Source organism: Mobula birostris, chromosome 14, assembly GCF_030028105.1.
Source record: "Mobula birostris isolate sMobBir1 chromosome 14, sMobBir1.hap1, whole genome shotgun sequence".
Lineage (NCBI taxonomy): Eukaryota > Metazoa > Chordata > Chondrichthyes > Myliobatiformes > Myliobatidae > Mobula > Mobula birostris.
This window is the reverse complement of record NC_092383.1, coordinates 83,027,079-83,099,167: the sequence shown is the minus strand read 5'-3', so window position 1 is coordinate 83,099,167 and position 72,089 is coordinate 83,027,079.

Below are 72,089 nucleotides of genomic sequence, written 5' to 3'. Positions count from 1 at the left end.
TTGCCTACCTTTGCAGTTTGACCTGAGCTACACTTTTTTCTCCCACAATTTTTCTCTTCGTCGCCATTTCTTTTGTGGCTATGTTTCAATCGGAGTTTGACATTTTGCTTGCCACAGTTCCTGAGAAGATAATGGATTGTGCATAATTAGGTTTTTGGCAAGGTCCAATAAAAAGTTAGGCTTAAATGGAGCAGCCAATGTGTGAGTGGACCAGTGTTAGAATGGGGAGTTGAGCCTTTGGCCGAGGAGTGGTGTCAGGCGTAGATAGATGTTTTCTCATTATTTATTCTTTCTTTCTTTGTTATTGCACTTTTAGAGCAGTGGGGATGCCAGGTAGAAAAATGGAACGCTCCTCTTTCAGAATGTGGGAGGCACAGAGACCTTCAGTGTCCCTGACGATTACGCCTAAGAAAGTGCATTCAGCTGCAGCTTGTAACAATCCGCGTTAAGGAGTTGGAGCTGGAACAGGATGAACTCGAGATCATTCAGGAGGCTGAGGGGTTAATAGACAGGACATACAAGAAGACAGTCACACCAGGACGCAGGTAACTGGGTGACCATCAGGAGGGGAAAGAGGATAGGCAGCCAAATGCAGTGTCCTTTTGTGGTCATTCCCCTCGACAACAGATATACTACTCTGAATGCTGTCGAAGAGATTGACCTAGCATAGGAAAGCCACAGCAGTCAGATCTCTGGCTCTGTGGCTCAGGAAGGAAGTGGGAAGAAAAGGCGAACTGTAGTGATGGGGGATTTGTTGGTGAGGGGAATAGAAAGGAGGTTCTGTGGACGAGGATGAGATATCTGGATGGTATGGTTCCTCTTGGGTGCCATAGTCAGGGATTGAGTCCACAGCATTTTTAAGCAGGATAGTGAGCAGCCGGAGGTCTTGGTCCACATCAGTGCCAATGACATGGGTAGAAAGGGTGATGAAGTCCTGTAAAGGAAGTTCAGATAGTTAAGTACTATGTTAAAGGACATGACCTCCAGGTTGGGATCTCAGGATTGCTATCCGTGCCACATGCTAGAGAGGGAGGCCTGAAATAGGAAGATTTATTTATTTATTTAAATTTTATTTGTTTATTGAGATACAGCATGGAATAGTCCCTTCCTGCCTATTGAGCCACGCTGCCTGGCAACTCCCAATTTAACCCTCGCCTAAACATGGGACAATTTACAATGACCAATTAACCCACCAGTCGCTGGTACTGTGAAGCTTTGTGCTAACCACCATGCTAATGTGGCTAAGGAGATGGTGCATGAGGGAGGGATTCAGATCGTTGGACCATTGGGCTCTCTTCCAGGGAAGGTGGAACCTGTACAGAAGGGATGGTTTGCACCTAAACAGGAAGGAGACTAATATCCTGGCGGGAATGTTTGCTAATGCTGCACGAGGGGGGAGAGGGGTTTAAACTGGAGTTGCATGGGAATGGGAACCAGAGCACCTAAACAGATAGTGTAGAGGTTGTGGAGAGAGATGTTGTTAAGCCTACATATAAAGTCAGGGACTATTTGTTTGAGCATGGGGGGACTAATGTTCTGAGCTACATAGATTTCTATGCAATGAGTATTGTAAGAAAGACAGATGAGTTAAGGGCATTGCTTAGATTGTAGGATTATGACATTGTAGCCATTTGTGACACTTGGTGCAGGAGGGGCACGACTAGAAACTCAGTGTCCTGGGGTTCCATTGTTTTAGACGTGATAGAGTGGGAGGGATTAAAGAGAGAGGGTGGCATTACTAGTCAAGGACAATGTCATGGCAATGCTCAGTCAGGACAGACTGGAGAGCTCGTCCAGTGAAGCTTTATGGGTAAGGCAGAGGAATAAGAATGGTATCATCCCTTAATGGGATTATTTTATAGATCACCTAACAGTCCATGGGATTTAGAGGAGCAAATTTGTAGAAAGATTGCAGACTATTGTAGGAAACATAAAGTTGTGATAGTAGGTGATTTTAACTTTCCATATATTGACTGGGACTCCCATAGTGTAAAATGACTGGATGGGAAAGAGCTTATCAAATGTGTTCAGGAGAAATTTCATAACTGGTACATAGAAGTTCCTACTAGAGAGAGTACAATACCAGATCTCCTATTGGCAAATCAGGCACAACAAGTGACAGAGTCTGTGTAGGGGAAAACTTTTCATCTCGTGATCAGAATGCCATTGGTTTCAAGTTAAATATGGAAAAAGATAGATCTAGTCACCGGGTTAAGATTGTAAATTTGAGGGGCCCTAGCAGAGATATTTAAAATGTCTTTAGCCACAGTTGAGATGTTGGAGGATTAGAGGAGAGCTAATGTTGTTCTGTTGTTTAAGAAAGGTTTGAAGAACAAGCCAGGAAATTATAGGCGGGTGAGCCTGACATTAGCAGTGGGAAAGTTATTGGAATGTATCCTAAGAGACCAGATATATAAGTATTTGAATAGGCAGGGACTGATAAAGGATAGTCAACATGGCTTTGGGTGTGGTAGGTCATGTCTAACTCATCTTATAGAGTTTGTTAAGGAAATTACCAGGAAAGTTGATGAAGACAAGGCAATGGATGTTGACTACACGGACTCTGGGAAGGCCCTTGACAAGGTCCCAATAGGAAGTTGGCCAAGAAGGTTCAGTCACTCAGCATTCAAGATGTGGTGGTAAGTTGGACGAGACACTAGGCTTGTGGGAGAAGCCAGGGAGTGGTAGTAGATGATCACCTCCCTGACTGGAGGTCTGTGACTAGTTGTGTACCACAGGGATCGGTGGGTCAGTTGTTGTTTGTTATCTATATCAAAAACCTGGATGATGATGTGGTTAACTGGATGAGCAAATTTGCAGATGATACCAAGATTGGGGTATAGTGGAAAGTGAGAAAGGCTATCAACGCTTGTGGAGGGGTCTGGACCAGCTGGAAAAATGGGCTGAAAAATATCAGATGGAATTTAATGTAGATAAGTGTGAGGTGTTGCACTTTGGTAGGCCCAACCAGGGTAGGTCTTACACAGTGAATGGCAGGGCACTGAGGAGTACAGTAGAATAGAGAGAACTGGGACTAGAGATTCATAACTCCTTGAAAGTAGCATCACAGATAGGTAGGGACATAAAGCAAGCCTCAGCACATTGACCTTCATAGAGCAAAGTATCGAGTACAGGAGTTGGGATGTTATGTTGAAATTATACAAGATGTTGGTAAGGGCTAATTTGGAATATTGTATCCAATTTGGGTCAGCTACCTAAAGGAAAGGTATAAGTAAGATTGTAAGAATGCAGAGAAAACTTACAAGGGTGTTACTGCGACTTAAGGACCTGAGTTCTCGAGAAAGGTTGAATAGATTAGGACTTCATTCACTAGAAAGCAGAAGATTTAGGGGTGATTTGATAGAGGTACACAAATTTATGAGAGGTATACAGGGCAAATGCAAGCATGCCCCTTCTACTGAAGTTGGGTGAAATTATAACTAGAGGTCATGGGTTAAATGTGAAAGGTGAAGAGATTAAGAGGAACATGAGGTGGAACTTCTTCACTCAGAGGGTCTTGAGAGTGTGAATGAGCTGCCAGTACGAGTGGTGAATGCAGGTCAATTTCCGCATTTACGAGAAATTTGGGTAGGTACATGGATGATAGGTGAACGGAAGGCAATAGTATTTTGGTGCAGATCGATGGTTCTAGGCAAATTAATGGTTTGACATGGGCTAGATGGGCTGAAGGGTCTGTTTCAGTACTACGACTCTATTACCTTAGATTTATTACATTACCAAAGACTCCAGCAAATTTCTGCATATGTACTATGCTGAGTATTCTAACTGCTCGTTGATACGTAGGGGCCACTGCACAGGATCAGAAAAAGCTGTAGTGGGCTTTAAACTCAGCTAACTTCATCACGGGGGCTAGCCTCCCCACCACTGAGGACATCTTCACAAGACAAAGGTGATATCCATTATTAAGGACCCCCACCACTCAGGACATGTCTTCTACGCATTACTACCATCAGGGAGGAGGTACAGGAGCCTGAAGACACACAATCAATGTTTTAGGGACAGCTTCCTCCCCTCCACCATCAGATTTCTAAGTGAAACCCATGAGCAGCAGCTCACTATTTTTGCTCTTTTTTGTACTACATATTTATTTTTTAGCATATATTACTCATTATAATTTATAGTATGTTTACGTATTGCACCACACTGCTGCCGCAAAACAACAAATCCCACAACATACATCAGTGATATTAAACCTGATTCTGATTCTGAATCAGTGAGCTGCATGTCCCTTGTCCTTCAGATTGTATGCTACTGCAGTGTAAACACTTTGCTACAGCTGTCCTTCCCCTTTAGTTTAAACTCTGCTGCGTTTCACCCCGCTGCAGATTTTTGTTTCTTCTGCAACCACTGACTAGGTGCTGTGGTGACACCGCAGATGCTGCACATATTATCGATTTTTCGTGTGCGGCAGATTTCCGACGCACTGCAGTTTCTCTTCGGCTGGAGCAAAGCTTTCCCCTCTGCTGAAGATGTTCTTTACCCAGCTGAGTTCATTGTAACTCCATGAACACAAGAGAACATAAAACACAGAAAGGTCAACATTTCGGGCTGTGGCCCTTTGTCTGGAGTAGAAGGGGGACAAAACCAGAATAAGACCTCCTCACCTGGTTTCACCTATCAAAGTCAAAGTAAATTTTTATTATCAGAATACATACATGTTACCACATATAACCCTGAGATTCTGTTTCCTGCGGGCATACTCAGCAAATCTATAGAATAGTAACTGTAAACAGGATCAAAGAAAGATCAAGTAGAGCATAGAAGACAACAAATTGTGCAAATGCAAATATAAATAATTAGCAATAAATTACAAGAGCAAGAAATAACAAAATAAAGAGTCCTTTAAGTGAGATCATTTGTTGAGAAAACATCTCAATGGATGAGTGTTGTTATCCTCTTTTGTTCAACAGCCTGATGGCTGCGGGGTAGAAACTGTTCTTGAACCTGGTGGTGCAAGCCCTAAGGCACTTGTACCTTTTACCTGTTGGCAGCAGCGAGAAAAGAGCATGGCTTGAGTGGTGAGGATCTTTGATGATGGATGCTGCTTTCCTACGACAGCATCAAGAAAGCTCACCTCTGTCCCAGGATACTGATGGACTTTTACCGCTGTACCATTGAGAGCATACTCACCAACTGCATCTCAGTATGGTATGGCAATTGTCCAGTATCGGACCGCAAAGCACTCCAGCGTGTGGTGAAAACTGCCCAGCGGATTATCGGCACCCAATTGCCCACCATTGAGAACATCTACCATAACCGCTGCCTGGGCAGGGCGAAAGGAATCATCAAGGATGCATCTCACCGTAACCATGGACTTTTTATTCTCCTCCCATCCGATAGGCGCTACAGGAGCCTCCGCTCCTGCACCAGCAGGCACAGACAGAGCTTCTTCCCTGAGGCTGTGACACTGCTGAACCTCACATCACAGCACTAAGCAGTATTGCACCCATATTGTACCATCTCAGTACTTTTATATTTGTGTACTGTAGCACTTACTTTTTATTCACAGTTATTTTGTAAATAACACTATTCTTCGCATTTCTGGTCAGATGCTAACTGCATTTCATTGGCTTTGTATCTGTACTCGGCACAATGACAATAAAGTTGAATCTAAGCTAATCTAATCATTCCATGTAGAATGGAAGCTTGCATTCCTTCCCCCCCCCCCCCCCCCCATCTTCTTATTCTAGCTTCTTTCCCCTTCCTTTCAGGCCTGATGAAGGGTATCAACCTGAAATATTGACTGCTTATTCCCCTCCATGGGTGCTGCCTGACCTGCTGAGTTCCTCCTCATTTTGTGTGTGCTCCCCTGTGCTACCATTTATCTTGTGCCACACTCGGCCCTGCATCGTAGTTTCCCTGTACTTCATCTTCCATGCAGCATTGAAAACTTTCCTTTGTAGTTGCTGTTCCTTGAACTGCAGGTTTTACCCGTCAATGTGCTTCAGGGATTTTTACGGCTGCGGTTCCAACGTCCCGAAGTTTTCCCAGTGTTAATGGCTTTTGTGTGCTGTTGTTTTTCAGCTGCTGCACTTTATCACTGGCTGCATTCTCCACTCTGTCGATTTCCGTTTGCAACCGTTCATCACTTACTGCAGTTTTTCTCATCCTGCACTTCCCATTTTGCTGCAGTGTGTCATGCCTGTTTTTGTCGTGGGCTGCAATCTTTCTAATGCTGCATTCTTCTACAGCAGCTGCCTTTTCCTTCTGCTGTAGTTTTGGCTTGCATTGCGGGCGTATTTGGTGTTTCTTTTTGATTGGTCACATCACCAAACACGAAAAGATGCCTAAACAGATAAGCAAAACTCAAAGCAAAAATACCTGTAGTGACTCCAGCACAAAAGGCCGGCACAGTAGCATAGTGGTTAATACAACCCTTTACAGTACCAGCGACCTGTGTTCAATTCCCACTGCTGCCTGTAAGGAGTTTGTACATTCTCCTCGTGACTACTTGGGTTTCCTCCAGGTGCTCTGGTTTCCTCCCACAGTCCAAAGATGTACCAGTTGATAGGTTAATTGGTCATTGTAAACGGTCCCGTGATTAGGCTAGGGTTAAAATCGGGGGATTGCTCAAAGGAAGGATCGATTCTGCACTGTATCTCAGTCAGTAAGTAAATAAAATAACTAACTAAAACACTTCGGAGAGTGTACTAGATGTGGCATAAATAGAGTTGACAGCAGTGTTTTTTTTCCCCCTCAGGGTTGAAATGGCTAGTGCCAGATGGGATGCCTTTAAGGTGAACAGGCACTAATTTAGTGGAGTTGAGCAGGCGGGGCCAGTTCATTACCCAGAGATTAGTGAGTGCCTGGAATGGGCCACCTGTCGTGCTGGTGGGGCATTCATGAGGCTCTTAAAGACACACATGAAAGTGCAAGAAGTAGTAAGATATAGACACGGTGTCGGCAGAAGGGAACAGTTTAGTTGAGCATTTGATTACTAATTTAATTAAATCAGCACAATATTGTGGGCTGTAGATCCGTTCCTCTGTTGTGCTGCTGTCTGTTTGATGGGTGGGTCTTGGCTTTGCCAGAGTTCAGCCTTCAGCTGGAGTTACAATTTGTTGAACACACTCTCTTTACCGAACAAGGTTCATGACTGCAGGAGGAATCGCGAGTGGGAGGATGGGAGGATTTCCATCCTGGATGGTTGCTCAGTTGAACCCACAGTGGCGTCAGGTGGGAGTAAGTGTTATGAAGGCCCTGAGGAAAAGTCATTTTGTTTACCATTACATCTCTATTTCACTGAAATGATCTCCTCTGGGCATTAAACAATGATAAGGCCTGCAAAGGTCACCACAATGCATCGCCCAGCTGCTTTAGTTCCTCATTCTGCAGTGGATGAGATTACTGTGTCATTGTTCCTCCTGTGCTGCCATTTTGAATGGAGACCATTGAAACATGTGAATGTAGATTTTGGAAGAGCTTACTCCTCCAAAGAAGGAGAGTGTACTAGAAATAATATAGTGGTAAAGAAAGAAAAAAATCAGGAAATATTGGATGCATTTTGATTAAAAGTCATTGCACTTAAATGTTCTCTCTGTTTCCACCTCCACAGATGCTGCCCGACCTGCTGAGGATTTCCAGGAATATCATTACCTGAAATATTCTTCCAAAATGATCAAAAATAATTTATGAGGAGAGAATGCGCAAACTTTCAATGAGAACAGAAAATTCTGGAAACGCTCAGCAAATTAGGCAGCATTTATGGAAAGTGAAACAGAGTTAACTTTACAGACTGAGTCTTTTCATCAATTCAATGTGAAATGTTAACTCTAATTCTCTTTCCAGAGATGCTCCCTAATGTGCTGAAACTTTCCAGCACTATCTATTTCATATTTCAGATTCAGATTTTGTTTTATTTATCCCATGTATGTTGAATAATACAGTGAGCTGCATCATTTGCATTGAAACCAACACAACCTAAAGGTATGCTAGGGGCAGCCCTCAAGAGTCGCCACACAGGGTGGTGCCAATATAACATGCGCACCATGTTCAAGACAAGAACAACACAACCCAGCACAGAGCAACAGATCAAAACGAGACAACAACAGCAAAACAAGCCCCCTTCACATCCTTGCACCCCCTCACAAACACAGGCCTACAATCCCAGGAAAGGCTGCTTCTGGACCTCCAGTCCAGGGCCTTAGACTCTCGCATTGGAGACATCAGGCCTCTAACCTCCAGTCTTCTCCCAGACCTCAGACTTACAGTCATCCACCTGGGCTCACTCTCCACCTTTGGAATCATCAAATTTGGTCTTTGACCAGAATCTGCAGGTTTTTGCTTCAATTTCCTTTATTGCAGACACTTGCCTTTAATTCAAAACGCTGCTAAGAATGTATATTACAGCAATAGCCCTCTCAGACCGTCCAGTCTACATCAGCCATCTTCCAAAACCAAAGTCAAAGTTGAGTTTATTGCCATGTGCATTAGTACATATGTGCACAGATGAAATAAACATATTGCTTACAGCAGCATCACAGGTACATAGCATCAGATGTACAACATTCATAAGCATAAATTAAACATAAATTACATCATGATCATTATGTGCTGTGCTGTGCTGTGTGACATAGGCAATCATGGTCTTTGACATGGTTGTTCCTGGTAATTTTTCTATGGAAGTGGTTTGTCATTGCCTTCTTCTGGGCGATGTCTTTACAAGACAGGTGACCCCAGCCATTATCAATACTCTTCAGAGATTGTCTTCCTGGTGTCAGTGATTGCATCACCAGGACTTGTAATGTGCACCAGCTACTCACACGACCATCCACAACCTGCTCTCATGGCTTCACATGTCCCTGATCGGGGGGCTAAGCAGGTGCTACACCTTGCCCAAGGGTGACTGCAGACTAACAGAGGGAAGGAATGCCTTACACCTCCTTTGGTAGAGATGAATCTTCACCCTGCACCCAAAAATTATATATAAAGAACAGAAGAAGAAGGAACTGAATTTGAACACAAAAAAAACCAAAGTCCTTTGTAGGGCAAGGTGGTCAGAGTGACTGTATATTGAGGCAGTAATTATCAATATGCCGGTTGGCTCAAAAACCAAATAGGTGAGGAGAGCAAGCTTAAACGTTATGCCGTAGGATGTCAGGCTCCTGTACCTCATACCCATTGGTAGCTGTGGGAAGATGGCATGGCTTGGATGGTGGAGATCTTTGATGACAGAAATGGCTTTCTTGACGCAGCACCTTCTATGGATAATGCTGATGGTGGGAAGGGATGTATTCCCCACTTGTGCCTCTGCAAACTAGTCTCTCACGTGCTTTTCCCTGATGCTCCTGTCACCATCTATATGGTGGGTATTTAACTGGCCAGCATGTCTTTGAGATCTGGGGCCATGCTAGTGGTCTTGCAGCACACACACACAAACAGCATTCTGGGTCAAGATCAGACTGGGTCACCAGAACTCTGCCCCAACAGCACTAAACTCTGCTCCACTCTGCCATATCTCGTTTCCCCACAAATGCATCCCCGTTAAGATTAAAGATTCTCTTTATTCGTCACATGTATGTTCAAACATACAGTAAAATACGCTGGCTGTATCAGCGACCAACACAATCTGAGGATGTGCTGGGGGTAGCCTGGCTGTGTCACCATGCTTCCGGCTCCAACAAAGCAGACCCGCAGCTCACTAACCCCAGCCCATATATATCTTTGGAATGTGGGGAGAAGCCAAAGCTCCCAGAGGAAACCCACAGGCTCACAGGGAGAACAAACAAACTTCTTACAGACAGCAGCAGGAATTGATCCCCTGATCATCCGGTCACTGTGTTGTAAAACGATTGCACTAACCACTATGCTACAGTTCTGTCCTTTTGTATCACAACTTCTTCTTAAATGCTCTCTGAAATTTCCTCTGAATCCCCACTCTTTTTTTTACTATGAATAACTACCTTTGTTTCTGGTCACCAGTTCCCATTTTAGACATTTCCACAAGAGGAAAGACCATCGCTACTGCCAGATTAACTATTATCATAATCCTAAAATTCTAAACCAGATCGTGGAGTTCCAGCCAGAAGTCCAGAACAAAGCGATGCCTCCTCATAATCAAAGCTTTCCTGTAAAGGAATCATGCCACACCCTTTACCCAATCAATCTGCAGGTGCAGGCAGTCAAGACGGGGATCATAAACACAAGAGATTCTGCAGATGCTGGTAATCTGAGCAATTTTCCCCACCCTCAAACTTCTTATTCTAGCTTCTGCTCCCTTTCTTTCCAGTCCTGATGAAGCCTTTTAGCCCGAAATGTTGACTCCTTATTCCCCTCCATAGATGCACAAGTGGGATCAATAGGCTTTTAACTGTAATGGATGTCAGGAGATAGGGGCCGGAGTATGGTGGATGGAGTTGAGGAGCAGATGACACGTCATGTACCAGAACAATGGAGCATCTTGAGCAGATGACCTTCTCCTATTCATAAATCTCCATACCTCAGTGCTGTCATAGAATGCAGAACATTACAACACAGTACAGTGCAGGCCCTTAAGCCCATGATGTTGTTATGAACTTTTAACCTACTCTAAGATCAATCTAACCCTTCCTTCCTATATAATGCTCAATTTTTCTATCATCCATGTACCTATCTAAGAGTTTCTTAAATGCCCCTAATGTATCTGCCTCTACCACCACCCCTGGAAGAGTGTCCCATGCACCCACTACTCTGTATGTAAATAACTTACCTCTGACATTCCACACACTCCCATGACTTCCTCCAATCACAAAATTATGCCCTCACATCAGAAAGCATTTCTGGTTTCCACCCTCAGAAAAAGTCTCTGGCTGTCCACTCGATCTATGTTTATAGTCCTGTGCATCTCTATGAAGGCACCTCTCATGCTCCTCGCCAAAGAGAAAAGCCCTAGCTTGCTCAACCGTTCATCATATCACATGCTCTCTGATCCAGTCAGCATTCTGGTGAACCTCCTCTGCACCCTCTCTTAAGCTTCCACATCCTATAATGAGTTGACCAGAATGGAACACAATACTCAAAATATGGGTCTAACCAGAATTTTAGAGAGCGGCAACATTACCTCTTAGTTCTTCAGCTATTTTCATTTTGTTTCCCAATAAAAAGAGGCAACTTTCTCCTTGTCTACTTTTGAAAGCATGTTTGTGTTTGCATCTCTAAGGACAAAATGCCAGAAGGATAACTCAATATTGGCTCTGCAGTCATACCCATTTAATGGATGATTGCTCTGAGAGAAATGGCTTAGCATGCTCAATGGCACTAGAAGCCCAGATGTCACATCAAATCCTACTGACGTTCACAGCAGCAAACTAGATCAGAAACACAGCCAAAACGTTCAGTGATTTCTTTCAATGAGGAAGAAAGGATCATCTCTCCCTTGCTTGGTGATGATTACAGCTGTTGTGAATTTTAAGATCTGAACACTGAATTTATACCAAGGGAGATCAGTTAATGAATCTTTAACTGTTTCACCTGATGGTCTACTCTCTGTTCCAGCAGAGACCAAATCCTTTTGTTTAAAAAAAAGATAAGCATTTAATTAAAATAGTAGGAAAGGGAACTGCATTAAACAAAGAAAACGCTGCTTGTCTTCTTGGACCCAGTATACTTTATAGTTAAGGAATTTATTTTGAAATGTTCTTTCCGCTGTAATATTGGAAATACAGCAGGTAATTTTCACATAGCACGACCCAGAAATAAGTAATGTGATAATAATCTACTGTATGTATACTTGTTATGCTGATTGTGTCAGCCGGGGCACTGGAGATGACCCCTTCTTCTTTCCCTTGTTCAGATAAGTTCCAGGAGATCTATTACCTGCACCAGATAAAGGCAGTGTCCAAGGCAACATCCAAGCACTCCCTCAGTGCTCCACTGTTCTGCTGCCCGAATTTAACAGTAAAGCAAGAAATGAACCTTCTGAGAGTTCTGCTCTCTCTAGATGCTACTGGTGGGAAATTGAACATTTTTCCAATTCAAGGACCTAACAAATAAAGTCAAGGAAAGCACCACTCCATTCATCTGGTAATTCTCCAAGTCTGATGTGGAGCTTCTCAGAATCAGGGTTATTATCACCGACTTACGCTGTGAAATTTGTTGTTTCGAGGCGGTGTTGAGGTGATCACTCAAGTAGTCCCCTAAAAGTTGTTTCTCTAATGGGGAACTCCTAAATGTGACTTTGCTTCATGTGCTCAGGCAGCCACCCACATGGTCCTTGACAGACCGGGGATCAGGATCCAGTGGCATAGCATGCAAGACGACGGGTGTCCTTTCACTGCTGTTGTGATGTGTCATCGTCTTCTGCCAACCCCACTGTTGTGTCACTCTGTCAGAAACCTGTGATTAGGCAAGTGTTAAATAAGTGGGTAAATAAATAAATAAATAACCTCTCCCTTGACCTTACCGCAATGGGTGACCCAACCAGGAGCCAAGCTTCAGACCACATTGCTCTCGGGATCTCAGAAACTCACAAACCCTCCCCACCCCGACAAGATGATGATCCTTGGAAACGATGTCTTAGTGGTACAGTGCAAGATATAAAAAATTACTATAAGTTACTAAATAAAATTCTCGGTTGGATCCGCTTTTAAAAATACCAAAGTAGTCTGCAGTCATAGTGAAGTCCTGCCGGTGTGATCCACTGATGTGTGCTAGGTGAATTTCACAGAGTGCTCTCTATTCGTGGGTTGAGTGTACTTGTAGATATCTGCATGTGTCTTAATGAAGATCTAAAATGGATATCAGCAATCATGAAGGACCTTTTTTTCCGATCCATTGTATAGTGTAGCTAAAAGTTATATGTCACCATATACAAACTTGAGATTTGTTTCTTGTGGGTGTACACAGAAAGTCCAAGAAGCACAAAAGAATTGATGAAAGACCACACACAACAGGATGGATATAAACCAATGTGCAAAAAACAACAAACTCTGCAAGTACAAAATAAAATTAATAATAATAATAAAATAATAAATAAGCAATACTTATCAAGAACATGAGATGAGGAGTTCTTGAAAGTGAGCCCATAGCTTGTGGGAAGAGTTCACTGAAGGAGCAAGTGAAGATGCGTGAGGTTATCCCCTCTGGTTCAAGAGCCTTATGGTTGAGGGGTAATAACTGAGGCTCCTGTACCTTCTTCCCGATGGCAGCAGTGAGAAGAGAGGAAATCCTGATGATGGATGCTGTGATAGTACTCCATGTAGACGTGCTCAAGGAGGAGAGTGCTTTGTCCCATTTACTACTACCTGTATTTACTACTTTCTAAAGGGTTTTCCATTCAAAGGCATTGGTGTTTCCATACCAAGCTGTGATGCATCTATAGAAATTTGTCAAAGTTTTAGATATCATGCAGAATGTTTGCAAACTTCTAAGGAAATGGAGGCGCAGCCATGCTTTCTTTATAATGGTACATATGTGCTGGGCCCAGGACAGATTCCCAAAGAGAAGACCGAGGAATTTAAAGTTGCTGATCCTCTCCACCTCTATTCCACAATGAGGATTGTCTGGTAGACCTTTGGTTTCCTCCTTCTAAAGTCAATAATCAGCTTCTTGGTCTCGCTGATATTGTGTGAGAAGTTGTTGTTGCGGCACCACTCAGCCAGATTTTCACTCTCCTACTTGCTGACTCATCACCACCTTCGATTCAGCCAATGACAGTGATGTCGTCAGCAAACTCAAACAGGGCTTAGCTTCACAGTCGTAAGTGTAAAACGTGTAGAGCAGGGGGCTAAGCACACAGCCTTGTGGTGCACCTGTGCTGATGGAGATCGTGGAGGAGATGTTTTTGCCAATCTGAACTGACTGGGGTCTGCAAGTGAGGAAATCGAGGACCCAATTGTACAAGGAGGTATTGAGGGCAAGGTCTTGAAGATTATCTACTAGTTTTGAGGGGATGGTAGTATTGAATGTCAAGCTGCAGTTGATAAAGAACATCCTGATGTATGTACCTTTTCTGTCCAGATGTTCCAGGATTGAGTGAACAGCCAATGAGTTGGCTTCTGCTGTGGACCTGTTGCAACAGTAGGCAAATTGGAATGGGTCCATGTCGCTTCTCAGGCAGGAGCTGATATAATTCATCAACAATCTCTCAAAGCACTTCATCACTGTGGCTGTCAGCATGGCTGGACGATAGTCATTGAGACAGGTTGCCATGTTTTTCTTTGACTCTAGTGTAATTGAAGCCTGCTAGGAGCAGACGGGTACCTCAGACTGTCAAAATGAGAGATAAGGATATTGGTGACTCTCCAGCCAGATGATCAGCACAGGTCTTTGGTACTCCATCTGGCACGGATGCTTTCCGTGGGTTCACCATCCTGAAGGATGTTCTCATGCCGGTCACAGAGCCTGAAATCACAGAGTCACTGGGGGCTGTGGGAGTTCGTGAAGGTTCCTCCAGGTTTTGAATGTCAAAGCAAGCAAAGAAGACATTGAGGTCATCTGGGAGTGAAGTTTTCCTGTCAGCAGTATTGTTTGGTTTCACGTTGTAAGAAGTAACGGCATTCAAGCTCTGAACCAGCTGTTGAGTGTCCTTCAGTGATTCGAGATTGGTCTGGAATTGCACACATCACACGTAAGATGGCTTTCCGGAGTTCATATGTGGACTTCTTATATCTTACTTGGTAGCCAGACCTGAATGCCACTGATCAGGCCTCAGTAGGTTGTGGATCTCGTGGTTCATCCAGGGCTTCTAGTTGGGGAAGACTCTGAATGATTTTGTGGGGACACAGTCATCTACAACTGCTTTTATGAAGTGCATAATAACCGTGGAGTATTCATCCTCTGATGAGACCTTGAATATGCACCAACTTGAAGCAAACCTGTCGCCACTCCTCTGCCTCCATTGACCACCCCTTTGTTGTTCTCATCTCTGGAGCCTTGCTCTTTAGCCTCTACCTGTAGAAGAACAGGCAAGTGATCAGATTTCCCCAAATGTAGTCTAGGCATGGAATGGTAGGCATTCCTATTCATAGTATAGTAGTAGTTGAGTGTGTTGAGGCCCCTGGTGCTGCAGGTTATATATTGATGATAGTTGGGCAAAGATTTCTTCAAACAAACCTAACAGAAGTCCTCAACAATGATTTGAAAGATGTCGGGGTACACTGTTTCTTGTCTGGTGGTGGCAGTGTTTAATATCTTGAGTGTCTGATTAATGTTGGCTTTTGGCTTGTGTAAACTGAAGTCAGGATCATGAAAGAGCATTCTCTTGGTCAGTAGAATGGTCAACATTTAGTTGTTAAGTGTTCCATGTCAGAGGAACAAGAATGAGACAAGAACGCTGTATCTGAGAACCACAAAGAGTATTTCATGAAACACGGACACCCCCACCCCCACCTTTTTCCTTCTCCGAGTCAGCTGTCCAGTCTGTGTATCAAAGTTCAAAGTTCAAAGTAAATTTATTATCAAAGTATATCTATGTCACCATATCCAACCCTGGGATTCATTTTCTTGTGGGCATACTCAATAAATCCATAATAGAGTAATAACTATAATAGAATAGTGAAAGACCACACCAACTTGAAAGGTCAACCAGGGTGCAAGAGACAACAAACCATGCAAATACAAAAATAAAGATATAATAATAAATAAATAAGCAGTAAATATTGAGAACATGAGATGAAGAGTCCTTGAAAGTGAGTCTATAGGTTGTGAGAACATTTCAGTGATAGGAAGCCCTCAGGTCTTACCGACATAACAGGCATATCCAGAGTGGGCCATGTCTCCATGAAACACAGAACACAACAATTTATCATTTATCTCTGATACAGCAATCTTGCCCTTAGGTCCTCAATCTTGTTCTCCAGTGCCTGTAAGTTAGCCTACAAGATGCTGGGAGGAAGAACTTCCATTCTTTGTTGTTTCAGCTCGGTTTAGAGTCCTCCCCATCTCTCTTTTTTCCAGCTATGGAAATGTACCTTGAGGGTGCCACATCTGCATACTTGTAAGTTAAATCCACAGAGTCCTTCAGAAGATTGTGAAATAGTAGTTCATTAATATAGTTCAAATGTATGTTGCAAAGGGGGAATTACAGGCCGCAGATTGTACTGAGAGTAATACAGAAGAGGTATATTTAGAAGTTTTGTAAGCAGTCCGCAACATGTTGCCGTGGTTCATCGGTGCCATCTTATCAGAAAAAAAAATGTTATACACTCAGCTAGGACTTTCTAGACCACATTGTTTAGGAAAAATGTTAAAGTCAGACATATCCTCACGAGCAGACATAAGTAATCCTATGATTCCATCTCAAAGCAGGTAAGGTTTTCTAGTCAATATTTACCCTCTCTCCCTCACCCCTCCCCAATTGAGGCACAAGAGACTGCAGAGACTAGAAATTTAACGGTTCATTTGTTATTTGTTTTGGAATTTCACCATCATTTCCCATTTAATTAAAACAAAGGGACTCCAAGGCCTTGTCTGTTTGAAATATAATATTTCAGTTGTAAATGATCCCCTGGCATTCTCACCCAGAATGGATTATCTGCTAATTATCACACTGCTGTTTGTGCGAGTTTGTTTTGTACAGATTAGCTGTTACACAGCAGTGAAGCGGCTGTGCTTGCTACTTTATAACAGTGACTGACCATCAACGAGTTTTGGGAATGTTATGAGGTCACTAAATACAGACAAGTTCGAATCTTGCTTATACATTTTTAAATTCTATTTTCCTCAGTGCTCTTTAAGCCCTTGTCAGATAATCCTGTTTTCTCCATCTAAACTTCCTAAACATTTTGAATATGATGTATTATGCATTTTTCTCTTTTGAGAATACACCTGTGTTTCTACTGGACTATTACCAGCAGCTTCAAGCCCTCTGGGTTAAATACGTGACCACACAAGAGAATTTCAACTAAGATTCCACACAACATGGAGATATTAATGAGTGTTGACTTATCAACTATCCCCACATAAATGGTCATTATTTCAGATTTGTTTTTAGCAATTTTCCACAAAAGTTTGTAAAACTGAGTGGCTTGTTGAATAATGAGAATTTCTAATGAAAGGATCTCGAGAACCTGAGGGATTTTCTGTTTCAGATAAAAAATCTCAGCTGTAAATGCATTAAGACCATAAAACATAGGAGTAGAATTAGGCTATTCAGCCTATCGAGTCTGTTCTGCTGTTCCATCATAGTTGATTTATTTTCCCTCTCAATTCCAGTCTCTTACCTTCTCCCCAACCTTTGATGCTCTTACTAATCGAGAACCTATTGACATCCACTTTAAATATGCCAATATTTAGACAAAGCTACCTGTGGCAATAAATTCCACTGATTCACCACCCTCTGGTTTAAGATGGTGCTGGTGAAGGCCAGCCACTACTTGTCAGCGGCAATCAAAACAAAGAAAGCAACTAAATACTTTATTAAGTAGATATTGTACCGCAGACAATGGAGAGGCGATTGGAGGTGAGGCACAGTCAAGGTGAGTGGAGGCAAGCAGGTGCAAGGCAGAGTTGAGGCGAGCGGAGGTGTGGCGGAATTGAGGCAGAGTCGAGGCCTATTCCCGAGAGCAAGGTAAGACCCAAGGTCTGATTGAATTAAGTGCCTGGCTGAATTGGAAAGGTTGGGTACGGGCCAAATTGTGGCAGTGGGTCCCAGAGCATTTCGAAGCGATAGGGCCTGGATCCGAGAGCGAGGAATGACCTGCTATTTGGACAATTTAAGCGCCGGGCCAGATTGAAAAGGTCAGGGTGTTGGGACTGGAGACAAAAGTTCTGCTCGGAGCTCTGCAATGGCTGAAGCTGTGACCTGATCCAGCTACAGTGATGCCTGACTTCATGTCTGTGGACTCACTTTCATAAAAATTCAGTTCTGAATGCTATCTGATTACCTTTGTTGTTTGTATGATTTGTTATTTTTTTCTCTCTCTTTGCATATTGGGTGTTTGACAGTCTTTTTTTAAAGGGTTCTTTCTTTTGGGTTTCTTTGTTTTGTAGCTGCCTGTAAGGAGATGAAACCCAAGGTTGTATAATGTAAACATACTTCGATAATAAATGTATTTTGACGTTTGAACTTTAAAGAAATCCTCATCTCTGTTCTAAAAGGACGTACTGGTATTCTGAGGTTGTGCCCTCTGGTCTTAGACTCCCCCACAACTGGAAGCCTCCCCTGCATTTCAACTCCATACAGGCCTCTCAATATGCAGTAGGTTTCAATGAGGATATACTAATGATGTATCTAACCAAATGTAATAAATCTGAACCAAATATAACATGCTTCAATGGCAGCTTCAACCCTGCTGTTATAAGACTATTGAATGGTTCCCTGGTACGATAAATTGGACTCTTGATATCAGAGTTTACCTCATGATCTTGTACCTTGCTGTTTATCAGCACTGCACTTTCTCTGTAGCTGTTACACTGTATTCTGCATTGTTATTATTTTACCTTGTTCTACCTCAATGCACAGTGTAATGACTTGATATGAATGAACAGTATGCAAGCCACGTTTGTCATTACATCTCGGTACGTGTAGCAATAATAACCAATTCCTATTCAGGCCAATATATGGCTCAGTGGTGTGGAGGGCAAATTGCAAATGAAATACTAACAGATCCAGAGGCAATTTTATATCCGATGGTTAGTTAGGCATTGTGTCGCTGAGATTATTGATCCTCCAGGTAAGTTTGCACAGATTCCTGGATCCTAAATTGGCTGTCCGTCCCAGTATGACGTAACTCCCCCGCATTTTCCAGCAATTACACTCAGTGACCATCTTATTAGGTATACCTGTTCGTTAATGCAAATACTTATTCAGCCAATCATGTGGCAGTAACTCAACTCAAAAGCATGAAAGAGGTTCAGTTGTTGTTGAGTCCTACTGGATTATGTGACTGTGGTAGTCCAGAGACAGTCCAGCATGATTTGCTGAGCTGTAATTGACACAAAGTTGAAAGAAGCATCTTGTTCAAGAGGCTATCTGACTTAAATTTATTTTGGTTTTCTATTAATTTTTTGTTTGGCCATCAAGAGAATCAACATCTGATTGAAGAAACACACATCAAAGTTGCTGGTGAACGCAGCAGGCCAGGCAGCATCTGTAGGAAGAGGTACAGTCGACGTTTCAGGCCGAGACCCTTCGTCAGGACTAACCGAAGGAAGAGTTAATAAGAGATTTGAAAGTGGGAGGGGGAGGGGGAGATCCAAAATGATAGGAGAAGACAGGAGGGGGAGGGATGGAGCCAAGAGCTGGCCTCCAATCTGATGGCACGAGCATTGACTTCTCTAACTTCCGCTAATGCTCCATCACCCCCTCATACCCCATCCGTTATTTATTTATATACACACATTCTTTCTCTCTCTCTCCTTTTTCTCCCTCTGTCCCTCTGTCCCTTTGTCCATCCTCTGGGTTCCCCCCCCCCCCCCCCCCCCGCTTGTCTTTCTCCCCGGACCTCCTGTCCCATGATCCTCTCATATCCCCTTTGCCAATCACCTGTCCAGTTCTTGGCTCCATCCCTCCCCCTCCTGTCTTCTATCATTTCGGATCTCCCCCTCCCCCTGCCACTTTCAAATCTCTTACTAACTCTTCCTTCAGTTAGTCCTGACGAAGGGTCTCAGCCCGAAACGTCAACTGTACCTCTTCCTAGAGATGCTGCCTGGCCTGCTGCGTTCACCAGCAACTTTTATGTGTGTTGCTTGAATTTCCAGCATCTGCAGAATTCCTGTTATCTGATTGAAGAGTTTATTATTCAGTTTATATGTGAGACTAGGTTATATTCGAGAATTTGAGTTCCTTAAAGTTCTATAATTAATTATACATCCTGCGGAGGGCTGTAATACGCCTAGATGCGTCTAAACAGCCGGAAATAGAAGAAGAAGAAGAAGAAGAAGAAGAAAAATAAGAAGTTGTTGTTGAGAAAATATAGAAATGCACATTGGTATCAGTAAAGCAGAGGTTGAGTGTGTAATCTGGGAAAAAAATCAACCAAATGTGGCAAGAAAGATGGGACGGAGGGGAAAGGGAGGCATTTATATCAAATACAAAAAAAGTGTTGCAGGTACTAGGGTAGGTAGTGGAAACAGAAGAGAGGAAACTATGTGGACTAAGTTAAGGCTGGGGTACTGTGCATTAAACAAAACATTGAAAATGATAGGGAAACACCAGACAGGATTGTGTGAGGAATGTCAGGAAGAGGAGTCAGTAGAACATGTAGTTCTGAGTTGCAGGAAGTATGGGATACAGAGAGAGATGATGATAATCAATCTAAGGGAATTGGGCGTGCAGGAATTCACATTAAAAGGGTTGCTGGGCATGGGTGAGAGAGCACAGATCAGGGTATTTTTAGCTTTCTTAAGTACAGTGTTTTTTTTATAGGATATGATGGATAAGCAGGAATAGGGTACTAGGATGGCCAAAGATGAGAGGATAAAGTGTAGGTTAGGGTGTGTGTGTGTGTGTGTGTGTGTGTGTGTGTGTGTGTGTGTGTGTGTGTGTGTGTGTGTGTGTGTGTGTGTGTGTGTGTGTCTGTGTGTGTGTGTGTGTGTGTGTGTGTGTGTGTGTGTGTGTGAGTGATTGGGTGAAGGGATTTGGAATGTAAGTCTATTGCACACTCTGGAGCAGAAGGTGGTGGTAATGCAACATTAAGCTGGGTGCCAACCGCCGTAAAACAAGACGGAGAAGAAAAAGAAGTTGTTGTTGAGACTCAACATCAGAATGGGAAAGAAAAGTGGACTATGTGACTTTGACCATGACTGAGGAATGATTTTGGTGTCCGAGAGAGTGGTTTGAGAATCTCAGAATCTGCTGATCTCCTGGGATTTTAGTGCACAACACTCTCTAGAATTTATAGAGAATGATGTGAAAAGCTAAAAAATGATATCCAGTGAGCACCTGTTCTATGGATGACAATGCCTTCTTAATGAGAGAGTTCAGAGGAGAATGGCCAGACTGGTTCAAGCTGACAGGAAGGTGACAGTAACTCAGATAACCACTCATTACAACAGTGGTGTGCAGAAGAGCATTTCTGAATGCACAACATGTCAAACCTTGAAGTGGATGGGCTACAGCAGCAGAAGACCATAAACATACACTCAGTGGTTACTCTATTAGATACAGGAGTTATGTAATAAAGTAGCCACTGTGTGTTGATGCTGTCTATTAGTGCCCATTTGAGGCCATTTTATCTTCTCATGCTCAATAAATGGCTTGTTCAGTTGGTGGATCAGGGTGAGGACTCTGTTAAAGGTTGTCAAGAGGTGTAGCTGTTTATCATTCTGTATGTTAAAGTGTTAATGATACTTATTCAAGAAAGCATGCTTTAACCCAAGGACAACTCTGTCATTTCCTCTTGCGCACATAGGAGCATCTGATATATCATGTATTGCCACAAACAATTTTCTTCATTGAACTCTGTAGTATTACTGGATTGAAAACAAACCTCCCAAGGCTGAGGGGAGCTGCGAATGTAAGTAAAAGAAGCCTTCAATTCAGATTTAAGCGTCACCCTTTGTGCAGAAGGACAGAAACTTGGAGAAGTTTGAACACAAGACCCCCAACGGTTTCCCCTTCATGCTTTAAGATCACTGATAAAAAAACATCAGCTTTCCCAACTAATTCCCAAATCCTAAGGCTTCCATTGTATCCAAAAATCTATTGATCTCAATCATGAATATACCGAACAGCTTCATCTCTGCAGGGCTAAAGAATGTTAAGGATTTACGGCCCTCTGGGCAAAGAAAAATTCTCCTCAGCTCAGTTCTAAATGACAGATCTTTTTTTCCTGTGAACACAATACTTTGGAGGACTGGTGGTTACAAAGAAAAGACTAATGTATTTTCAGAAGAATCCTTCTATGCTATTTAGAAAATTCTGAAGCATTTAGTAGCCAAAACAATGATCAGAGGTTCAAAAGAGGATAGGATAAACTGAGAGAAGCTGAACTCATTGTCTGTGGTGGTGGAATAAGAGTCAAAAAGAAATTGGACAGATCTTGGAGAGAGAACCCAGAATGAGGGAAAAGAGCAGGAGAACGGAACTGACAAGGTTATGGCAGACTGCCATCAATTTGATGGGCTGAAGAGCCTCCTTCTGTGCTATAACACTCTGTTAGATGCCCTGTAAATTTCTTAATCTGTATCCTTTGGATTTACCTGCCTCTAATATGGGGAAAGATTTCTCACAGTCTATAGGGGCCCTCATTGTTTTATATACCTTAACGTTGCCTTCTAACCTCCTCTGCTTCTCGGACAACAGACCTAGCTTCTCCAGTCTCTCCCCACGTGTGAACTGCTCAACTGTAAGCAAAATCAGGTGACTCTCCTCTGCACTCTCTCCAGCGCTATCACATGCTCCCTACAGATCAGAACTGCACCCAGTACTCGAGCTGATTTAATAAAGAAAGAATAGAAATTTCCTACTTCTATGTTCAGTGCCCTGACTAATGAAGACCAGGGTCTTGTAGGCCTTCCTAACCACATTATTTACCTGCATTGCTACCTTCAGGAAGCTACTCATTGTAATATTGATGTGAATCGGACACTGCTGTAGATTGAACAACCATGTTTATTCACCAGGCTTCCATTTTTACTTCTGCACGTCCTGACATCATACGCACACTGACGCTACGAACACTCACACAATACCTTACATCCCCCTTCTCAAGATTTTTTTTTCTTTTTACAACACTGCCAAAACAATGCCTCTAGGTTTGCCCTTCTGACAGTGCAACAACCATGACATAAACTAAAAAAAACTTACCTTCTTGTACTGTATTCTGCATTGTATCTGACAATATTAACAGCAGTATATTCTCTTTTACTTTCTTTTCTTCTCTTAGACTAATAAACTTTTTATTTCATATGTGTGACTTTGCCTCAAACTGTGTGAGACTGTATGTATGTCTAGTCTCTGTATCTAGCTGGAAGTTTGACTTGCCTCCCAGACCGTGTGTGATGCAACTGTGACTGTGCTTGTCTTTCAGCAGTGTCAGTCTCTCGAGTGACCTCTGAGTCTTTGCGGTCTGCATCACTCTTGGTGTTGTTTGATTCCATGTCTGTATATATGTGGAAATGTCCTGTGCATCTGTACATGGAAACTCCCTCTGGCCTGTCTTCAGCAGATGCTTCCTGTTCCTCCTGTAGGCTCTTCCATCCGGCGTGCGAACTATGAAGGATCTTGGTTGCTGATGTCTGTTCACAACCACAGCTGGTTGCCAAGTGTCTCCTCTCTGTATTCTGACATTTTCACCTGTATGCAGATCTGGCAACTGTCTTGTATGTCTGTCATAGTAGCTCTTTTGCTTAATTTGCTTGTACTTTTCCTTGTCATGTACTTGAGCATTACCTTCAGGAGTCAGTAGAGTTGTGGATGTTGGCAGTTTGGACTTCAGACGACATCCCATCAACAGCTGCGCAGGAGAGAACCCCACACCCTCAATCGGTGTGTTGCGGTATTCAAGCAGAGCAATGTAAGGGTCACCGTTGCTGCTGTGTGCCTTCTTGAGCATGTTCTTGACAGTTTGTACAGTTCTCTCTGCTTGTCCATTAGACTGAGCGTGCCCTGGACTGGAAGTAACATGTTAAAATTCCCAGCTTTCTGAGAACCCTCTGAACTCACCACTGGTATATTGTGGACCATTGTCACTAACGACAATATCTGGAATACCCTGTCTTGCAAATGTCGACTTCATTGCGGTAATGACACCTCGACTGGACTTAACTTGGCGATCTCCAGGTATTTTGAATAGTAATCCATACAAAGCAGATATCCTGCACCATTGTAGTGAAAGAGATCTGTGCCAATCTTCTCCCATGGTCTTCCTGGTAGGGGGTGGGGAAACAGAGGCTTTCTTGGATTGCTGTTTTTGCTTTCATTACAGACAGCACACTGAGACACAATGTTCTCTATCTGAGTTGACATGCCTGGCCAATAGAGAATGTCCCTTGCTCTTTCTTTACATTTCACTATCCCCAAGTGTGACTCATGAATTCTGTTGAGCATTTCCTGTCTCATTTGGTTTGGTATGATGAGTTTTGCTGTTTTGAACATTAGTTCTGATGCATAGCTGATTTCCTCTTTAAATGTCCAGTATTTCTGCATTTCCTTTGGAACATCTTTTCTTTCTGTTGGCCATCCATTCATTGTAATGTCTCTTAGCATTTGCATTTCAAGATCATCTGCAATCGCTTTCCTGAACATGTTCAACTTCTCCTCAGAGATGGGTAGCTGAGGTGTAACCCAGTTGACCTCCAGCTCTCTTCCTTTTGCTCTTTGAGGTAAGCACGGCTCAAAGCATCAGCGATGTACAGTTCTTTTCCTGGCTTATAGGTGACTGTGAGAGTGTACCTCTGTAGCCTGAGAAGCATCCTTTGCAGCCTCATAGGAGCTTGGTGGAGTGGCTTTTTGAAGATGCTCTCAAGTGGTTTGAGATCACTCTCAATCTGGATTTCTTTGCCATATACATATTGGTGGAACTTCTCATACCCATTAACTATGGAGAGTAATTCCTTCTCGATTTGAGCATATTGGCATTGACAGTCCGTAAATGCTTGTGATCCATACGCCACAGGCCTCCTATCCTGCAGTATAACGGCTCCTATTCCCTCCGAACTGGCATCAACAGACATCGTCACCTGTTTATTGACATCATAGAACTTGAGGGCTGGTGCATTGGTAACCAACTGCTTCAATGTGTCAAAACTTTTCTTTTGTTCATCTTCCCAATGCCATTCAGTGCTGCTCTCTAGTAGCTTTCGGAGTGGAGCGCTGACCTCTGATAAATTGGGAATGAATTTGGTAAGATACTGTATCACGCCCATGAACCTCAATAGTTCTTGCTTGTCTTTAGGTGGTGGTAGCTGTACCACAGCTCTGACCTTTTCATCATCTGGTTTTAGCCCATCAGCGCTGAGCACATGACCTATGTATTTGATCTCTAGTTCTGATCTTACATTTACTTTTGTTCAGTTTTAGGTTGTACTCACATGCTCTCTCCAGGAGCTTCCTCAGTCTCTGATCACTTTCCTCAACTGTGTCACCTCATATCAGCAAATCATCAATGACGTTGACCACCCCGTCCAGGCCTTCAATCATTTGTGCCACGGATCTCTGGAATACCTCTGATGCAGAAGAAGTCCCAAAGGGTAGACGCAGGAAACGATATCACCCTATGGGCGCGTTGAAAGTGCATAATTTGGAACTTTCTTCATCCAGCTTGATCTGCCAGAAGCCTTGGTTAGCGTCTAATACTGAAAAGTATTTTGCATTAGGCATGCGGGAGACAACCTCTTCAACCGTGAGCAGCGGATAGTGCTCTCTTTTGATGGCTTGGTTGAGATCTTGTGGATCCATGCAAATCCTCGTCTTTTTTACTGTGACCACTGTCACCATACTATTCACCCAGTCGGTCAGTTCTATTTGTCTTGTTATGACTCTCATCTGTTCCATTCTGTGTAGCTCCTCCACTACTCGATCCCTGAGAGCTACTGGAATCTTTCTGGGGGCATGCATGACTGGTGCAATAGTTGGATCAATCTGGATATGGTGTTTCCCTGGTAAACATCCTAATCCAGAAAACAAGTCATCAAAGTCTTTGAGAAAGTCATTTTCTTTTTCAACACCATAGGTTTGCTTCATCAGGCCTAGCTTTGTGCATATTGCTTTGCCCAGTATTGCTGGAACATGTTGCTGTACTATTTCAAACTCAATCTTGTATTGTTGACCTTTGTACACAGGTGAGTGCTTTTTTTGCCCAGTGGTGTCGTCTTGTGGCCGAAATATGCAACAAGCTTGCAGGTGGATTTTCTCAGTCTTCCTCTGATGTCCAGTGAGTTGAATGTTTCTGCTGACAATAAATTGCCCTTTGCCCCAGTGTCAAGCTTAAATGTCACATTCCCCCTGTTTATTATCAGATCTTGAGTCCAATCATCTTCATCCTCCATCTCTGCATTGTCAATATTCTTGATGCATACCTCCTGTTCCACTTCAACTGTGCCAATGAACATGTCACTGTTGGCCTCACTCTGTTCCACAGCATGCATTTTCCTTGCGTGCTCCTTCGATCTGCACATCTTTGCAAAGTGATTTCTTTTTCGGCATAACTTGCATGTCTGACCAAAGGCTGGACATTTTCTGTATCCATGTATATAACAACATCTGTTGCAGTTAACTTCCTTTTGATCATCCTGTGGAGCTGGCTTTGTCCTACTCTTGTCAGTTTTCACAGTTTTTATTTTGTGCACTTCAATCTCTTCATTGAGCATTTTAACCTGACTTGACGTGGTCTCGCTGGCACGGCAAACATCAATCGCCTTTTCTAATGTAAGATCCGCCTCTCTCAATAGCCTGCCTCTCACTTGATCATCCCGTATGCCGCATACAATCCTGTCACGTATTAAAGAATCATGCAATTGTCGGAACTCACAGTCTTTTGCCTTGTTCTTCAAATCTGTTACGTAGGCGTCTATGGTCTCTATTGGTCCTTGAGCCCTCATGAAAAACCGGTGTCAGATGTACGGTAGGTTTTTTCTCGGTTCGCAGTAATCTTGACACTTTTTCTTCAACACTTCAATTTTATTTTGCTCATCATCTTGGAAGACAAACATGTTGCAAACCTTTATTGCCTCTTCCCCCGCCACATGCAGAAACGTAGCACATTGCACTTTCTCCGTCTTTTCAGCTAGGCCGCTAGCGGTGCAGAACAGCTCAAACTTCTGGATCCGTATTTTCCACTTCTCAGCAAGATTACCTTGTAGGCTGAAACCTGACGGTGGCTGTAACTGTGACATCTTTTACGTGTCTTCTCTTCCTTTTTTTTCCGTGATTTCTTCTGACACCATGTAATATTGATGTGACTCGGACACCGCTGTAGATTGAACAACCACGTTTATTCACCAGACTTCCATTTTCACTTCTCCAATTCCTGACCTCATACGCACTCTGACGCTACGAACACTCACACAATACATTACACTCATTTGTACTTCCTCTGTTCTTCAATACTCCTTAAGCCCCTACCATTTGTTGAGTATGTCCTAGCCTCATTAGTACTCCCAAAATTCATCACTGCAGATTTTTATGGAATAAACAACATGTCATTTTTAAAAACGCAAACATGAGGAAATCTGCAGGTGCTGGAAATTCAAGCAACACACACCAAAATTGCTGCTGAACACAGCAGACCAGGCAGCATCTCTAGGAAGAGGTACAGTCGATGTTTCGGGTCCTGACGAAGGGTCTCGGCCCGAAACGTCGACTGTACCTCTTCCTAGAGATACTGTCTGGCCTGCTGCGTTCACCAGCAACTTTGATGTGTGTTGCTCTGTCATTTTTAGGCCTATTTCGTCAACACATTGATTGTGTGGATATTCAGAGGCTTTTTTTTACCAGGGCTGAAATAGCTAACATGAGAGGGCACAGTTTTAAGGTGCTTGGATGTAGGTACAGAGGAGATGTCAGGGGTAAGTTTTTTATGCACAGAGTGGTGAGTGTGTGAAATGGGCTGCCATCGACGGTGGTGGAGGCAGATACAATAGGGTCTTTTAGGAGACACCTGGATAGGTACATGGAGTTTAGAAAAATAGAGGGCTCTGGGTAACCCTAGGTAATTTCTAAAGTAAGTACATGTTTGGCACAGCATTGTGGGCTGAAGGGTCTGTATTGTGCTGTAGGTTTTCTATGTTTCTGTGTTTCTACATCTCCCGCTAATCCTTCATTTACAGAAGGTATGGATATTTTGGAAAGGGTACAGAAGATATTCACCAAAATGCTGCCTGGATTAGAAGGTATAAGCTCTCTGTAGAAGTCAGACAAACTTCAAGTTCAATTTCAAGTTTATTGTCATCTGACTGTATATATATACAACCTCTCATTGCTACGGTCGGAAGTTCCCACCATCCTCAAAATGGCAAATATTATACCAATGCCCAAGAAGAGTAGTGTGAGCTGCCTTAATGACTATCACCCAGTATCACTCACATCTACGATGATGAAATGCTCTGAGAGGTTGGTTATGGCTCGAATCAATACCTACCTCAGTAAGGACCTGGAGCCACTGCAATCTGCCTATTGCCACAATAGGTCTACGACAGATACAATCTCAGTGTCTCTTCATATGGCCTTACATCACCTGGACAATACAAACAACTACAGGATGCTGTTTGTTGACTATAGCTCAGTGTTTAGCACCATCATTCCTACAGTCCTGTTTGATAAGCTACAAACCTGGGCCTCTGTACCTCCCTCTGCAATTGGATCCTCTACTTCCTAACCAGAAGATCACAATCTGAGCGTATTGGTATTAATAACACTTCCTTGCTGATGATCAACACGGGCGCACTACAGGGATGTGTGCTTAGCCCACTGCTCTCCTCACCCTATACCCATGACTGTGTGGCTAGACATAACTCAAATGCCATCTCTAAACCTGTTGATGATACAACTACTGTGGCCAGAATCTCAGATTGACACAAGAGGTGTACAGGAGTGAGATATACTAGTTGAGTGGTGTCACAGCAACAACCTTACACTAGACTTAAGTAAGACCAAAGAGTTGATTGCAGACTTCAGAAAGGATAGGATGAGGGATCATGAACCAATCCTCATAGAGAGATCAGTGGAGAGAGTGAGCAATTTCAAGATCTCTGAGGATCTTACCTGGTCCCAACATATTGGTGCAGCTATAAAGAAGGTAAGATAGTGAAGATAGTGGCTAGATTTCATTAAGAGTTTGAGGGAATTTGGTTTGTCACCTAACACGGGGGTCCCCAACCTCTTTTGCACTGCGGACCGGTTTATTATTGACAATATTCTTGCAGACCGGCAGACGGGGGGGAGGGGTGGGTAGGGTTGCCAACGGACAAGAGTAGCAGTGTTTACTCCAAGAAAGACTACAATGACCATGAAGCCTTGCGCAGGCACCAGTGCGCGTGCGTAAACGTGCCGATTATTTTCTACAAATCGTTTTTCGTGATTCTGCTCAGGGGAGGAGGGAAGAGAGTGTTAATCACGACTGGAATATAGGTGATAAGTGGCTAATACACTCAACTTCGTTTCTAAAAGGGTTTATCTAATGAATTTAATATTAAACACACAGCATATATTTTCCTCGCATGAATATAGTGATAAGTCAATTATCAGGGGAGGACAGGGGAGCTTGGAGTAAGTATTGAACGAACTTCCAGTAGAAGTGGTAGAGGCAGGTTCGATATTATCATTTAAAGAAAAATTGGATAGGTATATGGACAGGAAAGGAATGGAGGGTTATGGGCTGAGTGCAGGTCAGTGGGACTAGGTGAGAGTAAGCGTTCAGCATGGACTAGAAGGGTTGAGATCGCCTGTTTCCATGCTGTAATTGTTATATGGTTATATAAGTCACTTATAAGTCAATAGCATCACAACATTTTAAGTAACGTTTGGATATTAAACACACAGCACATATCTTCCCCGTATGAACATATAAAATCATTGCAACACACCAATATCGCTGAATCAGTGGGAGCCCTGGGCTTGTTTTCCTGCAACAACACAGTCCCATCGAGGGGTGATGGGAGACAGTGATACTCGAAGGGGGTTCCTTATGTCCAGTCTATTCTGCAATTTAGTTTTCGTTGCATTCATTGCAGAGATATTTTGGAAATGGAAGTAACGTTTTCAGTGCTTTCGTGGCTACCTCAGGATATTTAGCCTTGACTTTGATCCAGAATGCTGGCAGAGATGTTATGTCAAACATACTTTTGAGCCCACTGTCATTAACAAGCTCGAGGAGTTGATCTCCTTCCCGCGCTGACATGGATGATGCTCGGGCAATGACCTTGCGTGCGTTCAAGCTCAACAGCGCATGACAGTGAAAGAGGAAAGGTGCAGCTGACTCATATCGCCAAATCATATCGTTTCCTCGCGTCCCGGTAGCACATGTTTTGCAGCCCGGTGGTTGGGGACCACTGATCTAACACACTCTAAAACCTTCTATAGATGTGCGAGGGGTGATTGATAAGTTTGTGGCCTAAGGTAGAAGGAGTCAATTTTAGAAAACCTATCACATTTATTTTTCCTACATTTACACACTTAGTCCAGCAGTTGTGGAGCATACGGATCCCTTCTTTGTAAAAGTCGGCGTCTTGGACCTCCAGAAAATGGTCCACAGCAGGGATGATTGATAAGTTCGTGGCCGACTGTAGAAAGCGATGAGGAAAAACTTCAAACTTTCTGCATTTTCACTCAGAATTGAACTGCACGTACATGTAATGAGAGCTGTATAACTCATCTCCTTCTACCTTAGGCCACAAACTTATCAATCACCCTTGCCGTGGACCACCTGGAGGTCCAAGGCGCTCTTGTTACATGCACGTGCAGTTCAACTCTTTGAGTGATAATGCAGAAAGTTTGAAGTTAATAACTCATCTCCTTTTACCTTAGGCCACGAACTTATCAGTCACCCCTGCTGTGGACCACTTCTACAAAGAAGGAATTGGTGTGCTCCACGACCGCTGGAGTGTACATGCAGGAGAGGTCTATGTTGAAAAATAAATGTGCTAGGTTTCCTTTCTTTCTTTCTCAATCTTTTTTATTCAGTTTCAAATTGATAAACATAACAATGATAATGATACAAAAAGATCGGGATTACATTAATAACGGTTAACGTATACAGACACAGACTCCGAGTAACATATGCAATTCAAGCCTCCCAATCTCTTAATAACTGAACATGAAAAAGATTCAAAAAATTTTATACAAAGAAAAAGTCCCCCTACAGTAAAAAAAAACAAACTAAAGGCTGGGCTGCCATGTTTCATCGGTTGAAGTGGTTATTTGTCATTAACTCCGCTCCTCTATACACAAACAAAAAGTTATTGAAAAGGATTCGGAAAAGGTCAGCTTACATCATATGAAATTGTTGAATAAATGGCCTCCAAGTTTCTTCAAATTTAACCGAAGGATCAATAGTACCACACCTAATTTTTTCCAAGTTTAAACATGTTATAGTTTGAGAAAGCCATTGAAATGTAGTAGGGAGATTAGAATCTTTCCATTTAAATAAAATGGATCTTCTGGCTATTAATGTAACAAATGCAATCAAACTGCAAGCTGAAGGGGATAAATGACTAGAGTCCATCACTGGTAATCCAAAAATTGCAGTTAATAGGATGAGGTTGTAAGTCAATATGCAAAACCACTGAAATAATATCAAAAATGTATTTCCAATATTTTTCCAAAAGAGGGCAAGAAACTACAGAAAAAAATTTAGGTTTAAACCTCTATCAGAAGAGTTTAATAGCAATTGTTTATGATTTAATTACGAAAATACGTCTAGGTCCATCTGATAAAATTAAGAATGAATGGGAAAGAGAACTTGAGGTATCTTTACCTATAGAGAAATGGGAAAAAATTCTCCAACTAGTTAACACTTTTTCATTGTGTGCTAGACACACTTTGATACAATTTAAGGTGTTTCATAGGGCCCATATGTCTAAGGATAAGTTAGCTCGATTTTATTGCCATATAAATCCTGTCTGAGACAGATGTAATGTGCTAGGTTTTCTAAAATTGACTCCTTCTACCTTAGGCCACAAACTTATCAATCACCCCTCGTACAATGGAGAGTTTTTGACAGACTGCTTCACTGTTGGAATGTTGGGGATCTACTGCACAGGATCGAAAGAAACTACAGGAAGTTGTAAAGTTAGTCAGCTTCGTCTTCGGTACTAGCCTCCAGAGTGTCCAAGACACCTTCAAGGAACAGTGTCTCAGCAAGGTAGCATCCATCATAATGGACCTCCATCATCCAGGACATGCCCTCTTCTCCATGTTACTGTCAGGTAGGAGGTACAGAAGCCTGAAGGCACACACTCAGTGATTTAGGAACAGCTTCTTCCCCCTCTGCCATCTGATTCTTAAATTGACATTGAACCCATGAACACTACCTCACTTTAAGTTAACAGATTTCACGACATATACTGGTGATATTAAACCTGATTCTGAACAAAACAACATTCCTCTGGACTGTGGTGCACCCTGAATACATACACAACATATGAAGCAAAATATTATTACTAGTAAGTTAATAAAATATAGTAATTTAAAGTGCTTGTGAAGTGCGCAGCGGAGCTAAACAGTCAACAGCTTGACATCCTAGTAACGGGACCTCGGTGGTGGTCGGGTATTCATTAGCCTCACAAACACAAGAACATTTGCAGATGTTGGAAATCTAAAGCAATACATACAAAATGCTGGAGGAGCTCAGCAGGTCAGGCAGCATCTATGGAAAAGAGTAAACAGCCGACGTTTCAGGCCGAGACCCTTCATCAGGACTGGATGTGGCAGGGAACTCGTTAGTCTTACAGCCAGGGGGAAGAAGCTGTTATTCAAACTGGGAGTCCTAGTCCTAGTCCTGATGCTTCTGTACCTTCTTCCTGACGATAGTTGGTCAAGGAGACTGTGGCATGGGTGGTAGGGATCCTCAACAATGCCTTGACTCTTCATACACAATGCTTCTAATAAATGTCACAAATGGTAGGGGAGATGGTGAGGGAGATCTCAGTGATTCTCTCGCCATGTCCTCGTCCCCTCTGTAGGGTCTTGCAGTCTGATGCCTTGCATCTCCCGTACCACACAATGACGCTGCCAAACAGAACACTCATGATGACACTCCTGTAGAAAGTTGTTAGAATGGGGGCAAGGAGCCTTGCACAGCTCAGTCTCCTCAGAAAGTGCAGACGCCGCTGTGCCTTCTTGACTAATGAGGAGGTGATGTGTGTTCAGGAACTTAGTGCTCTTCACTCTCTCCATGGCAGAGCCATTGACGTGCAATAGAGAGTGGCCAACCTGTGTCTTTCTGAAGTCCACAATCATCTCTTTTGTCTTGTCCACGTTGAGATTCAGGTTGTTGTTTTTGCCCCATTCGACAAGCCTCTCTCCCTCCTCTCTATACACTGACTCATCATTGTTGCTGATGAGGCCAACCGCTGATGTACCATCAGCGAACTTGATGCGGTTTGATCTGAATCTGGCAGTGCAGTTGTGAGTCAACAGCGTGAACAGCGGTGGGCTGAATATATAGCCCTGGGGCCGCACCATTGATCAGTCTGATGGAGCTTCAGATACTGCTGCCAGCTCAGACTGACTGGGGTTTTTCTGTCAAGACGTCTAGGATCCAGTTACAGAGAACCCCTTTGAGAAGAGTTTACCCACCAACCCCTGACAGACAATCGGATTAAACTAAAGTCAAAGAAAAACACCTTAGTATATGAGGCATCATTTTGTAGATGGGACAGGATGAAGAGGAGGGTCAAGGCTATGGTATCATCAGTGGACTGGTTTGAATGATAGGCAAACTGGAGAGGGTCCAATGTACCAAGAAGATTGAATTTTGTATGATCCATTACCAGCTACTCAAAGCACTTCATGATCGTTGAGGTCAGTGCCATCGAGTAGTAGTTGTTTAGGCCAGTTACTATCACTCTCTTGGGCATCGGAATGATGGTGCCAACTTGGCTAAACAGAGGAGCACTTTTAGTAATAGACTAAGACAACCTCACTGCTCCAAAGAGCGCTATATGAGGTCATTCTTACCCTTGGCCATTAGGCTCTATAATGAGTCAACCTATAGCCGGGAAAGTGATAACCCCCTCCTCATTTACCGTCTAGGTAGTCTCCAGCCCCTTGGTATGAACATTGAATTCTCCAACTTCCGGTAATTCCCTCCCCCTCCCTTTCCCTATCCGAGTTTCACTCTGCCCCCTCCCCCAGCTGCCTACCACCTCCCTCATGGTTCTGCCTCCTTCTGCTACCCATTGTGTTTTCCCCTGTTCCTTCTTCACCTTTCCTGCCTATCCCCTCCCTGCTTCCACTCCCCCACCCCTTTATCTTTCTCCTTACTGGTTTTTCACCTGGAACCTACCAGCTTTCTCCTTCCCACTCTCCCCCCACCTTCTATATAGGGCCTCTACCCCTTCCCTCTTCAGTCCTGACGAAGGGTTCCGGCCCGAAATGTCGGCTGATCATTTCCACCGATGCTGCCCGACCTGCTGAGTTCCTCCAGCGTGTTGTGAGTGTTGCTTTGACCCCAGCATCTGCAGAGTATTCTGTGTTTACAACCCCCTCCTGTCAGATTGTTTGAGGTAACATTTTTTTCTTTATTACTTCTCCTCTAATATTTGTCTATCTGTGCACTTGTAATGCTACTGTGACACTATAATTTCCTTTGGGATCAATAGAGCATCCATCTATCAAGCTTGAAGCCTGCAGGGACAGTCGACTGTTGCAAAGAGATGTTAAGGACATCCTTTAAGACTTTTGTTAACTAGGCTGCACAGTCCCTCAGTGCCTGGTTGTGTATGTTTGTGCCGGTTTACCCAGGCTAGGGTTTTCTTCTCCGGAATAGGTCTTTTAGCCCACACTGTCTACGCTGACCATAATGCCAAGTTAACCTAAAATAAGATGCCTGCACACAATCCATAAGTGTCTAATTTCCTCTTAAATGGTGTTACTGTTGTGTCTGCTTCAACCCTTAGACACTGAATTGCATTCCAAGCCCCTACCGCTCTCTGTGTACAAACTCATCTTGCATGTCTCCTTTCAACAATTCCCCTCTCAGCTCTCTAGTCATGGAGTAATTAAGTTATACCACATGGAAGTACACCTTTCAGCCCCTCTCGAACATGCTGACCAATTTACCTAACTGGGCTAGTCCCATTTGAAAGTTTTTGCCCCCGTAACGTTCTTGCTACTTCCTTTCTCCTCTCTATACCTGCCATCTTGGTTCTCCACTCTGATGCAAGGTTTTGGCACGAAACATTGGCAATTTCTTTCGTCTCACCGATGCTGCTCGGGTCCCTCCAGCAGGATGCGCGATGCCCGAAAGTTCCAACATCTACACTCGCTAGGGTCTCACTTTAAGTTTATTTGTCATTCAACCATACACATGGATACAGCCAAACAAAGCAACGTTCCTCCTGGGCCATGGTGCAATACACTATATCAACAGTCACACACAGCACACAGGACACATAGTTACGGCCACAGATAAACATGAGGGCATAAAAATATATATATATAGCCCAAGACACTGAGTAGATAGATGGTGCAGCAGTCCTCATCATGCTGTAGTACAGCCCTCGGAGAATGCAACCCATCTGATCTTCCACAGAGAGAACATAGAAAGGCAGAACCAATTGGAAGGGCCAGCCGCCAACCCAGTACAGACTCTAGCTTTCTCCAACACGGGCTCCAGCATCTTCTCCCCTGGGTGGCTGCCACAAGCAACCCGCAGCATGAGCTTTACGATGAACTGAACAGAAGTCTTCATCTCCACTCGCTTGTCTCTCAAACATGCTGCAGGATACGCTCACCCGCTCCTTTGCCAAACTTCAATGACTTGATCCCCTGATTCCACTTGACCTCACACCTCCATCATTGGTCATTCAATATATCCATCATTTTGAGTGTCAGCTTCCTCCACCAATCAAAAGCTGGACCTGATTCTTCATTTCTTCAATGGGATGATTCTTCAGTATCAATTATCAGCCCTCCCTCCTCCTCCGACCCTTGCTCCACATACTTCAATAATGGTAAGATCTTGGAGAAAATTAAAATTTTATTACCTGCGCCGTTTTTGTTTTACACAGTAGTGTTGTGGAGATTACTTTTCAATCCCTGGAGACTCCTGGCAGTTCTGGTGAATTGGTAACCCTAGTTCATGGCTGTAATTTAATTTCAACAGTGAAGGGGCTCAATATCAGGTCCAATCTCAGCATCAACAGGGATCAGAACAACTGTATTTCACCTGACACAATGAGCCTATCTCTATCCCTATTTTAATATTAATAATTACCTTCAATAACTGCTTCTTACAACTGAGTGCGAACTGCTTGCTTTGCTAATTATGCATTGAACTTCTCCCAATGAATTGGCTAAATCGGACTGGTAATTATTTATATGTAATCAACCTTTACTTTTCCATCAACTACCTTTCAAAATTACGTGTCACAGAGATTAATAAATCAGTTGCTTCCCACTTTCTATCTAAGGACAGATTGCTACAATTGTATTAAGACTTTTAATCAGATAATGTTGCTTACGGTTGGCTCACAGCCCATCAAGGCAAACTGTCTCAACAGGAATGGATCACAGTGTCAGCAATATTCTCTTGAAACCAGATGTCACCCTTCAATCAGCCCTCTGTAGGATGTGATCTATTAGTCTCCTCTGAGACAGCTAATACCATTAAACGGTAGGATGGATGTGGTGAATAATGCTAATAACGGAACCTGGACTGACATATACACAACAGTAAGTTACTAGGATCACTGAGGTTTGAGGTTCTGGAAGGTAAAAATTAGTCAGCTCCATCATGAGCACCAGCCTCCATAGTACCCAGGACACCTTCAAGGAACGATGTCTCCAAAAGGCAGAATTCATCACCAAGGGCACCTGCCTCCCAGGACGTGCCCTTTTCTTACTGTTACCATCAGGAAGGAGCTGCAGAAACCTCAAGGCACACACTCAATGATTCAGGAACAGCTCCTTCCCTTTTGCCATCCAACTTCTGAGTAGTCATTGAACCCATGAATATTACCTCACTACTTTTTAATTCTAGTTTTTGCACTACTTACTTAATTTAACTATTATATATAAATACTTACTGTAAATCACAGTTTCTAAATATATTATCATGTTTCGCATTGTACTGCTGCTGCAAAGTTAGCAAATTTCATGACATATGCTGGTGATATTAAACCTTATTCTGATTCTGAAAATTAAAGGGATTCAGCATTAAATCTGCTGCAGATTTGGGCAGAAAAATGGCAGACAAGAGTTAAATTTGGGCAAGTAAGGTGCTGGACTTTAGGATGTTAAATGTCAGGGGCAACTATACAGTAAATGGCTGGACCCTTGGGAGCATTGGTGCACAGAGAGGCCTTGGTTCCAAATCTTCTGTAAGTGGCAATACAAGTAGATAGGGTGGTAAAGACAGCACCTGGTGTGATTCTAAGACCAGAGGACACAGCCTCAGAATAGACGGACACTTCGAACGGAGATGAGAAGGAATTTCCTTAGCCAGAGAGTGATGAATCTGTGGAATTCGTTGCCACAGGCAGATGAGGAGGCCAAGTTATTGGGTATATTTAAGGCAAAGGTTGATAGATTCTTGGTTAGACAGGGCATGACAAGATATGGGGAGAAGGCAGGAAACTGGGGCTGAGAGGGAAATGGCCTAATTCTGCTCCTGTATCATATGGTCTTATGATCTTATTACCTCTATTGATCAGATTCAGATTTATTTATCATACGTACATTGAAACATACAATCAAGTGTTAGGTAGGTGCCACGTGTTCTGGCGCCAAGATAACATCCTCGGCAGAAAAACACAGAACATGCAAAACAGTACACAACAAGCAACAAAACAAGCTGCTTTCCTTTCTCCCACCCATACGCATGGACAGTCCTCCAGTTCCAGGTCATCAAGATCGAGAGCAGGGAAATGAGACGGTATAGAGAGGAGAAAGGAAATAGCAGGAAAGGACTCCGAGGTCATCATGAAGTGAACATGGGTGAAAACATCCCTGAGTATTTAGAATCGTTGGTTGAGGGGTATGGTGCATTGGCTGGTGGTGAGGCCTGATAGAACATTGCAGGGTGAGATGGGATGAGGGCTGTGTTGGGGGAGGGGGTTAAGTGGGAGGGTAGATGGTGTAGAATGAGGAGTGGAGGTAATAGAGTGGTAGAAAGGAGAGCTTGTGATAGGATAGGAGGAGAGGAAGTGAAGAGAAGGGTCAAGGGTGAGAGAAGAAATTTAGGTCCTTTAGGGTAGCCAAAGTGAATCCTGCATAATAGGCTCCTACAGTCCAAGCTCAACAACTAACTTCACGATTCAAGCTTCAAGTTTCAAATTTATTTATCCCATGTACATAGAAACATACAGTGAAATGTGTCATTGGTGTTAACCACCAACACACTTTTTGGTGCCAACATCATATGCCCACAGCCTCATCAGAACAACACAGAACACAACCAAACAGAACCTTTCACACTATCAGTCCCCCTCCCCCAAACCCTATCACTGGGGTTATTAATGACTTGTGCAAAACAAACACAAGTGTAGGCTCATTGTTCTGTTGGTAGAAATGAGCTCAGCATGGGAGGGGAGGAGGAGTGGAGAAGAGGGTAAGTGCTGATAACTGAGAGACGTAGAGTGAGGGCAGCTTCTGATTGGTGGAGGAAGGTGGCGCTCAGAATGACCAGTGACCAATGATGGAGGTGTGAAGTCAAATGGAATGAGAGAGTCCCCTAATGGAACGTGGCAACAATGCCAGGCTTGCCAAGAGAACAGATGAATGCATTCTGCAGCATGTTTGAGGCACAAGAAGGGTGAAAATTATTTGGCGATAATCAGCAAATCATCTAGTATAAGAATTAAGAGCCAGAGCTGGCTATTTGGCCTTTGGAGCCAGTATTGCCATTCAGCAAGACTGCGGCTAGTTCTTGGTGCTATTCATTCAGTACCCTCAGAACCCATACCATTCAGAAATCTATTCAGAGGTAAGAATGACAGCAAGTGAGAAATAGCGATATGCAATAATAAGCAGCAATATGTCCTGATGAAGGGTCTCGGTCCTGATCCTGCCTGATCTGCTGAGTTCTTCCAGAAGCCACAGGATATAGACAGCTGTGAGGAACAAATAGTAACACTGACCAAAGTGACAGAAGGATGGAATGAAACTGGATTGGAGTCAAGATTCTACTGCACATTGTGTGAGGTCATTACTTTATCTGTTCGTAAAATCTGTTAGTAACCATACTGATCAAAGGCAAGAAGGAAGATTAGTTACTCAGATGAAGTGAACCAAAGAGCCCAGATTATGTATAGGCTTTCTGTAAATGTACCAACACAAAGCACAACACCAACTGTCCCTTTATTATGTTGGAAGCCCAGTCCACTGTTCCAATTATGTCAGCGTCAATGTAATGGATGTGCTGCTGTTTAAGTGTTGTTTGATCATGAAGCCATCTGCTGTGCTGACATGGTTGCTCAAGGCAATCTGGACTTTGTTTTGGTGAGAGCTGGGCATTATCCAAAGTTCAATACACTAGTCTTGAACCATATACCCCACCAGGGTGTCGAGTTTGGGGTTTGACAGGTTCAATTAATACAATTTCAGCAACAATGCAGATCTTAGAGCTTGGCATTCTGTAGTTGGCCCATTCTTGTTCTGATTCTGTTGCAAGTAGATGCCTGACCAACATGAAGACTTTCAGTTTGAAGGGAGAGCCATGATCATAGTCATAGTCATAGTCATACTTTATCGATCCTGGGGGATATTGGTTTTCGTTACAGTTGCACCATAAATAATTAAATAGTAATAAAACCATAAATAATTAAATAGTAATATGTAAATTATGCCAGGAAATAAGTCCAGGACCAACCTATTGGCTCAGGGTGTCTGACCCTCCAAGGGAGGAGTTGTAAAGTTTGATGGCCACAGGCAGGAATGACTTCCTATGACGCTCAGTGTTGCATCTTGGTGGAATGAGTTTCTGGCTGAATGTACTCCTGTGCCCACCAGTACATTATGTAGTGGATGGGAGACATTGTCCAAGATGGCATGCAACTTGGACAGCATCCTCTTTTCAGACACCACCGTCAGAGAGTCCAGTTCCATCCCCACAACAGCACTGGCCTTACAAATGAGTTTGTTGATTCTGTTGGTGTCTGTTACCCTCAGCCTGCTGCCCCAGCACACAACAGTAAACATAGCACTGGCCACCACAGACTCGTAGAACATCCTCAGCATCGTCTGGCAGATGTTAGAGGACCTCAGTCTCCTCTGGAAATAGAGACGGCTCTGATCGTTCTTGTAGACAGCCTCAGTGTTCTTTGACCAGTCCAGTTTATTGTCAATTCGTATCCCCAGGTACTTGTAATCCTCCACCATGTCCACACTGACCCCCTGGATGGAAACAGGGGTCACCGGTGCCTTAGCTCTCCTCAGGTCTGCCACCAGCTCCTTAGTCTTTTTCACATTAAGCTGCAGATAATTCTGCTCACACCATGTGACAATGTTTCCTACCGTAGCCTTGTACTCAGCCTCATCTCCCTTGCTGATGCATCCAACTATGGCAGAGTCATCCGAAAACTTCTGAAGATGACAAGACTCTGTGCAGTAGTTGAAGTCCGAGGTGTAAATGGTGAAGAGAAAGGGAGACGAGACAGTCCCCTGTGGAGCCCCAGTGCTGCTGATCACTCTGTCGGACACACAGTGTTGCAAGCACACGTACTGTGGTCTGCCAGTCAGGTAGTCAAGAATCCATGACACCAGGGAAGCATCCACCTGCATCACATGATTGTCTAATTGGCCTTCACAAATTAGGGCACTGAGTACAAGAGTTCTAATGTTATGTTGAAATTGTATAAGACAATGATGAGGCTGAATTTGAAGGATTATATATAGTTCTGGTCACCCATCTACAGGAAAGATATCAATAAGCTTGAAAGAGTGCAGAGAAAATTTACAAGAATCTTGCTGGGACTTGAGGACCTGAGTTATTGGGATAGGTTGAATAGGTTAGAACTTTATTCCCTTGTGAGTAGGAGAATGAGGGGAAATCTTACAAAGGTATACAAAGTTATGAAGGGTATACTGTTAGATAGGGTGAATCTATGCCAGCTTTTGTCCTCGTGTTGGGTGAGACTAGAGCTGGAGGTTATAGGTACAGCTGAAAGGAGAAATACTTAAAGGGAATCTGAAAAAGAATTTTTTTCACTCGGAGGGTGGTGTGACTGTGGAACGAGCTGCCAGCAGAAGTGGTAGATGTGAGTCCAACTGTAACATTTAAGAGGAGATTGAGTGGATGAGAGAGGTATGGGGGGATATTTCCCACCAGTGGTTAGATGGAGCAAGCAGATAGCTAGGTTGGCATAGTCTTGATGGGCCGAAGGACCTGTTTCTGTGCTGTAGTGCTCTATGTTTCTATGACTCCAAGAGTAGCAGTCAGAATCAGATTTAACATTACTGGCATATGCTGTGAAATTTGTTGTTTTACAACCATCTGTACAATGCTATACATAATAATAAAAACTACATTACACTTAGTATATATAAAAAAGAAAAATAAATTAAATAAGTAGTGCAAAAAGAGAGGAAAAAGTACTGAGGTAGTGTTCATGCGTTCTTTGTCCACTCAGAAATCCGATGGTGGAGGGGAAGAAGCTGTTCCTGGAATATTGAGTGTGCCTTCAGGCTTCTGTACCTCCTTGATTGCAGCAATGAGACAGGGCACGTCCTAGGTTACAGGGATCTTTAATGATGTATGCTACCTTTTTGGTGCACCACCTTCTGCAAGTGACCTCAGTGCTGGGGAGGCCAGTGCCCATGATGGAACTGACTGAGTTTACAACTTTATGCAGCTTTTTCCCATCCTCTGCAGTAGCCCCTCCGTACCAGACAGTGATGCCAGCAGCTAGAGTGCTCTCCACAGTATATCTATAGAAATTAGCGAGTGCCATACCAATTACCTTCAAACTCCGAATGAAATACAGCCACTGTTGTGCCTTCTTTGTAATTGCATCGATATATTGGGCCCAGGATAGATATTGACACTCAGGAACTTGAAACTGCTCACCCTTCCCACTCTGATCCCTCGATGAGGACTGGTATGTGTTCCCTTACCTTTCCCTTCCTGAAGACCACAATCAGTTCCTTACTGATGTTGAGTGCAAGTTGATCCACTCAACCAACTGATCTATTTCATTCCTCTCACCTTCTCATAACCATCTGAGGTGCTGCCAATAATAGTTGTGACATCGACAAATTTATAGATGGTGTTTGAGCTGTGCCTAACCACACAAGAGGAGAGCAGAGGGCTTATCACCCATACTTGAGGAATGCCAGCGTTGATTGTCAGTGAGGAGGAAATTTTATTTCTAATTCACACAGACTGGGGTCTCCCGGTGAGGAAGTCAAGGACCAGTTGCACAGGGAGGTACAGAGGCCCAGGTTTTGGAGCTTGTTGATTAGAACTGAGAGTATGATGTGTTGAACTCTGAGCTGTAGTCAATAAGCAACAGACTGGCATAGGTATTGCTATTGTCCATGTGATCGAAGGCTGAACCAAGAGTCAGTGAGATTGCATCCGCTGTGGACTTATTGTCACGATAGACAAAATGCAGCATTTCCAGGTCCTTGCTTAGTGGGCACGTGGCCAAGTGGTTAAGGCGTTCGTCTAGTTACCTCAAGGTTGCTAGTTCGAGCCTCAGCTGTGGCAGTGTGTTTGTGCCCTTGAGCAAGGCACTTAATCACACATTGCTCTAGTCTGTGTGAGGAGTGGCGCCCCACACAGTCTTCCAATCTGCGCCTTGTAAGGCATGAAAATGCCTGACGCAGGCCTCTGGTGATCTGAGTCGACGTTCCCCTGCTTAGGTAGGAGTTGATTCTCACCATGACCAACCTCTCAAAGCATTCTACACAGTAGATGTGAATGCCACTGGACAATACTCATTGAGGCAGCTCACCCTGCTATTCTTGGGCACAGGTATGATTCTCACCATTTTGAAGCAGATGGATATCTTTGACAGCAAGCAGTGAGAGGTTGAAGATATCCTTCAACACTCCCACCAGTTCGTTGGCACAGAGTTTTCAGAGCCCCACCAGGTATACCATCAGGGCCTAACGCCTTGCCGGGGTTCACTCTCTTGAAAGATGTTCTGGTGTTGCCTCTGAAACAGAGATCATAGGGTCACTAGATGCTGCAGGGATTCACGCAAGTAGTTTTATTCTCCCTTACAAAGCATGCATAAAAGGTATTGCACTCATCTGAGAGTGAAGCATCACAGCCATTCATGATACTAGGTTTTACTTTGCAGGCTGTAATGGCCTGCAAACCCTGCCAAAGCTGATATGCATCCGATTCCATCTCTAAACTCAATCAGAATTATTTTACCACCCTTAAAATAGCCTTGCATAGGTTGTTTTTAAACACAAACAACAGGAATTCTGCAGATGCTGGAAATTCAAGCAACACACATAAAAGTTGCTGGTGAACGCAGCAGGCCAGGCAGCATCTCTAGGAAGAGGTGTAGTCGACGTTGCCTGGCCTGCTGCGTTCACCAGCAACTTTTATGTGTGTTGCTTGCATAGGTTGTTCCTGGACTCTTTCTCTTGTATAGTTCTTGATTGCTGGTCTTGAACATGACAGGCCTTGGAAGGCTATGAATCTCCTGGTTCATTCACAGCTTTAGGTTTGGGTATGTCCAGTATGTTCTTGAAGGCACACACTCATCCACACAGATCTTATGAAGTCGATCACAGCTGTGGCATATTCATTCAGACTTGAAGATGGATCCTTGAATATTGTACAGGCTCTGCTCAAAGTAGTCTTGTAATCGCTCCTCTTTGCAAAGTCTCCTTTCACTGAGCACTGCTGTGGTTCAGTGTGGAGAGAATGGCAGGAGTCAAGGTGGGGTTAGACGTTCAGAATGGAGGGCATTTGATGTCTGTAAGTACACACATGCTCCAAGTCATTAGAGAGCTTGGAATCGATGTGTTTTATGTGGTCTCTACATCACTTACACCTTCCTGGAACTACATGCAGTTGGACTACGAACTGAAGCATATGAGAAATATGGTAAAGACGTTGCAAAGAATGAACCTAGTGTGAAGAAAAAAATGGTTGAATCTAGTTTGAGGGAAAATAATGAACATTAAGTCAAGCAAGAAACCCTTCAGTAAGTTGACATGGTTGATAACCAGGTGGAAGGTTGAGGCATCACCAGGTTAACTGAATATTGCACGATTGTGGGCATTCAGAGTGAAGGGGAAAACCACTGTATGAGAGGCTCCCAGGCAAATACTTTGGATGAGGTTCAAACAACTTCAACAAGTCTACACAGATACCGCGAGGCCATGGAAATTTTGGGTCTGTGTGCACCGAACTTCCAAGGGATCTAGCAGTGTTAAGAATTGTATTAGGTCAGGGAACTTAGACATTATCCTAACAGGGATCGGCCAGTGTTGTAGTGACATCTGCACCGGACTTAGAGCAGAGTTCAAATCCGGCCGGCTCCTTGCATGCTTTCCATCTGTGCTGGGCTGAGCAGCAAGCTAACAACTCTTCCTTGTAAAAAATAGACAAATGCTAAAGAAACAGCAAGGTTGCCACCTGATGGACCGCAAGGCATGGTGAACAACTAACTACTAACAGAGCATAGACATATTTGCACCTATTGGTGTGATGCTCACACCCTCTCCACGAACTGTTTGTTCTTCTGCCATCAGGCAAACATTACAGGAGCATCAAAACTAAAATCACAAGGCTACTAAACAGCTTCCTCCCACAGGCAGTCAGACTGATAAATAGCTGCTCCACCTGACTCTGCTTTTGAACACTTTTAACTTGCACTGGACACTTATAATTTGATTGTAACTGACATGTGGCTGTTGTGTTTTACTATTTATTGTTATGTTTATTATTTAGTGTTGCGTTTGTTATGTTATGATTGCACTGCTCCTGAGGAACGCTGTCTCATTCTGCCCTGCAGAGCTGATGTACGGTTAGAATGAAAATAAAGTTTTCTGAATCTTGAATCTTGAACATTGTTGGTCCTGAAGGCAGAGGAAGAAGAGGGCTAAACAGGGCGGTTAAGTTGGGGTTCAAGATCAGGGGTATGACATCTTTAGCTTAGAACGTACTGAATGTCTTTCAGACTATTCAAGATAGGGACTTTTTTCTCTGGAGTGAAGGGGGATAAGAGATTGCTTGTTAGTGGTGTACAAGATGATAGGAGACATAAATCAAATGGACAGCCAGAGATTTTTTTTTCCCAGGGCAGAAATGGCTCATAAGAGGGGGCATAATTTTAAGGTATTAGCAGATATCAGAGTTGCTTTTACGGAGAGAAGTGAGCGTGTGGAACACATTGCTAGGGGTGGTGGTAGGGGCATTTGGGAAACTCTTAAATAGGCACATGGATATCAGTAAAACGGAAGGCTATGTAGGAGAGAAAGGTTAGATTGATCATAGACCAGGCTAGAGCCGTATGAAGGGCCTGGCCTATGTTGTAATGTTCTATGTTCTTTATATTCTACTTGCAAATAGCTTACTGCAAATTAATAGTTCTGTTGAGAATGCTACGGCAGCAAAGAAAGCTATACAAGAGTGTAATTAAATAGCTTTATAAATTGACAGAACATAAGCAAATCTACTAACACCATACAAAGCAAGTAGTGCAATGGTGATGAAATTAGGGAATCATTTTAATCCAAAGCTGTCAGGAATCTATTACAACAACAAAGCCGATGAAGGATCAGAAACCACATGAGACTATGAGACGAGCTGTCAGTGAAGACCTTTCTCAGCAATGAAATTTATTAGCCAAGTACATATACGCCATCATATACTAACCCTGAGATTCTTTTCCTTGCAGGCATTCACAGAACAAAGAAATACATTTGAGTAATTTTAAAATTACACACAAAGGCAGGCAAACAACCAATGTACAAAAGAAGACAAACTGTGCAGATACAATAATAAATAAATAAACAAGTAAATATTTCTGCAAACGTGAGTTGTAGAGTCCTTAACAGTGAGTCCACAGAGGGGTTGTGGAATCAGTTCAGTGTTGAGATGATTGAAGTTATCTACACTGGTTCAGGAGCCTGATGATTGAAGGGTAATAACTGTTCCTGAACTTGATGGTGTGGAACCTAAGGCCCATGTACCTCCTTCCCGTTGGCAGCAGGGAGAAGAGAGCATGGCCTGGATGGTGGGGATCCTTGATGATGGATGCTGCTTTCTTGTGTCAGTGCTCCTCGTAGATGAAGATGAGCAACTTTATTGCCCTGAGATAGGCATGACGAGTTCGCAGTACAATCAAAGAATGACTTCAATCAAAATTACTAACCTTATAGAATCTTAGTAAAAACAGAAAATATAGTAAAAACACAGCAGGTCAGGAAGAATCTGTGGAGAGAGAAACAGAGATTCAGGTCAATGACCCTTGAAGTTAGTGCTAATTTGCAGAAAAGGTAGAGGCTGATAGGAGGAGAGCGTGGGATGGAATGGAGAACACAAAGGGAAAGATAAAGCTATAAAATCCTAGAACAGCACAATTTCATCATTTTGCTCCATTGAAGAATGTTAAGGAATATGATCCAATCAGAATGACAAATGTGACAGTAGTCTATAATCGTACTGATTACAGTGTCAAGGCAAAATCCAATGGGAGAGATAAGTTCAAATTGCTGTTACAGATGTAACACATTCATGTCAATTCAAATTGGTATAATATTTCTATTGCCAGAGAAAAACAAAAGATATTCTCAGCATGCAAATCTAGAGCCAAGGTAGTTAGACAATGTCATTTCTGTAATGTTATTTCTTCATAGATTGGATGTTTTCAAAGTGGAAAGCAAAAGAGAACAATCTAAATAGCCAGGAAGGCCAAATAAGAATTGAGCTCACATGGCATCTATACACCACCGGCAACAATGTTGGAAAACAGAATGACTTCAAAACGAAATCATGGTTAAATATCCTAGAGCATAGGAGACTGAGAGGAAATTTGATCAAGGTATAGAAAGCTATGAAGAGTATAGTTAGGTTAAATACAAGCAGGTTTTTTTCCGCTGAGGATAGGTACAACTAGAACTAGAGGTCATGGGATATGAGAAAGGTGAAACGTTTAAGGGGAACCTGAGGGGGAATTTTTCACTCAGTGGGTGGTACGCATGTGGAATGAGCTGCAAGGAAAATGGTGGATTTCAACATTTAAGATAAATTTGGTTAAGTACATGGATAGGAGGGAGATGGTGGGCTATGGTCCAGGTGCAGTTTGACAGGAATAGGCAGATTAATAGTTCAATTAATGAATAGTTCATGAGAAGCGCAGCGGAACGTCTGGAGTAACTTCTGAAATGCCTGCTTTGCTGCCGCTGCTACTGTGCGATCGAGAGTCTCCGGAGACGAAGGCCCCAAATCCTCAGCTTTGCGTACCGCCTGTTGCCAGGGCCAGGGTTGAAATGCTCGGCAGAGCGCTCGGTGTCGAAGAGGTGGTTGGAGGCTTGGAGTTTTTGGATGGACTTGGAGTCGGACTGTGGTCGGATGCTTCCTGGATGCTGCATCGGCAAGTTGGCGGTGCTGGAGGTTTACCCTCTGCGTGAGATGATGGGACTTTCGAGAGACTTTGAGACTTTTACTATGCCATGGTCTGTTCTTATCAAATTATGTATTGCTTTGCACTGTTGTAACTATACATTATAATTATGTGGTCTTTGTTAGTTTTTAAGTCGGTTTGTCATGTGTTTTCGTGATATCATTCTGGAAAAACATTTTATCATTTCTTAATGCATGCATTACTAAATGACAATAAAAGGGGACTGCGTGTCCTCATAATCATAATCATTTCCTCCTTCCTTTCCCATCTCTCTGTCCCAACCAGTGACTTTTTATTCCTCTTCAAGGCTAGTTTGGATAACATGCTAAAAGGGCAGACATTGTTAATATAATGAAGATGATGTACTATCAATCACAAACACCAATGAAGAAAATCTTGGATTATTCCTGTTCAAGTGACTGCCCAATCTATTGTAAAACTCAGTGGAAGGGCATCTTAATTTGCATAAGGAGATTATTACTTTTCTTAAAAGTAAATACAAATGGATTGTAGCCAGTCAGTGAAAAATTGCAACAATTATGAAGACAAGGGAACCTGATCATATCACAGAAATTGGGTTGTTCTCAGTTATGGTACAGTATAGTTTTACAGTTTTGTCAGACCTGCAATAATATGCATTATGGCCTGGAATGGAAACGCCAAGGACCAAGAATGGAAAGGCCTACAGAAAGTAATGGATGTACTGCCCGGTTCATCACAGGAAAATCCCTCTCCACCATTGAGAACATCCACAAGGAGCTCTGTTACAAGAGAGCAGCAGCCTTAATGAAGGGCCTCCAGCATACAGGCCAAGCTCTCTTCTCGCAGCTACCATTGGGAAAGGTATACAGGAGCATTAGGTCCCACACCACCAGGATCAGGACCTCTTATTACCCTTCAATCATCAGGCTCCTGAACCAGCGTAACTTCACTCACCTCAACACTGAACCGACTCCACAACCTACAGGCTCACTTTCAAGGAACCTGCAATGCATGTTCTCAATATTACTTATTATTTTATTCATTTGTATATGCACAGTTTCTCTTCTTTTTACTTTGGTTGTTTGTCTAAATGTGCTGAACTGAGGCTTAGGCTGTGGGCCTGCTCTCGCTTCGTCTCTGTGGACTCACTTTAGTTCTAAATGCTATTTGCTTAATTTTATTGTTTGCACAGTGTTTCTCTCTCTCTCTCTCTCTCTCTCTCTCTCTCTCTCTCCCTCCCTCCCTCCCTCCCTCTCCCTCCCTCCACTGGGTGTTTACCGTTCCTTTTTAAGGGGTTCTTTTGAGTTTCTTGTTTTGTGGCTGCCCAAAGGGAGACAAATCTCAAGGTTGTACAATGTATACATACTTTGATGATAAATGTACTTTGACTTTGACTTGTTTGTGTGTAATTTTTCGTTGATTATTTTGTGTTTCTTTGCATCTACTGTGAATGGTTGCAAGAAAATGAATCCCAGGGTAGCATATGGTGACATATATTTCGATAAAAATTTGCTTTGAACTTTGAACTTGAGCAATGTGACTGAAGCTGCAATAATTACTGAAGAAGGGTGGACTTGGAATTAGGGCAAAGGACAACAAAATACATATGTTATGGAAGAAAAGTCATAGATCTATGTTAGATCATGTTGAAGCAGCAATTACTCTGAATCTTGGTGAGATGCCGTGAATTATAGAGTAGGAGTTGTGATTAACCATGCAAAGGATAATAGACATGAGGAACAAATGATGCTAGCATCGTAGCTGGTGGCGTGAGGAGAGTTGTGTTTGGATTGAGAAGGAGGCATTAGGAATTGATCTTGAGGTGAAAATGCTCTAGCACTTATTATCGGGATTGACCCTTACTTTGCCCACAGTTGTTGGCAATTCTTGATCCTAAATTAGCAATATCATCATTAGCTGTTTCAAGGGTGCAAAGTCGAGGCACTGTCTTATTTCTTTATGAATATATGATCGCATGTTTATGTTTGAAACAAAAATGACTGCAGGTGCATTATCAGAGTTACCACATCAGGATTCAGACAAGATATGTGATGTCCATATTAAAAATAGAAGGTGATGACTTTCTGGTTACAGCTGAAATGACGCATTAAAATATTAAGTATCCAGAACCTAGAACAGTACAGCTCAGGAACAGGCTTTTCGGCCTATAATGCTGTTTGTTTATTTATTTATTTATTGAGATACAGCACAGAATAGGCCCTTCCGGCCCTTCAAGCCATGCCGCCCAGTGATCCCTCAGTTTAATCCTAGAATAAATTACAATCACCAATTAGCCCACCAACCGGTACATTTTCGGACTGTGAGCAGAAACTGGAGCACCCGGAGGAAGCCCAAGTGCTCATTGGGAGAACGTACAAACTGCTCACAGGCAGTGACGGGAATTGAACCCAGATCGCTGGTACCGTAAAGCATTGTGCTAATCACTACGCTACCGTGGTGGCTAGTGCTAAAGGTGCCTAATTCCTTCTACCTGCTCACAATACTTATCCCTCCATTCTCTTGCATCATCAAAGGGCATCTTAAATGCCTCTACTATCACCACTGGCAGCCTATTCTCGGCACACTCTGCTCGCTGCAAAAAGAACTTGTCCTGAACTTCTCCTTTTAACATTCCTCCTCTCATCTTACATGCATGCTTTTTAGTATTGGACATTTTGACCCTGGGGAGAAAGGGATCTGTTTTGTACTCTAAAAATTCCCCTTATAAGGAGCTATTATGCTATTACAATGCCAGTGTCCCAGGTTCAATTCTACCGCTGTCTCTAAGGAGCCTGTACATTCTCCCTGTGACCATGTGGGTTTCCGCCTGGTGCTGCAGCACCATCTCACATTCCATTCCAAAGACGTGCGGGTTAATCGGTTAATTGGTCACTTGGGCCTAATTGAGTTGTTGGGCCAAAAGGGGCTGCTACTGTGCTGTATCTGTAACTTTAGAATATAACTTTGCAAACTTCTATCTGGTCAGCCTTTGCCAGTCTAGAGAAAACAAACCTCATTCCAAATTCTCCTTCTAGTTGGCATCTGCCCTCTAGTTGGCCTCCGTTGGTTGGAGTCAATCATGGACGTTGTGTCCTAGCTGTCTATGTTATCGATACACAAGGCAATGCGCAAGCCAGGCCAGTACAATATGGAGAGTAGGCTGTTGCCCATGTCGCAGGCTCCCCCTCTCCGTGCAGCTGTTGAATTCAAAGGAACGGCAGACACCAATACAGTTTGGCACCAGCAGCATCACAGGAGGCACCAGTCAACATTGAGCTCAACAAAAGATTGCTTTAGGGACTCCAGCTCCAGATTTTCCCTTGGGTTTACTCCTGAAACCTTCCCCATGAGTGGGTGCAGCTGCAAGGCAGCAGATGTTTGAGGTCAGAGTTTTCTTTCTCCCGTTTGAGCTGTCAGCCACGGTTGACAAGAACCATCTGCCCGAAACGTCTGTTTTTAAGGCGCCAGTAACCAAGTTTGCTTCTTCCCCTGTCAGTAGAAACAGTTCCACCAGGCCTAGTAACTAAGCCACACATGAAGGCCAGGGGCTGGGCTTGGTTGTCAGAGGCTATTTGAGATGCACACCACTGGGAGCATTTAATGGGTGGTGGGAGCTTATCTCCACAACACCACCCACTCTTCCCCACAAGCCATGACAACCTTAAGGAACCATCTGCCCTCTATCTATATGAGAAAAAAACATTAAAATGAGGGATTGAAACAGTTAAATACCAGATATACCATTATAATGTTCAGAAGACAATTGGACAGGTCCCCAGATAGGAATGAAATAGAAGGATATGGGTTAAATGTAGGCAAATAGGATTAGTCAGATCGGTGTCACGGTCAGTATGGACTTGTTGGGCCAAAGGGCACTTTTCTGAACTACACAACTCTGTGACTCCATGAGGATTGCAACCAACAATATAAATTATCTGTGTTAAATGGGGACATGGTTGTCAGGTGCATTGGGAAGACATATATTGAGAACATCACACTAAACAATATGCATGAAGGCATTAGCTCGAAAAATTGCTTATTTCCCTGGATTAGACAAACTGCTGAGAGGCAAATGCGATACTTGTCAAGATCGCAAAGCCAAGAAATTGAATATACCTGTACTAATCTGGAGATGGCCAATGGCACACTTCCGGAGAATATGCACCAGTTCTAGTTAGGAAGGAATTGACAAAGTTTAGGTGCTGTTGCTCAAGATGGATCAAGCTGAAATATACAGATACATGAGGGATATTTAAGAGATTCTTAGATAGACACAAGAGAGTCTGCAAATGCTTGAAGTCCACACACAAAATGCTGGATGAAAGCAGGTCAGGCAGCATTTATAGAAAAGAGTATACAGTCAACATTTCAGGCTGAGACCCTTCGTCAGGACAGTTCCTTCTCCATAGATGCTGCATGACCTGCTGAGTACCTCCAGCACTTTGCGTCTGTTTTTAGATAGGCACCATGGATGTCAAAAAATGGAGGGCTGTGTGGGAGGGATGGGTTAGATTGATCTTGGAATAGATAAAAGGTCAACACAAGATCTTGGGCCAAAGGGCCTGTGGTGTGATGTAGGGTTCTATGTACTATGTAAAGAATGTAAATGTGTAACATCCATTGAGAGACCTTGACGAGGATGGCTTGGGCCCAACTGCTGGCTTATCCGAGGCAAGGATCGAGGTGCAGTTTCAAACTGGATCGAGAATCTGAGCACGAAACAAACACTAGACGAAATCATGAGTAGGCTTACGATTGGGCACTGAACATCAGTTCAGGTGCTCCTTAAGTACTCAGTCCTCAGTCCTCAGCACCCAAAGCATGATTGTCAATTGGCGGGACTGTCCTGAATCTTTAGAGAGGCTGCACCAGCTATCCATACTCTGGGAAGATGGAGCGTCTAAACCCCGGAAGCTGGCATGGATGGTTGCGTGTCGTAACAGGCCCCCTCCTCTATGGCTGATTCCTGAAGGCCCTGGCTACTCAGAGAGACAGTGATTGTCGTCATGGATGAGAGCATCCAGCACCTTTCCTCCAGTCCAAATCCTTCCCAGTCCATGAGATATTGCTGAACACCTGGTACAGTACGTGGGTCCAAAATTCTTCTCACAGTGAAAACCTGCTCCCCATCTACAAACCTGGGTGGTGGCAGGGCTGCTGGTGGTGAGGCTAATGGGCTGGTGTTCACAGGCTTTAACTTGGAAACATGGAAAGTGGGATTGATCTTGAGGGTTTTGAGGAGAGCAAGGTGTAGGTTTACTTTCCTGCAAATCCTGAAGGGTCCATTGAGCTTGGACTCCACCTGGAGAAGCAAATCATGAGTTGACAGCTAGATCTGTTGCCCAGGCTGCAAAACTGGTCCCAGTCTTCTCTTGCGGTTAGCCTTTACTTCAGCCTTCTGGGTAGAAGCTAACAAAATCTCCTTTGCCCTAGTCCATCTCTCCTTGCAGCATTGGATGAGATCTTCAGCGGCAGGAACCCTAACCTCTGCTTCCTGCTCAGGGAAGAGTGGTGGAGAACATCCAAATTGGCATTAGAAAGGAGGCGTCCCATGTGCTGAATGCCATAAAGCGCTGTGGGCAACCTCTGTCCACATCAAGTGGTCACTCCGCTCGTTCATTCAGAGGCCGGGCATCTGAGGGTATCTTTCCACATCTTGGTTCGCCCACTCTGTCTGGCCGTTAGACTGTGGGTGAAACCCAGAGGAAAGACGCTGTTGCCCCAATCAGTTTGCAAAACACCCTCCAGAAGCGTGGTGCAAATTGTGGACCACGATCTGACACAATATTTACTGGAAAACCGTGGATCTTGAAGGCCTGCTGCAGATGGAAGTCTGTCCAAGGCGATGAATTTGCAGGCCTTCAACACACGATCCACAATTACCACGACAACAGTCTTGCCCGTGGAAAACCTATGACAAAGTCCATGGAGGTGTGCACCCATGGTCTGTCTGGAACAGGCAGAGGGTGAAGGAACCCTTCAGGTCAGACACACCAGACGCACACCAGTATGTATTGACAGATGTCCCTCGACATTCACGGCACCAATATCTTCTCTTAATGAACTCGAGGGTCCTGGCAATCCCTGGGTGAGATGTCAATCTCAATGCATGTCCCCACTGAAGAGCCTGTGACTGGACGGGACTAGGAACGAACAGCCAACCTGAAGGGCCGTTCTGAGGAATCTTCCCTTACACCTGGACCTTGTCGATCCCCCAATAACTTTGGCTTGGAGCAAAATGGTGGTAGGCTATTTTTCTTGTTCAGGTTGATCGAACTGACGGGACAAGGCAGCTGGCTTCTGGTTCTTAGATCCTGGTCAATAGGTCAGGGTGAAATTAAAACGGTTAAAGTAAAGAGACCACCTGGCCTTCCTAGAATTCAGTCTCCTGGTTTCCTGAATGTAAGCCAGGTTCTTGTCGTCCATCCATACGGTAAAAGGGTTCTTGGCTCCTTCAAATCAGTGATGCCATTCCCTCAGAGCCAGGAGCTCTCGATTCCCAATGTCATAATTCACCTCTGCTGGGGATAGTTGCCTGAAAAAGAAGTTTATTGTCCAAAGGTGTTCATTGAGACAGCACTGTACTCACTCCGATATCCAAGGCATCTACTTTCATGCTGAAGGGAAGGTCCGGGTTGGGTGCAATGAAAATGGGAGCTGCCTTTAACTGCTGTTTGAGCTCTGTGAAAGCAGCCTCCGGCTTGGTAGTTCAAACAATAGGACCTGTTGATCTCTTGGTTAACTTCAGTCACCACTATTCTGAACTGATTTCATGACCTACTAACTCATTTTCAAGGAACCTTTACAGCTTAACTTCTCCTGGTCTTCATGATTCTTTATACCCTTGCCAATGCATAAGATTAGGTGAAGACCCACACATACCCCGTAGCGAAGGGGTGAGGAAGTGAATGTATAGAATGGAGGTTGCAGTGGAGTGAGAGGCATTATGGAGTTCAGTTTTTGAGGAATTATGACACAATAATTATTGTGGGGAGTGCCTGCTGGGGAAAATTACCTTCTCAGAACATGGAAAATATACAGAGCAATTGGTGAAGAGTGGAGATGAATTATATGATCGATGGTGTAGAAATTTAGTGTTCAATTTGAGTGTTCTCACTCTGGTGAAGGATTAAGTAATGATTTGTGATTGTTAACCCTACATATCTCACAGCAAATGATCTAGAGATTGTTTTTTTCTAAATGCAGCAAATGTATTCATAAACAGAAGAGATTCTGCAGATGCTGGAAATCTAGAGTAACACACAAAATATGCTGGAGGGACTCAGCAGATCAGGCAGAATCAATGGAAAAGAATAAAGAGTCGATGGTTTTGGGCTGAGGCTCTTCATCGGGACTGGAAAGGAAAGGGGAAGAAGGCAGAATAAGAAGGTGGGAGAAGGGAAAGAGTACAAGCTAGAAGGTGATAGGTGAGGCTAGTTAAGGGGGGAAAGTTGGTGGGTGAGGGATGGAGTATGAAATGAGAATCTAGAAGGTGATCGGTGGAAAATGTAAAGGGCTGATAGAAGAGCAATGTGTACTATGGGAGAATATGTTCATAATTAACTTGGATTCCACATGAATTATCCAGTCACTAAGTTTTGAACCTGTCATTCCAACAACTTTAAGGACAGAGGAAATTCATTCCTCACCATGCTATGCCAGCCATCTTCTCAGAATTTACTATATATTCTTTGTTGCAAAGCCTCTGCGGTTTGCTGTCATGCTTGCATATTCTCTCCCAAATTCTGAGAATTCTGAATTTTTTTTGTCAGCCAGCAAGAAATGATTTTATGGGCTGTATTGATTTTTCTTCAATTGCAGCTTTGTAATATTCTGTCTCGGTTGTGCTTTCAATTGAGAGTATGGATATAGGAAACTTAGATAGCGCTTTGACATTGTGCCATTGAACCGAGTTGACCTCTTCCATTAAGGACCCAATTGACCATTGTGAACCATTACCTTCATTTCGAAGTGTCTTCCCTGCCTACTTGAAGATGGTGTTTCATGCAGGGGAACAGACCCAAGTGGTGTGTTACCCACTATTTTAGTGGTTGTGTAGATCTTCCTTTCTGATAAGTATGTGTGAGCAAGCTATTGAACCTGTTCACTCTGGCTGACCTCTGAAGTGATTTGACAGCCATACTTGCATTGCAAATTTCCTTGCATCCTTTCTACACCTCTTGATTTTCAGCTGCAAATATGTCTGACATCATTCAGCTAAAAAAATAGCAAGGATTGGGTCTATGCAGATGTGCAGAAAGAAGTGGGGGCCTTAAAAACTTTTCTGATAGGGGATTGAAGTGTATAAAGACTGGACATAATAATGGAGAGTTTTGACTGAAAATGCTGACAATTCATTTTCCCCTCACAGATGTTGCTTAATCCTCCAGCAGTAGGTCCTAGTTGTCTTAGCATCTTTATGACATGTCTACTTAACTACTGAACCAATAAAAAGACAAAGGACCCTGGGTTCAAATTTCTCTGTTGGTGCCAACTCAACCTCATTGGAGTTGACTGAAACAGGGCTGATTTAAATTATTACTGCATTCTGTCAACCATCATTTACAACCAGAATTCCACAATCCTTAAGGTTACTTCAAAGGTCAGTTGGGCAGAAGCTGTCCCAGTTTACCAAGATGGTCGGTCTCCTAGGATTGAATAGTGACTTCCTATTGTTTTGGTTGTACAGGCACCTGTAATCGTAATATACCGGTCTTCCAACAGTTGCCAGAGTTCAAAAGTTCAAAGATCAAAGTAAATTTATAATCAAAGTAAGTATATGTCATTCTTCTCAACTTCCACCACTTTCAACTGGCTCCTACCACCAAATGCATCTTTGCCTCCCCTCCACTCTCTGCTTTCCACAAGGATTGCTCCGTCCATGATTTCCTTGTCCATTCAGCTCTCTCTGCTAATCTCCCTCCTGGCAAATACCGTACCTCTGCAAGCAACCAAAATGCTACACCTGCCTGTTTATCCCCTCCCTTACCTCTATTCAGTGCCCCAGGTGAGCCAACTTGCAAGTCTGTTGTATCAGGTGCTCCCAGTGCGGCCTTTTCTACATTGGTAAAACACGATGTAAATCAGGGGACTGCTTTGTTGAGCACCTCCACTCCATCTGCCAAAAGTGAAATTTCCCAGTGGCCAAGCACTTCAGTTCCTATCTCATTTCTGTTCCAACATGTCAGTCCATGGCCTCCTCTGAGGCCACTCTCAGAGTGGAGAAGCAACACCCCATATTCCGTCTGGGTAGCCTCCAACCTGTGGCATGAACATCGATTTTTCCCTCTGTCCTCACTTTTCTTCTACTCCCCACTCTGACTTCTTACCTCTTCTCCTCACCTGCCCCTCACCTCCCACTGATGCCCCTTTCTATTTCTTTTCTCCATTGTCCACACTCCTCTCCAATCAGATTCCTTCTGCCCTAGCCCTTTACCTTTCCCACCCACCTGGCTTCACTAATCATCTTCTATCTAGTCCTCCTTCCCTTCCCCCTACTATTTTAGTCCGGCACCTTTTTCCTTCTTTTCTAGTCCTGAAGAAGGGTCTTAGCCTGAAACATTAACTGCTTATTTATTTCCATAGTTATGACCTGACCTGCTGAGTTCCTTCACCATTTTGTATGTGTTGATATGTCACCATGTGCTACCTTGAGATTCACTTTCATGCAGGTATTTACAGGAAAATAAAGGAATACAATGGAATTTATGTAAAAAAATAACGAAGACTGACAAACAACCAAAGTGCAAAAGACCAATCATGTATGTAAGGGGTTTCTTCTTTTATATTACTGTGCAGGCTACTTAAAATGGCTTCTTTGTTATGTTAACTGCTGAGAATGTTCTCCCTCTAGCAGCTTGTTTGGGTTAGGTTATTGATAAGAGAATGGACGAACCAATTGGGATAGATGTTATTCTTTCTAGTGTGTCTGTAAGTTATTGTGATGCGTGGGTTTTTGAGCAGAAGACGCAATGGAGAGAGAGGGGATGGACAAGGTGCTGTGAGGTGGTTAACGGGGTCGGACCCCGAGCAGGAGTCCGAGGTCTAGGGTATTCGGCAAGGAGAAGAGACGGAGACAGACTTGTGTGGAACGTCTGGTCGACCACTGTGGTTGGTCCCAGGCGGCAGGCCGAGGTGGTCTGAGGGGATCAAATGGTGAAGCTTGGATTGTTACTGGAGTTCCAACTGTTGTGCACGAAGAGATTGAACTGTGATAAGTGTGGTGCATTTTATTTCCCTTTTATATTTTATCTCTATTAATTATATAGTTCCAGTAATATCTATAAACTGTAATTTATTTAATCATATATGGTGTATTGTCTGTTATTTGGCGGGGCGGGGTACATCACACAGCATCCACACAAACTTAATTACTTAGTTTGGCGGGGCCAAGGGCTGTTTCCCTAGACGACAGTGAGTTGAGCGACCCTGAGGCTTGCCAGGGGGGGTTACATGTAAATAATAAATAAATAAATAAATAAATTCTGAGTTGTAGCATTCTTGAAGGTGAGTCTATAGGTTGTGGAGTCAGTTCAGTATCGAGGTGAGTAAAGTTCGGGAGCCAGATGGTTGTCGGGTAATAACTGGTTCCTGAACCTGGTGGTGTGGGACTTAAGGATACTGTACTTCTTGCCCAATGGTAGTAGTGAGAAGAGAGCATTTTAAGTTATTTTCAAATTAAACTTCTATAGGCCTGGTTGCAAATATAAGAACACAGCAGTTAAGTTGAGTAGTTAATAGATGTTCATAATATATGTGATGCAGCATTTGCTTCATTCACAGGCTTTAAAGGAATATCAGTCACATTTACTCAAATTACCAATCAGTGAACAATATTGTCAATTTTGAAGATGCATTGGATCGGAAGGTTCCCCATGAGAGCTCCTTGGACGTGCATCGTGTTGTGATGATTCACTAACAGATGGTGCAAGTTGAAACATGGCCACTAATGTTTCCTGCCACTGAGTTTTTGAGCCTTTATGAGCATTAAGCACTGGATGCCAAGAGCTTGGTTTAATCTCATGTAATGAAATGCCTGGCTTTTCTCTTACTTGTAAATGGGCTGTGGGTATGTATTGTACATAGTAATACTCGCATGCTTGAAGTTCTCACAATACTTTACCATTTGTGCTTTTTGATTTTATTGCACAAGGCACTCAAGATGGCTTGAAGATAAATGAAACAGCCAGGGAGCTAGGCAATATAGATGAACATTCAGTGTTTGAATGTTGATCAGTTAGGACTCCTGTAGCATCCTTGCTCATACTTGGTACCTTGGGTTTTGTTTTTTTATAAGCATTCAGATTCAGATTTGTTTATCCCAAGCACATGGAAACATTCAGCATTTTGCATTGTTTGTGGTAACAGCCAGCAACCTGCAGGGGGCAGTCTACAAGTCCTGGCACCAATGTAGCATGGTGTTCAGCAGAACACCACAACACAAGCAGAAAAAATCCATGAAAGTATGGAAACAAACGAGACGACAACAGCTATACAAGCCCCTTTCCCACCCACGCACAGACACACACAAATAAGTCTCCAGCCCCAGTCCTTGGCTGCGGACTCCCAGACTTGCAGACATCGGGCCTCCAACTTCCAGTTGACACTGCTATAATGAGGGGACAAAGTGCTGAACTAGAGCTTTGTAAGGTACTGAGTTTTCCTTAACAACTTTCTGCATCAGAATCAATCAAGGTTCCTTCTCTGCCTGCAAACAAAATGGGTTAATTGTAATTATTCCTCAGTATGTAAACTACTTTGGAAGACTGAGGTAAAATCAATAATTACCGTTTAGTGATTTTACAAGTTAGGAGCAGGAGGAAGGTCCACTTGACTCCACAAGCCGGCTCCACATTTCTTTTGGGCGATTTGTTTTAAAAGGATTGCTTATTTGGACAGATACAATGCCCAGCCAATACTACTGTATAACCTTCGTTAAGCACAGAAATCAAAGACATATTTCTACAAATTTTTGTGTGTCCCTTAGTCAGGCCCAATAAAAGGATTGGCAATCATGTGGTCATCAAATAGAATTAGTCTGGCTGCACGATTTCTGTTCTTGCACTCCCTCCAAATATTGCACTCCCTTCAGAGATCATCTACGTAGCCTGTGGAAAAGTATGCACTCAGGACAACAAAGACTTTTTCAGGTTTTAATTCCTTTATCGGTGTTCGATGTATAAGTGCCAGAAGAGGGTCGCGAAACAAAACGAACGAATTTACAACCAGTTCTTGCCGTTACAATCTCAGTTTAACTTCCGATTCACACCCTTGTGTATGGACTGAATTGCGTTTGCAGTATAAAAATACCAGAACTAATACAGTACTAATATGGTAGTGGCAATCCTGAAGGAACACAATACAAACAACATTAGAATCCCACTCACCCTGCATCTTATACATAACAGCAAAAAATGTAAGCGAATACATCTCATCCAAGACGTACACACGTGCTGAATTTCCCAACAGAGACTAAACATTCACGTTACGCGGTTACATGCGCAATCAGTCCCGATACAATAAAGTTAGACAAAAGGTACACTTTGGCACAACTTTTACAAGGTATTCCCTGGTAGTTAAAATACAAGAAGACTGACCTACTTGGATGGTGAGGAACTTGATATAAGCCACGCTACCCAGCATTGATTTCTTCACCCGTGGAAATCTAAAGCATCCACATGTAAAACATGTCAAATTACCGATATTCTCGATCTGCCAACAAGCATAAACGAATTCACATGGATATTGTCAATTAATACTCACCTTTCCTCACCATGCCCAGCCTCGGGAGGAACCCAATTCCAATGCCTTACCACGTCTTCAGCAGAATGGTCTCCCCACTATCCCGCACGTGCGTAATGACATCAATGTCTCCCTTAAAGGCACAGACAACTCTTCTAGCATTACCCGGATGGATGCCTAAGTACACTTTTAACGATACTGAATGAGATCCAATGGTCACTTGGTTAGGTCGAATTCTTTGATCCCTTCCTCCCCTCTCTCCACCTCCCTGGTGACATCCTGCTCTAATGTTCCTTCAGGTCTCATAATAGGCAAAGGTTTTTGATGAACCAGAGCTGGACAGCATCGCCCTTGGTTTTGTTTACATTGTAAGCAAAGGTCAGGGGACGTGGGTGGAAATTTGAAATATTATATTGCCCTTCCATGAGCTGAAAGTTTGTCACAATAGACTGATGGAGAATTTGTGGCATGATGGACAACCTATTTTTGACTGTGTTGAAAATCAATAACTGGTGATGCCACAGTATTCCAATTAGCTTTCTTCTTGAGTGAAAGAAACTTTCAATTCTAGACTGGTCTAATAAGGCATTTCTTCACACATCACAAACTATAGATTGAATGTCATAGGCATAAGAGATTCCACAGATGCTGGAAATGTTGATCAACCTATACAAACTGCTGGAGAATCTCAGTAATACAGGCAGCATCTATGAAGGGGAATAAACAGTTGACATTTCAGATCGAGACCCTTGATCAGGTCTCAGATTAAATTCATCGTCATACTGAGGAATAGTCTGTGGATTCTTATCGACAACTGGCTGCAAGAAGAGCAGCTGAACAGTTAGTGGTGAATGATGCTTCTGGGCTCCCCATTGCCTTCAGATCAGGAATACGATTAAGTGCTTTTCTCTTACCTGATTGAGTTCACCTGAAAAAAACATTTGAAGCTCCAAGTTCAAAGTAAATTTACTATCAAAGTAAGTATGTTACCATATACTACCTTGAGATTAATTTTCCTGCAGGTGCTTACAGGAAGAAAGAAATATGATAGAATTTTGTGAAACGCTATACTAAAACAAAGACTGACAAACAACCAATGTGCAAAAGACAAACTGTGCAGATAAAAATAATACTGAGAACATGACTCGTAAAGCGTCTCTGAAAATGAGTCTGTAGATCATAGAATCAGTTCAGATTACTGGTGAAAAAAGCTGTCTACATTGGTTCAGAAGTCTGATGCTTGTAGTGTAATAACTTTTTCTGAACCTTGTGTTGTGGGACTTAAGGCTTCTGCACTTCCCGCTGGTTGGTAGAATCAAGAAGTGGGCATGCCCTGGGTGGGGAGGGTCTTTGATGATGGCTGCTGCTTTCTTGTGGCAATGCTCTATGCAAATATACTCAATGGTGGGGAGAGCTTTGCCTGTGATGGATTTGGCTGTGTCCATCACTTTATGTAGCCTTTTTCTGTTCTTTGACATTGGTGTTTCCACACTAGATTGTGATAAAGTCAATTAGAATGTTCTCCACTGTGCATTATTAGAAATTCGTCAAAGTTGTTGGTAACTTGCCTAATCTATGCAAATTTCTGTCAAAGTAGTGGTGCTGTCATGTTTTCATTATAATGGCTAGCCCCAGGACAGATCCTCTGAATGCTGATGCCAAGGAGTTTAAAGCCGTTGACCTGCTTCACATCTGTTCCCTGAATGAGGACTGCTTGATGGACCTTCAGTTTCTTCAACCTGCAGTTGATAACCAGCTCTTCAGTTTTGCTGTTGTTGAGTGAGAAGTTGTTCTGTGGCACCATTCAACCAGATTTTTAATCTGCCTCCTATATGCCAATTTGTCACCACCTTTGATTCAGCCAATGGCACTGATGGTGTCAGAAAGCTAAAATATGGCACTGGATCAATGGTTAACCTCATAGTTATGAGTATAAAGTGAGTTGAGTAGGGGGGCTAAGCACAAAGCCTTGTGATGCACCTGTGCTGATGGTGACTGTGGAGGAAATGTTTTTGCCAATCTTGTTTAACTGGGGTCTGCCAGTGAGGAAGGCGAGGAGATCGAGGATCTGTTTGCACAGGCTGTGGATGTTAGTGATAGGTTTTCAGGGGATGATAGTGTTGAATGCTGAACTGTGGTCAATGAAGAGCTGTAATCAATCAAGAAGCCTATTGCCATTCAAACTATTTATTTGTGAGATAGGAGTGTTCTTGGAAGGTGAGTATTTTAGGAACACCTCCATTCAGACTGCAAGCAGGATTCTGGGTTCTGGTCACCTGCTTCCTAAGGTCTTTGACTCACTGTCACAATGTCCTTGGTCTCCTGTGCTGTTCCAGTGAATCTAAATTTAAACTCAAAGCAAAACAGCTCCCCTTCCAACTAAGCACATTACAGATTTCTGAACTGAAAGTAACTTGGAAAATACGTACCTCGGGTTGAGTTGTCCTCTGCTCTTGACAATCCATTTGCAGACATTTCATCACTATACGAGGAGACATCATCAGTGCACTGTTCACTTGCGGTGTGTCCTCCGAATGCTTGACCTTTATATAATTATTGTCATTACAGAAACTAAATTGTGACATAGGGAGGGGGTCTCATCATTGATTGGTTGCATGGCCAACTCTGCATTGTCTGGAATTTTGCCCATATTGGCTTATAAATGGAATCGAGATTTACATGTCTGTTGACAGGATTGTTTGCAGAAAATCATGGTTCTAGGAATTCTCTAGCACGCCGTGCACCATGACTTTCACCGATGCTCGGTTGAATTTGTGTGCCTTTCAGTCTTCATGGGTAGAGACGAGGGAGAGTTCGTAATCCTGCATTGTAGGCAGTTGATGTTCCTGGATCTTTGTTGATTGTTTTTCCCTAGTTTGGCCAACGTAATATTTACTGCAGTCAGTGCAGTTTCCTGGACTCAACATATCAGATAATTGATGTTTTCTTTTTTTCAACTTCCAGCATTCACAGCATTTTTATTTGTCTAGTTCGGATAATTATTCTGCTTCTCACATTCAAAAAAGAGGCATAGAATGAATAAATAGCCATAGACATTTTTGCCAGGGCAAAGATGGGTACGTCAAGAGGAAATAATTTTACAGTGATTGGAGGAAAATATAAGGGGGAGTTCTTTACACAGAGTGTGGTGGGTGCATGGAACATCCTGCCACAATTGGTAATAGAACCAGATGCATCAGGGGCATTTAAGAAAACTTACAGATTGGTGCATGGATGATGGAAAAATGACAGGTTACGTGGGAGAGTATGGTTAGATTGATCTTAGAGTGGGTTAAAAGGATAACATAATATTGTGGGCTAAAGGGCTTGTACTGTGCTGTAATGTTTTATGTTCTATGTTCCACATTTAAATTCCTGTTGACGAATCTTTCTGTTCTATTAACACCACCTCCTTCCTTTTGATTTGGTCTTTCCTTCCACAATATCAAACACTTCCCTTCTCTTTCCTCCTGCCTTCTCCTTTTCTCCAAATCTTAAACTTATTTATCTCTAACCTTTCCTGAAATACAGCAAACAACTCTGTCCTTGTCACCATGGATGCTGTCAGACCTGTTGAGTACATTCAACATTTTTTTGTTTCCATGGTGACTGCAGTATTTTGCTTTTCTGTCGCGGCACCCTCAACCATTGGCTATGAATGAGGCGTTTTGCAGAGGAAGTAAATAGAAGGCAGTGTGTGAGAGAGAAAAAGCGAGAACTGCTCACAATCCCATTCCAATCATTTGTTCAGTTTGGGTATTTTGAGCACTTATGTGTTGAGAAAGCTAAGTCCCTAATGAAAAACTACTGCGCTTCTGTGGATGATAGCAAAACTGCCATAATGAAATGACTAAATGGTTAAAACATTAGCAGCAGAGACCCCACTGATTCTTGTATAGGCAATTGTAGACAGGTGCCAGAAAATAGCCCTGTAGTAAGTGATCCTTTTTACCCAGAGTTCTAGGCTCTCAGTGGAAGCAGTTTGTACATTTTGCACTGGGGTTAAGCCAAATGTAACTATTATTCTAGTCAAGCAATATTTATGCAAAATCTTATTGAACCTGAATTCATATTGAGTATAATAGCCTCTCAACATAATGAGGAGCCTGTTTCTTTCCTAAAGTGAATCCTTCACTTGCTCAGTGCAGGAGATGTTGTTCCAGCATGGAATTTCAACAATAAATTTTCACTGGCTTTCCTCTATTATGTGCCAGCTTCCGCCTTGGTGTTCTCCAGAGTATCTCCCTCAGTGCATACCCTTATTTCCTCATTTATTGTTTGTCTTCAGCTCTAAGTACAGCGAATACTTCCTTCTGCCCTCCTGCTGTGGTGTACACTCAGTTGCCACTTTATTAGGTAGCTCCTGTAGCTAATAAAGTCTTTACTGAGTGTATGTTCATGGTCTTCTGCCGCTGCAGCACATTCATGTCAACGTACAACATGTTGTGCATTGAGAGATGCTCTGCCCGCCACTGTTGTAACATGTGGATGTTGGAGTTACTGTCACCTTCCTGTCAACCTGAACCAGTCTGGCCATTTTCCACTGATCTCTCTCGTTAACAAGGCATTTTCACCCAGAGGACTGCCACTCACTGCATTTCTTTTTTGCTCTTCACATTATTCTCTGTAAACTCTAGAAACTGTCATGCGTGAAAATTCAAGGTGGTCAGCAGTTTCTAAGATATCCTGTCTGGCACCAACATTCCATGGTCAAAGTCAGATCACGTATCTTCTCCATTCTGATGTATGGTCTGAAATCTCTTGACCATGTCTGCATTGAGTTGCTGCCACATGATTGGCTGATTAACTAATTGCATTAATGAACAGGATAAAGCCATTTGGTCCATCGAGACTGCTCTCTTCTTGCTGCCGCCATGAGGAAGAAGGTTAAGGAGCCTCTAGACCCTTACAACTAAGTTAAGGAACATTATTACCCCTCAACTATCAGGCTCTTGAACCAGAGGGGATAACTTCACTCAGCTTCACTCACCCTAATACTGAACTGTTCCCATAACCTATGAGCATACTTTGAAGGACTCTTCAACTCATGTTCTCGGTATTCATTATTTATTATTCTTATTTCATTTTGTATTTGCACAGTTTGTTATCTTTTGCACATTGGTTGTTTGTCCTTCATGTTAGGTTCAGTCTGTCATTGATTCCGTTATATTTCTTGGATTTCCTGAGAAAATGAATCTCAGGATTGTATATGGTAATATATACGTACTTTGGAACTTTGAAGTTGTTTGAACTCTGTCTATACTTCCTGCTGCCTCAATAAAGTAGCCATCATAATCAAAGACCCCACCCACTCGACTTCCATCTTCCATTGGGCAGAAGATGCAAAAGCCTGAAAGCACATACCAAAATGCTCAAGAACAGCTTCTACCCCACTGTTATCAGACTCTTGTATGGACTTCTTGTATGATAAGATGGACTCTTAGCCTCACTATCTACCTCGTTATGACCTAGCACTTTGTTTGCTTATACTGCACTTTTTCAGTAGCTTTTACACTTCATTCTGCGTTATTTTTGTTTACCTTACTCTAGCTCAACCCAGAGCGTAATGATTTGATCTGTATGAACGGTAGGTAAGACAAGCTTTTCACTCAATCTTGGTACATGTTACAATAATAAACCAATGCCATTTCATTGCCTTGTCGTCCCATTAGAACGGAGATGAGGAGTAATTTCATTAGCCAGTGGGTGGTGAGTCTGTGGAATTCATTGCCACTGATGGTTGTGGAAGCCAAATCACTGGGTACATTGAAAGCAGAGGTTGATTGGTAAGGATGTCAAAGATTATGAGAAGGCGGCAGGAGAATGGAGTTGAGAGGGATAATATATCAGCCATGATAAAATGGCAGAGCAGACTCAATGGGTTGAATAGCCAAATTCTGCTCCCAAGTCTCATGGACTTATGGTTTAAGGCTTCTAAAGTAGCCATGCTCACAAGTGTACAGAGGCAACGAATCTTAACAGCTCTTTTGGAGCATAAATGAAACCTTAAAATAACATAAATAAGAAGTTTGCTGGTGGCCGATCATTATGATCCTGGATGAGCATTGGAATACCAACTCCTTCAAATCTCTTTTAACAGGTGAACAGATCTCCTTGCTGATTCATTGAAAGTACAATGAAATGAAATAATCAATAGATGGTCGATGCCATAGTATCACATAAAGCTCTCAATTACATGAAGGATGATTCATTGTCAGACATTAAATCCTCTGGTTTTCTATTCATTCTATGATAGTAGGTTCTACAGTAGTACAATTACTTTATTGTTCGTATATTGACAGAAGTCTGCATGGATCACTGAAATGGTGGAATTAACTTTTTCTGTGAAGTGAAAGCAGAAAATACTGAAAGGACACAACATGGCTGGGCAGCAACTGTGGAAAGTGAAATAAAACAATTAACACTTCAGGTCGAGGACACTTTGTTCTTGATGTGTTGAATGCTTCTAACATTTTTTGTTTTTATTTCAGATTTCCGCTATCTGCAGACATTTAAAAAAAACACTATTTAGTTCTCTGGTCACCTGTGTCCAAAGTGGTATTTCTCTGTATTACAGCAAGCTGTTCACTTCAAATGTGCTTGGTTTAATTGTGTTCTTTTTTGTAAAATTTGTGTATAATTTATGTTTAATTTGATACTTTTCTCATAAATCCTGCTTATATGTTGTCATGTGCCTGTGTTGCGGCTGAAAGTAAGTTTTTCATTGCACCTATGCATACGCGTACTTGTGCACTGGAGAATAAGCACAGCTTTGGCTTTTCATCCAAATCACAGGAACATCGGGTAAGAAACAGAAGATGGATTTTGACGTTGCTTCATTGTGTAATGAGATCATGGCTTCAGTGCCACTTCCCTATAGTATATCCCTTGACTCCATTAATATTCAAAATCTTTTTGTGTCTGTCTTGATAATGATCAGCAGCTTTGCCTCCACAGTCTCCCTAGATAGAGAAAACATCTAAGCACAGTGCATATATCTCCCATCATTTCTGTCCTGAATGGATAACTCTTTAAGACAATGACCCATAGTTCTTGACACCTTAATCAAAGCAAACACGAAAAAATCTGTGGGTGCTGGAAATCCAAAACAACACACACAAAATGCTGGAGGAAAGTTTTGCAGGAGCAAAATGCAGGACTGATTGAAGGGTCTCAGCCTGAAATGTCGACTGTTCACTCCTTTCCATAGATGCTTCCTGGCCTGGTGTGTTCCTCCATCGTTTTGTGTGTGTTGCTCTAGTCAAAGCAAATATCTGTCCTGCCTCTTCTCTAAGAATATTAAATATTGCACTGAGATTATCATCTCACTGTGGCAAAATCTATTTATCTGATTTCATTTATTGAGAATCCTAGCCTAATTACAGGACAATTTTACAATGACCTATTACTTACCCGCCGGTAAGTCTTTGGACTGTGGGAGGAAACTAGAGCACCTTAAGGAAACCAACATGGTCACGGGAAGAATATGCAAACTCCCTACAGGCAATCGCAGGAATTGAACCTGGGTCGCTGGTACTGTAAAGCATTGTGCTAACCACTATTGTACCATGCCATCCTAAAATGAAGATAGTATGGGCCGATCAGCTTCATCTCCCCTCAAGAGAGACCAAACCTGTGTACAATATTCCAGGTATGAACTTCATGGAGCTTTTATATAATTACAGTAATAATTTATAATTATAAATCCTCTCTTGTGGAGAGGATTTTACTCTTCTCTAAAAACCCTCATGTAAACTAGACTGACATGCAAGTCGATAAAATGATTAAAATGCCACATTGTGTGCTAGCCTTCATTAATTGGCGGACTGAGTTCAAGAACCACGGGGTAATGCTGCAGCTCGACAAAACCCTTGTTAGACAACACTTAGGATATTGTGCTCATTTCTGGTCTTCTTATTATAGGAAGAAGGTGAAAGCTTTAGAGAGGAGATTTACCAGGATGCTACCTGGACTACAGGGCATGTTTTATGAAGGTAGGTAGAGTGAATTTGGGCTTTTCTCTTCAGTGCAAAGGAAGATGAAAGGAGACTTGGTAGAGGAGTACAATACGATAGGAGGCAAAGATAGAGTGGCGAGCCAGATACTTTTTTCCCTGGGCAGATACGGCAAATACGAAGGAGCACATTTTAATGTCAAATACGAGAAAATCTGCAGAATGCTGGAAATCCAAAGCAACACACACAAAATGTTGGAGGAACTCAGCAGGTTGGGCAGCCTCTATGGAAAAGAGCAAATAGCTGACGTTTTGGGCCGAGACCCTCCTTCAGGGCTGGATGCTGCCTGACCTGCTGAGTTCCTCCAGCATTTTGTGTGTATTATTTTAATGTGATTGGAGGAAAGTATAAGGTAGGATGTCAGATGTAAAGATGTCTTTACCCTGAGAGTGGTGGGTGCGTAGGACAGTCTGCCAGGGATAGTGGTGGTAGAGGCAGATACATTAGGGGCATTGAAGAAACTCTTAGATAGATGGATGATAGAAAAATGGAGGATTATGTAGGAGGGATCTTAGAGTAGGTTAAAAGGTTGACACACCATCGTGGGCTGAGTGGCCTGTACTGTGCTTCTGTTTGATGTGTCATTTTCCTACTACAGTAATTGCTTGGCTTACCTTCATGTTAACTTTTAGCTATTTAGGTACAAGGACACCGAGGTCCATCTGAACACCATTTTTCAATCTCCTAAACCATTCACTTTTATATTTCTTCTACAACAATCGGTGACCTCAAATTTCTGCACATTATTTTCCATTTGCCTTGTTGTCTGCATTTTCATCAATACTTGGCTTTTGCACAAGCTCCTTTATGTTTGGCAGTTAATTTATACACCACATTGTTCCAAAGATGCCTGGGATGGTTTTGCAATATCCTCATTTCAATCAATCCTGGTTTGTTGACAACTCAAATCTGTGATTATAGAACGTCTGTAAAACTGCACGTTGACACTCATCCAAGCTGGTTCATCCCCTCGATGGGTGCTCGTGTACCACATTTGGAGGTGCCTGTTGCTGAATTGATGTGCAACCTCAGTGGCTGTGACAGGAAAGTCTTTGCAGACAAATTACAGTGTGAAAATTGAAACTTCTGCAATGTACATCAGGCAATTCCTGGTAACCTAAATTCGAGATTAAATATTGTTTATTGTCATTTCTCAGTACACGAGTGTAAAGAAGAACTAAGTGATTGCTGCTCCAGATCCAATGCAGATTAAAAAAAATGGAAAAGAACATAAAAAAACACAATAAATGTTGTAAATATAAAATCAATCCTATAGGACACAATATACAAATAGCTGTTGAGTGTGGTTGTATATGCATAAGATTAGCGCATACGCATGGATAGATTCTATGTATATAAATGATGTTAGGTGAAGGAGTAGCTGAAGATAAGATGATTTTAACAGGAAATGGTAAAGTGACAGAGACTCTTGGCAAGAAGAACTCTTCTACGTAGCAGCAGGGCATATGAAAGCACAGAAGGACAGTGATCTTGTCAGTGTAAGTACGAGGTGTAGAGTGAAAGTGTAAAGTGGCAGTGTACGGGATGACGAAGGGTGCTCCATAAATCCAAAATGGTGGTGTGCAGAGATGCAACAATGTTTCTGACTCCCAATAATGGAGCTGGTTTTAAATTCTTAGACAACGTTTCGGAGGTTCTAGTCAGAGATTTCAGTCAACCAAAGCTTAGACGAAGCAATAGCAATTTCATTTTGGTATAGTTATCCTGTGACAGCAGGACTGCCCACTTTTGTACCTTGGAAGCTGCTGTTGCTAGAATTGCTGCTTTTAGATCCACATTCACCAGTGATAGTTTGTGTTTGGCACGGAGAACAATGGGACTTCCCAGCAGGAAATGATGAAGTTTCCTCACACTGAAGATAATTGCAAGAATTCTCTTCCAATTTGTAGATAGTTCTGTTCACCTTTGTTGAAAATAGGGATGAAATACTCTTGGGCTCTTCCTGTCCATCATCCACACCATGGTGTTAGCATCTATGCTGAACTTTGAAGTAGTGAACACTCGCATTAGGGTTCTCTTTGTATCATAATGAATCAGTACAATTTTGTAATTTGAACTCGAGAGATTATGCACATGCTGGAAATCCAGAGAAACAAACACAAAATGTTGGAAAGACTCAGCAGGTCAGGCAGCATCTGTGGAGAGGAATAAACAGTCATTTTTTTGAACCGAGACCCTTCATCAGGACTAGATAGGATATGGGAAGAAGCCAGAATAAGAAAGAGTACAAGCTGGCAGCTGATAGGTAAGACCAGGTGAGGGGGAAGGTAGGTGGTTGGGGGAGGAGGTGAATGGCTGAAGGAGAAGGAAGCTGCTAGGTGAGACAGTGGATCTTGGGAGAAAGAGAAGGACGAGGGGCACCAGATGGAGGTGATAGGCAGCTGAGGAGAAGAGAAGGGGCAAGAGGGAAGCTGGAATGGAATGAGCAAGAAGGGGGAGGGGGAGAAATAAGTGGATGTTAGAGAAATTGATGATCATGCTGTCAGGTTGGAAACTACCCAACTTGAACTTCACTTTTGCAATCATGGCACATTCCATTCCTGCTTTCAGTTTGCATAATAGGTTAAATCCTCTCAAATAGCTTCATTCCATCATGAACGCACAGTTTTGTTAGGTATTGACAATTGTGCAACAAAAATAACAATTTGAACGCTACAGGAAAAACAAAAGATAATTCATTTGTTTTACAGGATTTACTGAAGGACCTCTCTTTATGAGAATTCACTATTGAAATGTAAAATTGAAGTGCTCTATCTTTCTACAGAGGAGTGGTGATTTCTAGTGTGGAGGTTGATGGAAAAAGACTGAAATCTCTTAATGACAAAGTTGATGCTATCAAGGAAAGCTAATTGGACAGATATTTGATATCAATGGATATCAAATATCTGTCCAGTTTCTTCCTAAAGAAGTTGACACAGCTGTGTTATTACCATAACTGGATCAAGCAGTAATTTGGAATGATACCAAATCATTCCCACAGAGGAGCAAAGCTTTATGCCATACACTAAATACTTGGCTTTCATGAGATCATCTACAGGAGGATGAGTCTGGGCAAGGTGCAAAGCTTGACTCCAGCCACTGCACGTCAATTTTACCAGGGACCTGGTACAACACTTGGCCAAGTGCTGCCTTGCACCACGAACAATCCCTCCATCCTCATGTCTGAACTTCTGCTCTTTGGTCCCTTTTAGACAAAAGTTGTGTTAAGGTCCAGTGCCAGAATGTCATGCAGAAACCTAAAATGGGCATTGGAAAGCAAGTTGTTACATGTCGAAGCTTAAATTACATGCAAAGTTCGACAGTTCAGGCCATCTAATTTAATAAGATAATGGCTGTTCTGATTGTCACAACTATATACTCTTCCTTACCAACAGTAACCTTCATCCCTTCGCTTATAAATCATCTATCCACCCCTGCCTTAAGGTATACAAAAATTCTCCTTCCTTGCTATTTGAGCAGGAGAGTTGGAAAAATTCACAACCACTTTTAGAGAAATAAATATATGATGCATATTGATGTGATTATGAAGAAGGCACATCAGTGGCTGTACTTCATTAGGAGTTTGAGGAGAGTTGACATGTCACCTAAGATTCTAGCAAATTTCTACAGATGTACTGGGGGGTTGTATTTTGACTGGTTGCACCAAAGTCTGGTATGGAATTGTCAATGTGCAAGAAGCTACAGAAAGTTGTAAATTCATCCGGCTCCATCATGGCCACTGGCCTCCCCACCGTTGAGGACATCTTCAAAAGACGATGCCTCAAGAAGGTGATGCCTGTCATGAAGAACGCTCGCCATCCAGGACGTGTCATCTTCTCATTACTACCATCAATGAGAAGGTACACACAATCAACGTTTTAGGAACAGCTTCCCTACCCCACCTCCATCATCAGATTCCGGAACGTTCCCAGAACACTACCTTCCTATTTTGCTCTATTATTTATTTTCTATATATTCTTATTGTAACTTTTAGTCATTTTTCTGTATTGCAATATACTACTGCCACAAAACAATAAACTTCACAACATATGTCAGTGACAATAAACCTGATTCTGGTTCTGAACGTTTCACCTTCCCTGTGAGCTGAAAATTTTTAAACAGTGATCCCCTAGTTCTAGATTATCTGACAAAAGGAAATATCCTCTCTCTCTCTCAAGACTCTTGGGAGATTATATTACCTTCTCACACTTTTAAATTCCATTGGATACAAGCTGAGGTATTAGTGCAGTAAGCCTTCTATGAACTGTTTCCAATACA